Below are 54919 nucleotides of genomic sequence, written 5' to 3' on the forward strand. Positions count from 1 at the left end.
GTGTGTGCAGATCTCTCTCTCCCCTCTTCTGGCACCTGGCTTGCTTTTAACTCCATCTCCACTCTCACTGCAATTACAATCAGCTGTTAGAGACAATCATTGATAGGTGATGATCCTTATCGTTTTCATCTCCCAATCTCGCTCTCCATTCACAAGCCGGCGTTCGACCACGCCCCCACTACCACACCCTGGTTCCTCACACATTCATGAAATGTGTTGATGCAGCGCTCGCTCCGCTGAGGCTGAGCGATGTCCGTGTATTGAACTACCTTGACAATTGGTTGCTTTTAGCACAATCCGAAAGAACAAGCATGCAAGCACAGGGATCTACTGCTTGAACATCTGGAGCATTTGGACCTGAAAATCAATTGGCAAAAGCATGTTGGTGCCTGGTTGCTAAGTTTCCTTCTTTAGCTAACACTCAACTCGGTCACCATGTCGGCACATCTGACCAACGTATGCACAGTTCCAGAGGGTTTTGGGTTTGACAGCCGCTGTGGCTACTGTAACCTCTCTGGGCTTAATGCATATGAGGCCTCACCAATGTTGAGTCAACTCGAGAATCTTATGTCCCTTGTGGCTACATGGTCCCTTACATCTCACAATGATGCACCATCGTTAGCTGCTCTAACTGTTTGGAGAAAGCCCACATTCTGTCAGAAGACATTGTGCTCGACTGAGTTGTCACAATGGATGCATACAACACAGGCCGGCAAGCCCTGTGCGAGGGTCATCCAGTCTTCAGCACCTGGACAGTTGCGCGACTATGTGGCACGTAAATCGTCTAGGACTGCTTGCAGTCATATTGGCTCTGAGAGCTTTTTGGACAGATGTGCAGGTTCATGATCTGATCCGCACAGGCAACACTGCAGTTGTGGCCCTGGAGACCATGCTATGTCACCTCTGGTACTTCATTACTCAGGCTAAGCTGTGCTTGGATGCTCTAGCTCACAAATGGTCAGCAAAACGGAAGTATGCATTTCCTCCCATTCGTTTGCTTCACCAAGTACAAAATTTGGGAAGACAGGGAAACAGATCATTTGGTTGCACTGGTGTGGCCCAAACACCCTTGGTTCCCGGAGCTGGTAGAGCTGTTTAATACCCCTGTGGAGAATTCCACTGAGGAGAGATATGCTCTTGCAAGCATGGCATCCAGCTGTGGAAGCTTTATGTCTGGCCCCTGAACAGGGCTTGTCTGACACCATATTGCAGGAAAGAGCTCCTCAACTCTGTGGCAATATGCCTTGAAGTGGGGAGTTCTCGCTGACCAGTGTTCCTCCCGAGGTGTGGACCTAGTGCATTGCCCTGTGCATACGATACTTCACTTTTTCAAGAGTTTTTGAATTCAAGACGGACTCTGTCTATGCTCAAAGTGTATGCTGCTGCTTTAGCACTGGGCCACGCTCCTTTAAGGTGGTTTGTCCATGGGAAAACACCTATTTGTCGTTAAATTCTTGCAAGGTGCAAGAAGGTGCAAGAAGGTTGAGACACTCTCGCCTCGCTACTTCTCCGGTCTGGGATTTAGTGCTTAAACTGAATGCACTTACGTGTTCCCCGTTTGAGCCACTTGATGCAGTAAGCTTGCGCATTCTCTCTCTGAAGACTGCTGCTATTTGCCTTGGCTTCTGTCAAATGTTTCGGGGATCTTCAGGCAATGTCTATCCATGATTCTTGTTTTGAATTTGAATGCGGCTTGTCAAAAGCCATTCTCAGGCCTAGGGAGGGTTATGTGCCCAAGGATTTGGCCATTCCCTCAGAGCTCAGGGGGTAACCTTATATGCTTTCTTTGAATCGTAAGAGGGTCAGGGATTGCACATGCTGTCATGGTGACAGGGTGCTCTGCATGCACATTGACATTGACATCGACCAGCTCTTTATCTGCTTTAGAGGCCGTTCAGAAGGTTTGGCTGTCTCTAAACAAAGAATTTCTCACTGGTTGGTGACGCCATTGCACTTGCTTATGATTCGCAAGGCATGCAGTGTCCAATAGGTGTTAAAGCTCACTCTATCAGGAGGTTGGTCTCCTCCTGGGCTTGGGGCTTGTCCTTGGAAGGCATTTGTCTGGCTGCAGGCTGGGCTTCCCCTAACACCTATGCCAGGTTTTATTGCTTGGATGTCTCTTCCCTCTCTTCCCAGATCCTTGCTGTGAAGCAGGGTTGATTTCTGTATATTCAATACCTCACTAGCTGGTGTCATTTTATTCTGACTATCGTTCTCTTGACCGTGTCATTCTTTGTCTCTTTCCAGTGTTAAGAGCAATGTTTTAATGCTCTACTACCCTGTTGGCTAGTGGCATTATGTTAATTTGTCGGTTTTTGACCGTTTTGAGCTTTTTCCACACCATGGTGTGGATGGCTATGGTTTTACAGTGCTTCACTACCCGGTATGGCTAGTGTCACTGTTAAATTATCTAACCTTTTACATTGTTGTTGTTGTTGTTGTTTTTAAGGTAGTTACCCTACTCGCTTGTAGGCATTGCTTTGTGCGTGTGAATCAATAGCACTGCACGATGATATAAAATTCTCATAGCGCCAGCTACAGATGCAGTGTCGAAGTGACTGACATAAAAGGGAATGGTATGGAGAGATGCGCTCTCTTCCCTTCAGTCGAAAAATCCTGATGAAATGGCGCTGTGCTTGGGTTTATATGCTCGCAATGGCACGTGCATTGGGGCAAGTGTATCAAGTGGCATCTGCCAATAAACTGGAGTGATTTTTAAGGGCTCCACTCCTGGGATTATTTTCACATAGCATCAGCTACTACCGCAGCATCTCGTTCTTTCCTTTTGGGCAACCAATGTTTCAGTCGTAACCAGACTGTTCTTACCACAAAAAAGGGGGTTATATGGTTACTACAGGTTTACAATAATAAACCGTGGTTAATTTTCATAAGGACACGTTTTTAGGTGGAAACCACAGCTTTACAAACCATACTTGTACCACAAATTAACCATGGTGTTACTATCTTAAAACTGTAGTAGCTGTTTTTTTTTAATTATTATTATTATTATAATAATTGTTTATAAAAAGTATTTTACTTCTACTCTTTTGTTTTGAAATATAGCAGCAAATGACAGCTGAGTGGAAACAATGCCCAAATGAAAGTGCAAATTTACAGAAGATTTGCACAAAAAATTCCCATGCTTTCGTCCAGGTCGAGATCCGTGAGAAGTGGAATGTATGACGTGTGAAGCTGGCACGTTTGTGTCAGTTGCTAATAAAGGTGTAAGTGATTTAGAAGCACACATTAGCTCTACGAAGCATAAAGGGTCAGCAAAAGGTGAAAGTTCATTAGGTAAATTAACTGACTACTTTTTGCAACCAGGTAAAATTGTTATCATATTGCTTCATTTTCCATGGCCATTCAAAATAATAGTAATAGTAAATGAAGGTACACTTATGGCATCAAATGTTTTATTTTAGTACATGGACATTCAAAAGAATGTTGGAAAATTGTATATTATATATATATATATATATATATATATATATATATATATATATATATATATATATATATATATATATATTTATGTTATGTGTCTTTTTCACTGTATTAAAGTTTGCATTCATAGTAACACTGTTTTGAACCCTATTATTCCACCCCACCCCAATCCCAGAAAACCAGAATATGGTCACCCTAGCTACTGTTTAAGAATTTCTTTCCAAACACTGTTATCATTCAATAACATATTTAAACTGTTTTGTTTATTTTAGTTAAATCTTCCAACCCAGTCTCATGAAAATTTTTACATATTTTACGAGTTGGCTATGTTCTATGATTTCGTACAAGTTCGTTTGTATGAATTTGCACGATTTCATCACTTGCAAATGCCCGGATGTCTAATGCGGAAGTAAGCATGAGTTTCGCGCACGAGGTATTAAGGACATGCCAATCAATATAATGCCCTTACCCAAACCCCTTATCTAAACGTAACCGATCAGTAGAGTGTGCAAACATGATAGGAAGCTGTCGTATGTGATAGAAGCTTATTGTCGCGTATTAGATGGAAAAGATGTCCAGTGACGTCACTGGCTGTAGTGAAAGTCATACGAATTCATACGAGTGCAGTCATACGATATCTTACGAATTAGCTAAATTCGTATGAATCCTTACGATTTCGCCATGAGAAGGTGTAGAAATCTTCCAACAATGCAATCCATTAGCACTTTGCTGCTCTCTGGTCCAAAGTTTAACCAGATACCGTAGTCACAACTTTGTGTATCCACTAATTGTTCTCACTGTGCGGCACAAAGAAATTACACAATGCCCATTACACCCTTTGCCTTCTGTCTCCACTGTGTCAGGAAGAGGCCAAATATAAGTGACGAAAGCCAAAAGGTTACAGTCTATAAGTATAAAAACAGAAGAATGCAGAGAGGGAGGATATCCGCAAGGGATAAACCGAAAGAGATAGCTTGAAATAAGCAGGCACTGATAAAAAATACAAAAAACTACAAAGATAAAATAAACTACACTATTTGTCGAAAAGCATGAGAAAATGGCTCCCATCCCATTTTTTCTAGTACTTGTTACATAAGCAGTTTTCTGGTTTTAAAGAACAGAATCAGACGAACAATATCCCTTCTCTTGTTACCTCGTTTTCCCTCACTCGCCACTCACCACCATCACTTCCTCTGACCCATCCTCTGTCATATTCAAGAAAAGGTTTCGGACCCACTTATGTTCCAACTTCACCTCCTCAGAGTTACCACCTTACTCCCCTCCATTGATTCCTCCAGTATGTGTGCAGATACCACCACGTGCAGAATAGAGGACAAGGACCAGGTTTGGGAGGGTTACTTTTTAAATGTATTCCAATGTAGATTGAAGAATACATGCTGTAAAATGTCATTTGTAATGTATTCCGTTAGATTACTCAAGGTCAGTAACGTATTCTAAATACTTTGGATTACTTCTTCAGCACTGGTAGATTTTTTCACTTGTTTTGACTATAAAAATTCTGCCAGTACAGTAAGACAAAATAAACGTTAAAAATGCATTCTCTGAAAAACCTAAATATCTTATGCAGTGTTGTTTCTAAAACAAGATAAATCAAACTGATCTTTTTTTAAGGATTTTTAGATATTTTTACAGGAAAACAATACAAAAAATAATCATCAAGAATACGATTTTTGCCCTAATATCAAAGGTCTTACTAGAAAAAAGAAATTATGATCCAACGTGAATTTTCTTGATAAAAAAATATGATCATGCCTGGTAACATGTGCATGTAAAATGGCTAGAAATAACATTTTATCTTAGCATAAAGTTTACAATTTACACAAGGTTTATTCCTATTTCTTCTGCTCCAAACTTACTTCAAACGTACTTCTCTGTCTGCTCGTATGAATGTAACACATCATATGAAAGTGTTTCACCGCTGTTCAAATGCACTTTGGATCGCATCATTTATATGTATAAATGTTTTCCATCTGAAAGGACTAAATATTAAAGGAAACAAATGACAATAAAATGCAAAGTAATCTCTTCAGTAATCAAAATACTTTTTGAATGTAACTGTATTCTAATTACCAATGATTTAAATTGTAACTGTAGTGGAATACAGTTACTTATATTTTGTATTTTAAATACGTAATCCCATTACATGTATTCCGTTACTCCCCAACCCTGACAAGGACATATCAGCTAGGACATCCGTTACAGAATCAGTACTTCCCCAAGCCATCTTTCTCAACCCATCCTCACCACCTGCGCTATTCTCAATGTCGAGTGGTCAACAATTGTCCATTATTCACAATGAAATCCCTAAAAAAATCAACAATTAAGATCAACCAAATTAAACCAAATTACAGTAAGAAACGCATGTGATCAGATGCGATCTGATGATTCCCGGACAAACATACTGAAGGACCACCTACCCACCTAACACCCCACCAAATAAAAGAAACCATCTGATCAAGAAATGTGGAAAAGCCCATACGTTTACAAGCACTATGAACAGAACATTTTCAGTCTGCCAGACATCAACATGCAGAGGAAGATACATTTGCTAGATAAAATAAATGTAAATGAATAAATGTAGATCAGGTGTAGCATGCACACATATTAATTCATTTAATACTGGTACTTGACCAAAATAAGAGTGAGTATTCCACTCCAAACATCAAAACATATGTAAAAACAAATTGATGGTTCAGTTTCTAGACCACAAACACCTCTCCTTTGTGGATTGCAACAGTCTTGTGTTATGCTCCAAAATATAACAATAATAATAACAATAATAATAATAATAATAATAGGTCTTGCCTTGACTTTGGCCATTTCACAAACTACTGCAAACCTGCCTGTGCCTGCCACATGTGTGCATTCACAGTACAGTCTCTTAATTTGTATTTAACTTTTAGAAAGTTTCCCATGTTGTGCCTATCTATGCTCAGGTCTACACTAGCTACCAATATTTGTTTAGAACTGAATGCAAAACACTTCTTTTGGCCTTTATTGCTGCTAATGCCTGTCCCACCACTGGTCTTGAAGCTTTCATAAATCCATGGATGTCAGCCTGGCTGCTACAGTCAGTCACTTATGGTCATCTAGCTCCCCCATCTGTTCACATGAATGGCTCTATCTTGTTCAGGTCCAGAAATGTCTTATCTTTTCCCCTCACTGAAGAAATACATCGAATTGATGAAAGACTTTGGAAATGCCAAATGTTATCTGTCCCCTTTTAAATTAAATATCTACAGTACAGCGAGTTTGTTTTTCACAACCAGACTCTCCAAAGAATGTGGGGATGCATGAAAACTTCTAACTATAACACACACACACACACACACACACACACACACACACACAGATGTTTACTCTTTTTCTCTTCTTCCCTTGAGATGTTTACCATAAACTTTTGCAATTAAAAAAAGCAACAACAACAAAAAAATATATGTATATATAATTTTTTTAAAATCCCTATATGGTGTATTGTGTGGCCATATTTAAGACATCTAAAGCCATATTAATGGTTAAACTGTGTTATGGAGAAATATTATAGAAAGTATTAGAAGTATTAGAGAAATACAAACCATTTTATTTAGTTAATTTTCTTAGTTTTATTAGGTTCACTTACACTGAACATGGAATACAGTATTTACAATACTGCCTCATTCAGAGATAGGAAAGCCTACATGTTTTCACTTTCTCTTGAGCTGAAGCAGTTGTGGGCATCGCGTTTGTGCTGGTGCCTTTTGCACCACCTCTCGTGACATGTATGGAAAGTGTTTGGCCGGTTGGATTTGCATTGCGGTGGCTGACCTTGGTACCCCCTCAAAAAACAGGTGAATGACGCCCCTGGGTGTGACCACCCTATGCCGTTAAAACCGCACCATTTCTCCTTAAGGTACACTTGTGGGTTTCAAGGTTGTTTCAAGCATCTTGGAAAACTTGCCACAGTTCTTCTGTCTATTCAGGCTGTCTCAACTGCTTCTGTCTCTTCATGTAATCCCAGACTGAGTCAATGATGTTGAGATTCAAACTCTGTAGGGGCCACACCATCTGTTGTAGGACTCCTTGTCCTACTTATAGTCTATTTGATTTGCAAAAGAAATGTTTGGAGATCTAAAATGGCTATTTCCTATTTCCACACTAGGGCAGAAGACCTCAAATAACCATCTTAAGACAGCTGTTTTTTTTTTGTCAATCATCTAATGTGCCTCTAGACTTTTGCTTAGAACAGTATATATATATATATATATATATATATATATATATATATATATATATATATATATATATATATATATACACACTGGCAGCCAAAAGTTTGGAATAATGTACAGATTTTGCTCTTATGGAAAGAAATTGGTATTTTTATTCACCAAAGTGGCATTCAACTGATCACAATGTATAGTCAGGACATTAATAACGTGTACAATGACAAATTCAGAACTACTTCAAAGATTCTCATCAAAAAATCCTCCACATGCAGCAATGACACCTTGTCGGGCACTTCTCACGCACCTTACAGTCTAGCTGATCCCACAAAAGCTCAATGGGGTTAAGATCCATAACACTCTTCCAATTATCTGTTGTCCAATGTCTGTGTTTCTTTGCCCACTCTAACCTTTTCTTTTTGTTTTTCTTTTGGCTTTTTCTTTGCAATTCTTCCCATGAGGCCTGCACCCCTGAATCTTCTCTTTACTGTTGTACATGAAACTGGTGTTGAGCGGGTAGAATTCAATGAAGCTGTCAGCTGAGGACATGTGAGGCGTCTATTTCTCAAACTAGAGACTCTGATGTACTTATCCTCTTGTTTAGTTGTATCTGGGCCTTCCACATCTCTTTCTGTCCTTGTTAGAGCCAGTTGTCTTTTGTCTTTGAAGACTGTAGTGTATGCCTTTGTATGAAATCTTCAGTTTTTTGGCAATTTCAAGCATTGTACATCCTTCATTCCTCAAAACAATGATTGACAAACGAGTTTCTAGAGAAAGCTGTTTCTTTTTTGCCATTTTTGACCTAATATTGACCTTAAGACATGCCAGTTTATTGCATACTGTGGCAACTCAGAATGAAACACAAAGACAATGTTAAGCTTCATTTAACAAACCAAATAGCTTTCAAGTGTGTTTGATATAATGGCAAGTGATTTTCTAGTACCAAATTAGCAATTTAGCATGATTACTCAAGGATAAGGTGTTGGAGTGATGGCTGCTGGAAATGGGGCCTGTCTAGATTTTATTAAAAATTACTTCTTTCAAATAGTGATGGTGCTGTTTTTTTACATCAGTAATGTCCTGACTATATTTGTGATCATTTGAATGCAACTTTGGTGAATTAAACTACCAATTTCCTTCCGAAACAGTAAAATCTTTACATTATTCCAAACATCTTGCCACCAGTGTATATATATTTTAAAGGAGCAATATGTAACATTGACATCAAGCGTTTAAAATGGGTACCTCAGTCCAAATTCAAAATATTGCAGAGAGTTCTCTAACCCGCCCTCTCCTCCCCAGACTCCAAGCTCACTCGGGTTGCCAGGTTGAGGACACGCAACAGGAACGAGCAACCTGACAATGGCAAGCGACGAGCCTTACACTGTAAGTTGATCAGCGAATGTATATGTTTGCAATGTTTTTATTGTTTGCTAATTATAAATCAGCTCATGTGGATTTTTTATAATTCTGTCAATGTCAGCTAGATGTATTGCTGGCTTCCATGGCTGCAGCGTGCTGTGTTTGCTCGCTAACTTGTTTCAAATCTGGCAACCCGGGTTGTTGAAATACTATTGGGAAATGGGCAGTAGGCGGGATCACACAGGTCAAAACACAAACAGAAATTCCGTCCCAGAATGGACATTTCAAAGTGGAATATACTGGCTGTAGTATTGTTTTTGGAGAAGCCAGTATTTCAACTTACCATGTTTCCTAAATCTCTGATAACATATTATGATAATTTTATGCTTTAGTACAGTAAATATATTACTGTAACAAAGGTTCAGGTTTGGCAGGTAAAGTAGGAATTGGGAACTGGTTTCCACAGTTCACGTGAGTCCGTTTTATTCCAAAATGACCAGCAATCGCTCTACAGCTTCACTCAAAACACAAGACGGCTTTTCAGCATCACTCAAATAAACGGTCTGCTTTTCAGCTTCACACAACACAAGGCTCTCTCTCAGGGGTCAGACATGAAGACTCTGGTCTGTCTGTCCCTCGCTCTGTGGACTGGCCATCCTTTTATCTCCCCCGACTCTCACTGTGAACATAGAGATGGTAATTAGTCACAATTCATCTCAGGTGGATGTCCTTACCACTTTCTCTCTCCCCAGATGGGCGCTTGACCATTCCCTCACCTCCACATACCCCCACCACCTGTCTCAGGCCGGAGGAACCTTCTGGAAATAACCACGGCCTCAATGTTATGCTTTTGACCCCGAAATAGAATAGTGATGGTCACTGCAGGATAATCGTAAATATCCCCATGCACACACCCCACCTTCACCCAATTATTTGAATCCAATGCCCCATTTTGAACCAAGCATTGATGAATAGAGGTTTGGTTACAGCCTGAATCCACCAAGGCTTGCTATGTACCCTCCCCCCAATACTCACGGGTATTTGGTACATCCCGGCTCGATCGGGGGCAGCCTGTGGAGTGTCGGGGACCTGGATCACTGTCCCCACCTCCATCACCAGGCACTTTTCGCGGACATGTCCCAGCTCCCCGCGACTCCAACAGACCGGCCCAATCCTCACACCCACACCAGTGGCGGCAGCTTCCCCCACCTGAGAGGAAGAATGGGTAGAGCCAGGGGAGAGAGAGACAGGAGTGTTAGCACACCCCCGAGGCTGGGCACTTGTCTCAGGGGATTGTTCCACCATTTCTGGGGGATTGGGATAGGTCGGAAAGAAAGAGGGGAGGGGGAGAGACAACAGGGAGAGAGAGAGGGGCTCGCCGGCCCCTGGCCCCTGGGTACGCCACTAAATGGTCCACTGCCAACTGCACTGCTTCATCCAGTGACGCCGGTCGGTGGCACTGGACCCACTCCGCAGTTCCTTTCCGTAGTTTGCCGACGAATTGTTCCAGTACCACGAGATTGATGATGCCCCCGACGTCGCTGGGCTCCTCGGCCAGCACCCACCGCCGGCAGGCGTCATGGAGCTGTTGAAAGAAAGCAAATGGGTGGCCAACTTCGCTCAGCGTCAGGGTTCGGAACCGCCAGCGATGCCGCTTGAAAAGCTCCAGAAAGGTCTCTCTGGCTTCATCTTGCACCCTCATCTTCACCAGCATCTCATGGGGGTTCGCTGCTGCTGGGGTTGCGGCATGCACCCCGGGTACCAAGCTCCACAACGCCCATCAGTCCTCCTCTTGGCCTCGAAGCGCTGTTGCTGCTCTGCCTGCAGATCCATGAGGGCCTGGTGTTGCCTTATCCTGGGTTTCTCTCTCTCTCTCTCTCTCTCTCTCTCTCTCTCTCTCTCTCTCTCTCTCTCTCTCTCTCTCTCTCTCTCTCTCTCAGGACAGATATGAAGACTCTGGTCTGTCTGTCCCTCGCTCTGTGGACTGGCCATCCTTTTATCTCCCCCAACTCTCACTGTGAACACTGAGATGGGAATTAGTCACAGTTCATCTCAGGTGGATGTCCTTACCGCTTTCTCTCTCCCCAGATGGCCTCTCGACCACGCCCTCACTTCCACAGTTATATATTGCACCTTTAAGTTCAGGAACATGTTCATTTTAGGAACTTTTATTAACTTTAAAGTTTTAATTAGTAAAAGAATGCGTTTTTTCCCCCAGTTCATTAATTCATTCATTTATTTATATATTTACTTTCTTCTTTCTTCTGTGATTGGTTCACAGAGCATAAACATGAATACTGCAGAGTACTATTAATTTTACTATAAAAATGAACAAAATTAAAAATACACTACACTACAAACACACCTGTTCTTTAAAGAGCTGAAACTTTTATTTTGGTGCAAAGTTGACTTTTATTTTGAAAAACCGTTTCTCGTTTATGCTGTTTCGCTTGCGTCAGGATTCAACCGTAACCGCGCAGGAATTCACAAGAATCGAAACTTATTTTTTATTTAACTACCGGCTTGGTGATCGGTATGATTTGTGAGTCGGCTTTCATTGTCAGGTAACATTTAACATTTATTTTTTTTACTCTCTGTACCTACAACATTGATAGCTAAGCTGCTGGATTGAGGACCAGCTATACATGGTAATTTATGTCTGGCTACAGTGTTTACACACTTCAGTGGGTTGTTTGTCTTTGTAATGCTTACATATAAAATGTCAGCGTGTGAATATGTTTTGCAGTTATAGATCTCAGGAAATATATGTGGTATTATGTTAATTGTTTGGCATTTAAAAGCAACTGATGCTTTTCTGGACAGAAACTTGCTCAGAGAACTGAACCAACAAATGTATGTGTAAATAAAATGTTTGTTTTTTTACAGTTGTAAAGAAAAACTGTGAAAGGGAGCTAATGAGTGGAAGGAGGCGGGGTAAACCCAACCGGGGTGGAGGACGGGTCAATAAGCCCAAAGGAGGAGGAGGAGGAGGAGGAGGAGGTAGGAAAACTGCTGGTGGAGGCTGGGATGATGGAGATGATTTCAGTCTTGATTTTGGACCCAGTCGGCCCTTCAAACCTGCTTCCTCCAGAGGTTCAAGAGGAGGAGGAGATGCCCGTGGGGGCCGTAGAGGTGCTTGCAGAGGAAGAGCTGTGGGACCACCCAGAAAAAATGTGGATGAGGATTGGAAAGAAAGATTCAGACCCGAGCAGGTGCACCTGCCCTTGCAGAAGATACACATGACGTCAGAGAACAGACTACAAGTGAAAGAACTGCTGCGAGAACTTCAGAACCAGGAGTGCAACACGCCCTGTAGGTGAGCTTGAGCTGCTGTCTTTCTACCTACTATTTATTTGTGTCTATAGAGCGAAACAGTGACAGCCCACTTTTTCAGTGGCCCTAGTTCTGGAAGTATTCTTCCCAATTCATTTTTTCTATATCAATTTCAAAAGATACTTTTTTTATTCATAACCTTCAGACTTGAATAGACACTTCTTAGCTTTGAGCAGAACCAATCAGCTCCAAGATTAAACTTTACAAACTTTGATGTGAAGCACAAAATGTATATGAAAATCAGATAAAAAGAGAACAAGATGACTGTGTATTTGGTGTACAAGTGTACAATATAGTTAATATGTTAGAATGTAAAAACATTTGATTGTAGGTTTATTGCAGATAAAAGTTGAAATCACTCTGCCTTTTACAGATGCATATTTCATAGCTCAACAACCTTGGAGATCATTTTGCACTTTATTTGGGTTATTCAATAATGGTTTAATAATGTAATGTTGTCATGTAGTGGCTCTGATTATGAAGGAGGGGAGGAGGAAGAGGAGGAGGATGAGCTGGACCATCGTGAGGAAGGTCAGTTCTGGGTAACTCACGAAGATGGAGTGGAATGTGCCGAAGATGGTGACTGGATAGAGGACGCAGTTGAGGAGAAGCACACAAAGCCAGAGCCGGTGATCTCCCTGTTTGCTCTTGGAACTCTTTGCAGGTATATGTGGTGATTGCTAAAATAAAAATCAGATGTCTAGAGACATGAAGGATACCTCAAATTGTGCGGTTTGTTGAGGGGATGTGTACTATTACTTTTCTAAGCAATCAAACTTAAAGTTTTTGTCTGACGGATGGTAAAACGGGTCAAAAAATCCCAAAGGCCTACGTTGAAGGAGGGATCTGAGCCAAATCTATGGAGCAGAATGTCCAAGAGACTTGGGGTTGGACGCTCTGTTGACTTGGGCCAGTAAACTGCCATCTAGCAGCAACCATGCAGAGTACCGTGGCAACCACATTACAATACACTAAATCCACTGAGTAAACCTTAGCAACCGCATAGCAGGGCTCCAGCAACCAACACCCTAGCATCATGGCGGCAAGTTTTGTATGGGCATGCACCAACCATAAAATTCTAAAAAATATAGTTACAGATTAATAATGTATGCTTTGATATTGCCAGATTACTTGTAGTGATGGTACTATGGCATAACGTTTGCAAGTTGTTGATCTATGGATGATAGGTGAGGTTAGGGATAGAGGTAGACTGATATATCGGTTTTAATAATTGCTTTTTGGAACTATCAGTTATCTGCAAAAATAATCTATGCCGATAGCTGTAGATCGTTTTTATTTTAATAATATATTTTTTTATTTAGCATTGTAACACAGCCAAGTCTCCATTATTTTAAAATAAGCGTCCATGATGTATTTCATGCTTGTTTATAGTTCATACCTGCCAACACTCCCGATTTTACTGGGTTTCTCCCGTTTTTCCACCCCTCCCGCTGTACTCCCGATTTACAATTTCGCCAGATAAACTCACAATTTTTTGCATCCACACTTTGCTTATGAAAATGTATTAGACCTCCAGGTAGCATTGCCACCTGTCCCGTAAATTATGGGATCGTCCCATTTTTAAATATAAAATGATGCTTCCCGAATCAAATCAATAGCCTACGGGACGCGATTTGTCCCGTAAGCTGGTTAGATGGCGTCACGGCGAAGTGGTTCCAGATTGTTAATGTAACATTGATACAAGTTGGACATTTTTAATGCGCTGAGTAAGGGGTTGTCTGAAAAGTCCACACATTGTGTTGAAATGTGCTAATAGTGTGGAGGATGTGGTAAGGGACCGTCTGAAAAGTCCACACATTGTGCTAAAACTGTGGATTTTCTTTTTATTGAAGAAAAGAAGGTTCGGTATAAATGTTCAATAAGATGTATGAAATTACACAGATGCAACAATGTATGAATACAACTTTATTTAAAATAAAATTTAAAAAAAAGTTTTACCAAAATACCCCCCAAAAACAATACCGTACATAAGTTTTTTTAATCATTATATAAATAGATTTTTAAAAACTATTGACCGATTAATCGTTTATTTGCCTTTTCTATTGCCTTAGTTATCAGTATCTGCAAAATCCACTATCGGTCGACCTCTAGTTAGGGACCTTTTTAGCTTTCTTTTAATATTAATTTCATATTTACTTTTATCAAGTATTTCATTTTTAATGAAGTCTGTTGATTTTACGTGTTAATTCAGTGCAATAAATTATATGTAATATAATGTGTTAAAAAAAATAAGCGCAATTATTCATGCCGCACGTGGATTTTGTCAGCGGTGGGCAGTTAGCGTAGCCCCAGCTGTACAGGTAACACACTTACTGAGAGCAGGCAGTACAAAATGAGGAAGGAGCCTCACATACCAGGATGCATTCTTATGTTTATAGACAGCTGGTTGGATTACAACTCTGGATGCATGGGTCTTGAGAGTTTTTAATGTTTTACTTGACACAGCGCCCTAAAAACGCAGCGTTTATGTGCTGAAAACCAGTGAAATGCAACACAACCACAGTGAGATGCTCCAAAAGCATTTGTCTGACACATGTGAACATAGACCAGCAAAAATAGTGCAGACAGATGCAAGAAGGTGTCCTGTGAGAACAACCCAGTCTACCTCAAACAAATTGCTGAACTCAATTGCTAAATGGATCTCTGCTGTAGGCCAGTGATAGGCTTATGTTCAATGAAATGTAAATAAAACAAATCACTTGTCTGCCACAATAATATAATTTCTTTAAATTATCTATATAGCTAATCAAAATATTTTCTCCCAATTAATTGCAATTAATTTAATAAATTGGCATATCATGTAATTAATTTGATTAATATTTTTAATCAATTAACCGCACTATTTTTCATTTTTGCAGGTATGGGTTTGACCGTGAGCGAAGCAGACAAGCTTTAGAGGCGGGAACTGAAGGACAAAGTGGGCGTGGTGAGGTTGGAGCAACATTAGAGCTCCTCCTCTCCCAGATGTTCACAGAACGTTTTGGCTCCAGCGCTCTCAGCCCTCAGACATCTGACCTCCCTTCACAAGAGGAGTGTGTAGCTTTGCGACAGGAAGAGGCCTTCGCTTTGACTGCAATCTATGGGGAACGCTTCTGTGAGCGCATCAGTGATCGCGTTTGGACTATTAATCTTGATTTGCTCTGGCTGGATGAAGGGCGTTGCAAGATTTCAGACTTGGCAAATCACAAACAATCAGGATCGAATCAGATTTGCAAGTTTTACCTAAAGGGGGCAGGTTGTAAGTTTGGTAAACGGTGCAAATTCAAGCACCAAACGCCAAAGTCAACTGAATCCAGCGCCTCCAGAGAATCCTGTTGGCCTAGTCAACCAGGGTTTAGCAGCATTGAACCTCCTATTTACCAGCTGGAGATCCGCTTCCAGCCGGACAATTTATATCCTTTTCAACCTCCACTTGTGGCATTCAGTACCACTGATGAATCGCTTCCAGGGGCGGGTCGCCTCAGTGTGACAGAGTACCTCTTTGGTCAGTCGCTCAGTGCTGCACAGGAAGGTGAGCCAGTGGTCTACATGCTTATTTCCTGTCTGGAGGAGGATGGACCTGTCAGAGAGCTGCTGTCAACTACTCGTCACAAGTACAGTGCTCCGCCCCCTGTGCTGGCTCTACCCACTGTCATTCCGGCAAGGAACCGCAGCACTAAGAACAGCATAGACAACAAGATTGATAGAGATCGATCAAACAACACCACAGAGACCACAAACCACAGAGTGAGACAAAAGGAAGGTGAGGGATTGGACAAAAGATAAATAATGTTTGTCTTTGTACAGCACATACAGGGTCGCAAATCTGGTGCGTTTAATAAAACCATACTTAAAGGGAAAGTTCTACTAAAAATAACTACTCTAGGACCATTTTCGCACCATCATGTCATTCCAAAATGTATGACTTTCTTCCGTGCAGCAATGGACTGGCCATCTGGAGCACTGGGACTTTTCCCGGTGGGCCAGTCGAGTAGTGGGCCTGTTGGTTGAGTGGGCTGATATGACTAAATTGTTGCATTTTGCAACAGTTTTTTCCCAGCCCTGCAACTACAAAAGCACCCCACTATTATTTATTAAGCGCTGCCATTTACTGCTGCACATAGCAAACACCAAATACTCCAAAATTGTGACAGAACAGTGCTACCTGATTAAACTGCGCAGTGCATCGCTGGCCACAGCACAAGAGCAGAGCGGGACTGGCCAACCCGTGCTGCGCTGACGAACCTGCAGCAGTCCAGTGATAAACTGTGTGAGATATGGAAACATTGTGTAATTCACAACTGTAATTACAGGCTATCACCATTCTTATTACATTGCAGTTAGTAAAACCAACTGCAGAAACTATGGTGTTTTGGCAGAACTATTGTATTTATAATAAATGTTACTATTATTATAATTATATTAAATAATTTACATTGGGGGCCTGGGTAGCTCAGCAAGTATTGACGCTGACTACCTCCCCTGGAGTCATGAGTTCCAATCCAAGGTGTGCTGAGTGACTCCAGCCAGGTCTTCTAAGCTACCAAATTGACCCGGTTGCTAGGGAGGGTAGAGCCACATGGGGTAACCTCTTCGTGGTTGCTATAATGTGGTTCTCGCTCTCAGTGGGGTGCATGGTGATTTGAGCATGGATGCCGCGGAGAATAGCGTGAAGCCTCCACACACTATGTCTCCGTGGTAACGCGCTCAACAAGCCACATGATAAGATGCGCGGATTGATGGTCTCAGACGCGGAGGCAATTGAGATTCGTCCTCTGCCACCCGGATTGAGGCAAGTCACTACGCCACCACGAGGACTTAGAGAGCATTGGGAACTGGGCATTCCAAATTGGGGAGAAAATAAAAAAATAATATATATTAGGGTAATTAAAGTCACTTTTATGGCAGTTTTTTTTATAGTGTCTACATGGATATTGTTTTTCATTTCAAATTTCATTCATAGTTTTTTAGAAACAATAATTACATCTGGTATGAGAACTATGGTTTCACCAGAAGCCCTACTGTTAGAATGTTTGACCATGTTTGAATGTTTGAAGTCCAGCATACAGTAAATTAGGTGATAATTAACTTATTGATGTTAATAGTGTTAGATGCATTTGCAATTCAATAATAATATCGACCGCTGACGAAACTGAAACTAATCACTGACAATAAGCGCAGATGTTTAGACGCATCTTGCCAACCACAAGCCCCGATGGGAAAAATACACAGTGTGCACACACACAAATGTCAGCGCATGGTACAGAGTCACTTGCAATCAAATAATAAAACACATCTTTTAAATTCACTGCTCGGCATTAGCATAATCACGGAAGTGAAGTTTGCGTATAGTGCAGGAACTGAAGATTGGATTGATATCTGTTTGGCAGAGACACATTCGGATGATCGAATTTTTATCTGTTTTGAAGAAATAATGGTGTGTGTGTGTGTGTGTGTGTGTGTGCGCGCGCGCGCGCGCGCATTAAATTAGATGCACCGCTCTTAAGAGAGGATATCAATGATGAGCAAGAAGAGGGTGATGATGAAGAGGATGAGGAATGTATCCCGGTGGAAAACGAGAGCTATGTTAACTTACGAAAGAGGATGGTGAAGAAGCTGGAGCTCAAAACTGAGCAAATACAACAAGAGAACAAGAAACTCTGCAGGGAGTTCAAGAAGAAACAGGTAACACACCTTTTACCAGACCTACCCTGTCCACTTGGATGTGTGTGATTGTTTGAGATGAGTTGAGTTGAGTTGAGTTCATCTGTCATCATTCACTCACACTCCGAATTGTTGTTTCAAACTTGTATGGCTTTCTGTAGAACACAAAAGGTGAATTTTTGAAGAATATCCTGGCTGCTCTTTTTCTATATAACAAAAGTAAATGGGAACTGGTGATGCAAAGCCCCAAAATTACAAAAATGTAAAGCTGAGTATTGATACAGATTTCCTGATTCGATACGATGCCGATTCACAAGCTTTTGATTCGATATCGATACAAACGGGTATATTTCAGTTATAAAGTCCATTTTACTTATATATGAAAGAAATTCTCTCCAAGCTAAGTCTGTTAATTATACAGGGGACCTTCTAACTATTTAAATTGATTTGTTGAACATGTGCTAAAAACCGGTACTGTCTCTTTAATAAAACTGGCTGCTCTGTAAAGAGCATCTGTAAATGAGCGCATGTTAACGAGAGAGACTCGAATGGCTTGATCTCATCCGTACTACACATAATTAGAATTAAATGTTTAATTTTTGTTGTTTTTGATCAACAACTGTCTGTAGAGATCAGAAAAGGTATTAAAAGAGACCTTAGTCCATGACAAATTACACAGAATGAGTCAAACCACACTTTTACTCTCAACACGGTGCTTGAACTTCTCCACGAAACTACACTATCGCTAGTGAGTGAAATCTGAACATTTACCAGTCGGTAATAATAATAATTATTATTATTTTATTTATACAGCAATTTTCAGCAAATCAAGCACAAAGTGCTTCACAAAACATAAAATCAAAAATGAACACAGTGAAACACAACATATTCACATCACATAGTAATAAAAGCAACACACACAGTTAAAACAGCACATTCATATAGTAATAAAAGCAAGTTTATTCAAATGAGTTTTTAAATGAGATTTAAAAACAGACACCGATTCAGCAGATCTAATATCCCAGGGCAGGCTGTTCCATAATCATGGGGCCTTCCCTACAAATGCTCTCACCTTTTGTTTTGCATCTGGATCTTGGAACAGCCAACAGTTCATGACAAGAAGATCTAAGAGGTCTAACTGTTTCATAAGGTCATAAAAGTTCTGCTAAATATACAGGCACCAAGCCATGTAATGCCTTAAATGTAATTAATAAAATCTTAAAATCAACCCTAAAATGTATTGGTAGCCAATGCAAAGAAGCTAAAACTTTTATGATTAGAAGACCTAGTTCGTGTCAAAAGTCTATCTGCAGCTAACAGTGCATTATAATAATCAAGGCGTGATGAAATAAAAGCATGTATAAGCTTCTCTGTATCCTTGAAACTCAAGACATGTCTAACCTTTGAAAAGTTTCTTGTAAAAACAAGACTGAGCTAACTTTCGGACATGATATTCAAATTTTAAATTAGTATCAAAGTAGACTCCCAAATTTTTCACCACCTGCTGATTATTTAGGACCACCTGACTCAATTTGAGACACGATCATATTTTTTATCAAGAAAATTCAGTAAGACCTTTGATATTAGGGCAAAAATCATATTCTTGATAATAATTTTTGTATTGTTTTCCTGTAAAAATATCTACAAATCCTTAAAACAAGATCAGTTAAATTTATCTTGTTTGAGAAACAACACTGCATAAGATATTTAGGTTTTTCAGAGAATGTATTTTTAACGTGTATTTTGTCTTACTGTACTGGCAGAGTTTTTATAGTCAAAACAAGTGAAAAAATCTACCAGTGCTGAAGAAGTAATCCAAAGTATTTAGAATACGTTACTGACCTTGAGTAATCTAACGGAATACGTTACAAATGACATTTTACAGCATGTATTCTGTAATCTGTAGTGGAATACATTTCAAAAGTAACCCTCACAACCCTGTTTATAAGAGACATTTTAGCAGTGACCGCTGGCAAAGAATAATTAAAAGAATTATTAACCACTATACAATTATTAAAATTGGCTCACCTTTTTTTATTAAATACTGGCTTAGCATAAGTAAAAACACAAGAAATGGCATGATCTATAGATGAACAGTTTTCTGAGGTTGAGAAACATTCTTCTATGTTTTTTTGGCCACTATAGAGCATACATGTAGACACCATACTAAGTCATTGACTCTTTATTTTCATCCTGATGTTATCAGATAAAACACAAGCACCATTTCTGTATAGATGGAGACCATTTCACAATAAAACCGTGGTCTCTCCCAAAATAAGTCCCAGTTTGACACAAAATCAATTTTACAAGCCGTGCACCACCCGGATAACCAGTCATTGAATGCTAACAGTGGCTAATCAAGGACATTTTATTTGTATAGCATGAAATTTGATTGCAAATGCGAGTGATTTCCTCTCATTGTAATAGAGGGTTGCGCATAGAGCAAAAGATCAATCTTGGGATATAAGAATCATCAAACAAAAAACTCATCGTCATTCAAATGAAGATTGCAGTACATCGGTAAACCAATATTTTTCCCCACTCCTACAAAAAAACATTACAAAAGTATCATAAAAGTAATCCTTATGACTTCTGCACTACAATACATTGTAAGTCTTCTGAAGCCATACGATAGCTTTGTGTACCCTCCAATGTAGCTCTCAAATTAAATTGTCATGTCAGGTTTGATGTCGATAACATACATTTTTATTGCTCTTGTAACCAAATGTCATTATGAACCACTTTTATGATAGATCTGTGGTGTTTTTTTTATTTTATTTTTTTTGTCATTTTTGAGCTTGACGGTACCTGTCTCCTTTTATTTTCACTATTTTGAAAAGAGCATCCAGGACATTCTTTAAAGTTTCACCTTTTGTGTTCCAGGGAACAAAGAAAGTCATATTGGTTTGAGACAACACGAGATGGAGGATACATTATTTTTCATTTTATATTTTTTTTATTTTTTGGTGAACTACTCTTGTAATTGTGTTCTGTCTCTCAGTCTTCTAGGCGGTATACATCTATGCAGGAGCAGAGGCAGAAGCTGCCTGCGTGGCTGAAGAGAGAGGCCATATTGGAGTGTTTGGATAAGAACCAGGTTCTCGTCATCAGTGGAATGACGGGGTAAGACTGTGGAGCTATCATATTTATTTTCAAGCACATTTTTACAGTGGAATGACTTACCTGACATCTCTCCATGTTGGCATAATGTAACCACAGGTGCGGGAAAACCACTCAGGTTCCTCAGTTTATCCTTGATAATTTTCTCCTGACTGGGCGGACGGACAGAGTGGCCAACATTATTTGCACTCAGCCACGGCGAATCTCTGCCATCGCTGTGGCGACCCGAGTGGCTCAGGAACGAGCAGAGGCCCTGGGTCACTCAACAGGCTACCAGATCCGCCTGGAGACTGTCAGGGTAACACACTCTGGCCACTACTTAGGGCTATGTATTGGATACTTAGCATATATTTGCAGTTATTTTTAGACAATATAAGTAAGTAACATTGTATCATGGTGCTCTTTTTGAACATTTTATTTGGCCAGTTAAATTTTCTAAAGACTATGAAAGATATGTAACGATTCAGCTATTTTTTTTGTGTCATCACTAAGGTTGCCGATAACATGTTGATCCAGTGCAATTAATTAAATAAAAAATATTGCGTTAAAATTAATTGCGCCAACATCATAAGGTATTGCTCTACCAACGGACAGTGAGACACACCAAAAGCTTGAATGCAGACCAGTGGATATGAACACAACAAACAATATACTGATTTCTAAAGACACTTATATTGTCTAATCAATGCTTTACTCATCTGCCACAATAATGTATGTCTTTGAATAATTTGAATTGTTATAAATACAAGTATTTGAAGATATGATTCTTTGACCTACAGTATATTACCTATTGGTCATATAGTATCTACCTATATTATTAGTTCAAACAATCCAGTTATCAGATAGCACCTAATGTTTTTGTGTACGTTTTCAGTCATCCAGCACCAGGCTGCTGTTCTGCACCACTGGTGTGCTGTTGCGGAGGTTAGAAGGTGATGCTGAGCTCGGTGGAATCACACATGTGATTGTGGATGAGGTTCATGAACGAACAGAAGAGAGGTCCGTAAAATGTACACACGCATACAACACCATCACATACAACATGACTCTTCAGTAACACAATCTGTCTCGTAGTGACTTCCTGTTGCTGGTTCTGAAGGATCTGATTGTGAAAAGATCAGATCTGAAAATAATTATGATGAGTGCGACCCTGAATGCAGAGCTCTTCTCTCAATACTTCAGCAACTGCCCCACTATCCATATACCAGGTGGACACCACACCATACCAGACACACAATAGATCCAGTGCCTCTCTTATTAATAGTTTAAAGGTGCACTAGGTAATTTTATTGTTTATGATCCTATCTAAAGGTCATACGTTCCCAGTGGAGCAGTTTTTCCTTGAGGACGCCATTGCTAAGACCAGGTAATGTAAGCATTGATGTGAATACTGGTCATCATACGACCGTTTCTAAATGCATTGTTTCTCACAATTGAAATCTACAACATGTTTTGTTTATATGTTGTAAAGGTATGTGCTTGAAGATGGAAGTTTGTACCGGCGTTCCACAAAGCAGAGCGGTCCAGCCAATCAGAGTGGCAGGTCTGGGAGGGGACGAGCTCCTGTCGAAGTCTATGATGATGATGTTGTTGATAGTTGGTCATTCAGCTCCTTAATGAAAAAGGATTCGGTGAAAGACTCTGTGCCAGACCAGCAGCTCAGTCTTCAAGAGCTCACAGTCAGATATTCCAGTAAGATCACTGACATCTCTAATTCTTTAGTTTGATTATGTTTTGTTCTATTATTACTTAGTTTTTTTGTATTTTGTCTTTAGAAATAGTGCCAAACTATGCTCATTTCCACCTGGAGTGACACTCGTAAAAAGAGCCATTGTCAAAACAGCTTATTAAATTAATTATTTTTATCCTATATCTGTGAAATTGAGTGGTCGCACTACATTGTGAATATAGTTGCACCCATCCTTAGCTGTGACTATACTCGCAAAATAAATTAGAGGAATATTCCGGGTTCAATACAAGTTAAGCTCAATCGACAGCATTTGTAGCATTATGTTGATTACCACAAAAATTTATTTAGACTCGTTCCTCCTTTAAAAAAAAAAGAGCTAAAATCTGGGTTACAATGAGGCACTTACAATGGAAGTGAATGGGGCCAATCTGTAAATGTTAAAATATTAACTTTTTCATAAGTATAGTCACAAGACATAAAGGATATGCGTGTAAACATGATTTTAGTGTGATAAAATCACTTAATAACATTTTCTGTGTAAAGTTATAGCCAATTTTACAACGTTGTTGCCATGATGATGTGATGACAAAACCTAAAACTCTAAAATGACTGTAAAAATTTGGATTTAAATCTTTAATGATTTAAAGAATTAATGTAAGTGCTTAAATAAAATAAGCTTCACATTTCTGCTTTTAAACCCTCCAACAATTGGCCCCATTCACTTCCATTGTCCCCATTCACTTCCATTGTAAGTGCCTCACTGTCGCTTCAATTTTTACTTATTTTAAAGAAGACAGACGAGTTGAAATACATTTTTGTGGTTATTCAACATTATGCCACAAATGTTGTCGATTGAGCTTAACTTGTATTGAACCCGAAACATTCCTTTAACATCGAGTGCCTTATTACTTTTATGAGAATGTTACTACATAAATGAACATTTTCATTAAATGTAATTTTAGCAATCAAATTCATCATTGCGCTTGAAGATATAAGTACTTGGTGTAAACAATAACAGAATGTTATTCTATGGGTGCTGCACAGTGATTTACCGGTACACAGTAGCTCTTATGGACCCTTTTCACACATCCGGGTTTGCAGAGTGGAAGTAGACGCATAGCAGGGTAAACATGAATGGTGGTGAATTGGAGACCACAGCAAATTACATTTTTGCTTACCCATTTGCTCCAACAGCAAAGGAAAAAAATCAATGATTGCGCTTTCACAGCTTTGAAAAAAGAGATAAAAATAGAGCGTGCAGGATAACTGCAGTAAGAAGAGAGAAATAGGCAAAATTTTGTATCACTCCCTCAGCAGTTGTGTTAGACGCCTCATCGCAGCTGTGTTAACTCGATTTTTAAAACGTATTCCAGGGTAATATAATACAATGTTATAAATTTACACTAAGTATTTTTAAAATTGTTAAATAAGCTATTAAATAAGGTGGAAACGTGTCATAACAGGTCTGTGAAAAGGGTCTATAGCTGTAACATGTAGTTTAGCAAGGCTGGAACTGTACTGACCAATCAGTCAAAACTATCAGTTTTATAATTTGACATAGTAATTATGACATTTTGACAGAGTGAAATATGTCTTTTTACTTCCCTTCTTATAAGATTGCTCAAAGTCTGTGGTGAAAACATTGGCTACATTGGACCTTGACAAAATCAACATGGATCTGATCGAGAGTCTGCTTGAATGGATTGTAGATGGAGACCACAGCTACCCACCAGGTAAATAACACCATAAGTTCATTTAAAATGATTTTTAAAACAACATGAAATAAAACAAATACACCATTTAAAATTTAAAGTCACCGTGATGAACTGTTTTGTGTTTTTGCAAAGGTGCTATTTTGGTCTTCCTGCCAGGTCTAGCTGAAATAAAGCTATTATATGACCAGCTGCAGTCTAACAGGATGTTCAACAACAGAAGAGCTGACAGGTACAGTGTGTGTGTGTGTGTGTGTGTGTGTGAAGGTGTATCCTGCACCGCTACTGTTCTGTTGATGAATCTGTGGCACCACGGCAAAAAAAATAAACGCAGAGCTGGGACGAGAGAGACTGTTCAGCGTAAAATAATATATTGACAATAAATAGTCACATAAAAATATTCCATTGTCCCACTTACTGACCTGCAAAAATGAAAATACAGCACAACGTGCAGTCCTATTTGCAATTGTTTTGCTCGATTAATGTGGTTCTTTCTAATGAATCAGTCATACTGATTGGTGAATCAATGTGATTCGTTACTTTGTGATGAGTATTATAAAAAATAACATTTTCTAAGGTTGGTGAAACTTAAATCAGTCTAATTTCTGACTGGAAGTTTAACATGTGCTTAAAGATGCATATCTTCAACAGAGTTTCATAGTTTTGTTGTAATCATTTGTATTCTAATAATTAAAAATAGATATTACAATAGAATTGGTTATTGTTAATCAAAAGCATAATCCTGTAGAAAATAATGGTGATGCGCATTTAAACATGACCTCAAAACTGAATCCTAAGTGGGCCAGTAGTTCTCAAAATCATCTGTACAATAACCTACAGTCTGTAAACATATCCCAATCCTTGATATGATATAGATATAGATATGATATTTTAGATCTGTTTTTAATCATTTCAGGTGTGTAGTGTATCCACTCCACTCGTCTCTGTCAAATGAGGAACAGCAGGCAGTCTTTACCCGCCCACCTGAGGGTGTGACCAAAATCATCATCTCCACCAACATTGCTGAGACTTCAGTCACCATTGATGATGTGGTTTATGTCATAGACTCAGGCAGGATGAAGGAGAAGAGGTTTGAGATGCTTTATATTGTTGTTGATATATATTGTTTTGCTAAAAAAATGAAAATTCTCTCATCATTTACTGACCCTCATGCCATCCCAGAAGCGTGACTTTCTCTGTTCTGCAGAACACAAAGATTTTTAGAAGAATATCTCAGCTCTGTAGTTCCATACAATGAAAGTGAATGGTGACCAGAAATTTGAAGCTCAAAAAAGCACATAAAGGCAGAACAAAATGTAACTGCTTTATCATGATCTTGACGTCAGCAGTCTCCTTGGCAATCATGATGTCAAGCTGGATTACACGTCCTATTCTGCCATCTTGCGTTCTGCGCACGAGTCAAGCACTAGGAAATGTAATCAAGCTTGAAATCATGATCGTGCCTAGAGACCGCAATGACAAGATATATAGTGAAAAAGGAGTTCTATTTTGGTCTGTTCTCACCCAAAACCTATCAAATCGCTTCAGAAGACATGGATTAAACTACCTGGAGTTATATGGATTACTTTTATGCTGCTTTTATGTGCTTTCTGGAGCTTCAGAGTCCTGGCCACCATTCACTTGCATTGTGAGGACCTACAGAGCTGAGATAGTCTTCCAAAAATCTTCGGTTGTGTTCTGCAGAATAAAGTAAGTCATACACATCTGGGTAAATGATGAGAGAAGTTTCATTTTTGGCTGAACTATCCCTTTGAATCTAGATGTGATTTTATTTTTTTTATTTATTTTTTTCCTGGATAACGATGAACTCTCTTTGTATAAAGAAATCATTTTTTGTATAAATAGTTTGGTAGGAGGCAGATAGATAATAGGTCACAAAGTTATGTATGCGTGTGTCAGGTACGATGCCAGTCGCAGTATGGAGAGTCTAGAGGACGTGTGGGTGTCTCGTGCAAACGCTCTTCAGAGGAAAGGTCGTGCTGGTCGTGTTGCATCAGGCATCTGCTTCCATCTGTTCACGAGCCACCGCTTCACATACCACCTGAGCGATCAGCAGCTTCCTGAGATCCAGAGAGTTCCTCTAGAGCAGCTCTGTCTGAGGTATCCAGCAAATATTTGGCTATTTATACGATTGTGTGGTTGTTTAACCCCAAATTAAATTTCTGTCATTATTTACTCACACTCATGTTGTTCCAAAACCATCTGCTGTGCAACACAAAAGGTGAAATTTTTATGAACCTTTCCACAGCTTTTTTCCATACAACAACATATTCCGAGTCTTCTGAAGCCATACAATAGCTTTGTGTGAGGAACAGACTAAAATTCCTGCATTTATAATTCCTCTCTTCGTAGAAGCTCTAAAATCTAATTTGTGATTGTGTTTGGATTCAAAAATTACATGTCATGCCAGGTTTTATGTCATTGATGTCAAGTATGCAGAATGGATAACGAGATTTGTTGGCTGCAGAGGAGTGGAAGATTTTCTGTGAACAATGACTTAAATTTCAATCTGATCTTCACACAAAGCTATTGTTTAGTTTCAGAACACGTGAAATATAGCACAGAAGTCATATGGTCTACATTTTGATACAAGAATTATGCTTTTTAGGCCTTTTTGAAGCTTGATCGCTATGAACTGCTGTTGTCTGGAAAAGACGAGGAGATAGAAATTGTCCTTTGGTGTTCTACGGAAGAAAAAAAAAACAACAAACGTGTTTGGGCCAACTTGAGGATGAACATTTGATTACAGAATTCTTGGGTAACTGTTCCTGAATGAGCTTGACCTCATTTCTGCTTCTCTCTCTTTCAGGGTTAAAGTGTTGGAGGTGTTTGCAGAGCGTCCTCTGGACTCCGTTTTCTCTCAGCTGATTGAGCCGCCCACAGAGGGCAGTCTGGAGGCAGCTAAACAGCGCCTGTGTGCCCTAGGCGCTCTGACGGATGTCGAGTCTCTGACTCCACTGGGCTGGCATCTGGCCTGTCTGCCCGTAGACGTCCGCATTGGTAAACTCATGCTGCTGGGAGCCATCTTCCGGTGCCTGGACCCTGCCCTCACCATCGCTGCCAGCCTGGCCTTCAAGAGCCCATTTGTAAGTCACGAGACACAAGTAATATACAAGAACTCAAGAAGACAATATTTTGGTCTAGTACAGTGGTTTAAAAAAAAAAAAAAAAAAAAAGACAGTGGGATTCTCCTCTGATAAATGTAAAATACGTGTTTTTATTATAGGCAACATGAATAAGTAAATATTAATTGAGATAAAGTGAATGTCAAAAAAATAAACAAAAATATTCTTATTAGTAGAAGACTGCACTCCAACTGTTTCTAGTTATCAGGCGTCATGTATTGTGATATTTTATTTTTTGTAGTTCATCATTTTTTTAGATGTAAGAACAATTTGCTGCGTCCTAATAAGTTGGGTAATACTTACAAGCACAACTGTATTTTTTATAGCATTTCAGTTAAAATATTGGTTATTATCAGTTCTCTTTCAAAACAACTTTAAACCTTTTCACCTGAATTTATCATCATTCTCCGCATCTCCCTATATACTCCAGAGGTGCACCTCACACTTTAAAAACTGCTGTAGCAAGTACTCTGAGATCAATGTTCTCTTGATGATCACCCTCACAGGTGTCTCCCTGGGATAAAAGAGAGGAAGCTAATGAGAAGAAGTTAAGTTTTTCTCTGGCTAACAGTGACCATCTGGCCTTGCTGCAGGCATACAAGGTCAGTACAAGTTTTGAAATGTGCTGTTCAATACAGTCATAAGACTTGTGGTGCTATTACCTCTGCTATGGTGATGTGTGTTTTTTCAGGGTTGGTGTAACGCAACACAGAATGGCTCTAAGTCTGGTTATCAGTATTGCAGAGAGAACTTCCTTTCAATCCGGGGCTTACAGGTAAGACTGGTCTCTATTTTGCTCGATGTAAACTTCCATTATTTCAGCATACTTGAATAACTTCTCTGTTTTGTATGCTTTCTCAGGAAATAGCATGTCTTAAAAGGCAGTTTGCAGAGCTCCTGTCTGATATTGGCTTTGTGAAGGATGGACTGAAAGCAAGAGTCATTGAAAAAATGAGCTCAAAAGGAAGTGATGGGGTACTGGAGGCCACAGGCTATGAGGTAACAGTGCTTGCTTACTGGATAATGTCAGCATCAAAGCTTTCAGAACAACAGCAGCTCAAAAAACAAAACCCTCTCATTATAACTAAGCTATTTACACTGTAAAACACCAGATGCCGTGATGAGATGCGCGTTCAGTTGATGGGCATCCTGTATCGTGCAGTGGCTCCAACCACTTTATTTTCCCCATTTAATAAAATATTTGTAACAAATTTCATGTATGTGAATTCATTGCTATGAATTGTATTAATTAGGCAATAGGTTTTAAATAACTTCTAACCTGTTCATTAAAACCAGATCGAGTTGACATGAGATGCTGAATTAAATAACTTTGGATGTTCAGATGCTTTCAAAACTCCTAAAACTCCTAAACTTCATCCACTATATTTTTTAAGCTAAAATTAATTAATGGTACAAATATCATTTGTATTAATTATGAATTTTATTAGTTTCATTTTATCTGTTTAATCAAAATAAGCTACTCTGAAATAAATGATTTTGATTTAACTCATAAGACTTTTAAGACCTCATTTTCCCCATACGACAAAAATAATATTGTGCTAATTTCAAATATCATATAAGTATAGCGGAGACATAGTGACCGTATACATTTCCATCAATTTAATCCGTCATTTTCATCCTTCCAAAGACATGCTAGCAAATTGTGATAGGGAAAAAATTACCAAAATTGGTAATTTAATAATGGTAAATTAATAATGGTAAATTAAAAACAATTTCTAGGGTAAATAGCCTGAATCACCATATAATAATAAATGTCTGTTCTCAGCCACAAGGCCTCCTAACATTCCATATGTTACGTATGTAATATAAAAAATTCTTAGTGTACTCAAACGTGAATATTGCTGATAGATCTTTTAATATTCTTAAAGTAGACAATCTTTAGTAACTAAATGCCCTAAAAACATCTCTGGGAACAATTAGGAAATCTGTACTTTTGTACAAGGAGTTCAATTGCATGTTACAAATTTGCTTTATAATAAGTGGCCTAGAAATAGTGCAGAATCTTTAATACTTTTTTAAAAATTAATTTTTCATTATAATTTTCTTTTAGATTATTCAAAATATTAAAACTTGTTTTATTTCCATCAGAAGCTTAACCAGAAATTTTTGGGAGGGAGGGCCAAGAGAAATTATCGATAGCATCAGATAATAAAATAAACTTTTAATGTATTTTTTATAATTTTTTTACAAGTTTCTTTTATTATCTGATGCTATCGATCATTTCTCTTGGCCCTCCCTCCCAAAAGTTTCCGGCTAAGCTTCTGATGGAAATAAAACAAGTTTTAATATTTTGAATAATCTAAATAAAGAAAATTATATTGAAAAATTGATTTTTATAATTAAGTATATAAAAAAGTATTAAAGATTCTGCACTATTTCTAGGCCACTTGTTATAAAGCAAATTTGTGACATGCAATTGAACTCCTTGTACAAAAGTACAGTGCTTCCATTAAAGGGATAGTTTACCCAAAAATTTTAATCCTCTTATCATTTACTCCCCCTCATACCATCCCAGATGTGTATGACTTTCTTTCTTCAGAAGAACACAAATGAAGATTTTTAGAAGAATATCTCAGCTCTATAGATACATACAATGCAAGTGGATGGTGATCAGAACTTTGTTGCTCAAAATCACATAAAGGAAATGTAAAAGTAATCCATAAGACTCCAGTGATTTAATCCATATCTTCAGAAGCAATACAATAGGTGTGAGTGAGAAACAGATTAAAAAATATATATATATTTTTTTTATTCTAAATCTCCACTTTCACTTCTACATCTGAAAGTTACATGTGGTACCTGTTTAGTTTCAATTTCACATCTGAAAGTGAAAGTAGAAATTTGGGGTAAAAAAAAGGACTTAAATATTGTTCTTTTTCTCACCTACACTTATTATGTCGCTTCTGAATATATGGACTTAAACACTGGAGTCGTTTGGATTACATTTATGATGACATTATGTGATTTTTAGAGCTATAAAGTTCTGATCACCATTCACTTGCATTGTATGGACCCACACAGCTGAGATGTTTTTCTAAAATTCTTTGTTAGTGTTCTGCTGAAGAAAGAAAATCATACACATCTGGAATGGCATGAGGATGAGTAAATTATGAGAGAGTTTTCATTTTTGGGTGAACTATCCCTTTAAAGCAGACAAAATGATCAGTGGAACATGATCATCAGGTTTTGCACACAACTGAGAGGTGCATCCCAGCTTGAGTATATGCTGTCATTAAAGCTAAAGGGGGACATCCCAAATACTAAGAAATGTGGAAATTCATGTTGGTTTTCGCTGAGAATGTAATTTATGATTTAAGAAATGTATTAAATTAGAAAAATGCTACATAAAATTTTTTTCACTAGTTGTCTTGAACTTTTGGAACATCACTGTATGTTTTGTTATTATTATTTTGAATAGAAACAAGTTGAATAACTATGTCATGTAGAAAGGGTCTATACAAAATATATATTCATTTTAAGTAAAAACAATGACAGAAATATTTATGAACTCAGTATCTTGTGTATCATTATCTTATCCACAGTATCGACATGTATGTGACCTGTCCCTTTAACAAATTGATTTTCTCTCCCTCAAAGGCAAACCTGAACTCTGATAACACAAAACTGATGTCAGCCATGTTGTGTGCTGCTCTCTACCCTAATGTAGTGCAGGTCAGTACCTCAAATCCCTCTGGGACATAAGTCGTGAAACGTGAAAGTGCGAGCGTGTGTAAAATGTGTGTTGTGTGTTTAGGTGAGATCCCCTCAGGGTAAATATAAGCTCACTAGTAAGGGTGCTACGAAGATGCAACCTAAAGCCGAGGAACTGCGTTTCATGACCAAGAGTGATGGAGCCGTCCACATACACCCCTCATCCGTGAACTTCTCTGTAACTATCTCTCTCACGTACTATTTATGAACATATGCACCTTTAATGTGTACGTTCATAAGAAACATACCCAAATTATTCATATATCAGTGTTTGAATTAAATATGAAACATTTGAAATGTTTTGAGTGTAAATTCTGAGGTTTCACTCTGTGTAGGTGCGCCACTATGACAGCCCGTACCTGGTGTACCATGAGAAAGTGAAGACCAGTCGAGTGTTTATCCGTGACTGCAGCATGGTGTGCGTGTATCCCATGGTGCTGTTTGGTGGAGGGCAAGTCAGCGTGGAGCTGCAGCGTGGAGAGTTCATTATCTCTCTGGATGATGGCTGGATCAAATTTGCCGCCGCCTCTCACGAGGTAAAACAGCTGCTAAATTCAGAATAGCATACAACCGTAATCACTCATACTATTTATTTGCAGTATATAGATATGGCATAAATAATAAGCAGCACTGGAACAGAGTCCACGGAGTGAATTGCGACAGGGAACAGTGTTCCTGTACAAACCGGATATATTTGTTAGGGGAATGAAGAGGATTTTTATCTTTTCTTCACTAAATAGCTTACAAAAGCTATGCGGGTTCAGCACATAAATGAAGCGAGATCTTCTGTCTGTGTTTGTGCAAAGTTGACTTTCGTGAATGGCCAGAATACATGCGTCTCTGTCAGTGCGCTGTTGTCCCACCACCTCAGACCAAGACGCTTCAGGCAAGTTAACTGATTGATGCACCAAAATTTCGGGCGAAAATATGAACAGAAACCATTACTTTAACAGATCCGATAACAAACTTTGATATGGGGTGCGTTCCATTCCAAAGCGATCATCCCTATATCCTATTCCCTTTGAAGACTTTGCCCTCCACTCTGAGAGCTTTGAAAGGCTAAAAGGTGTGGGGCTCAAATAAGGTTCATTCGTAACTCACATTTTAAGTGATTTTTATTGGAAATTCAGTTTGAAGCGATCTTACAGGATGACTATCGTGATTGTTCTCCCTTTCTAAGTGTCCTTTGGAGGGTGATTTGTGCCGTTTGGAACGCAGTCATGGATAAAGCTGCGTGTACGTACGTTAAATGATCCGGGCTTAATCGGATTTAATGGAAACGCTGTTTGATAATGATGACTAGCCAGGAAAAAGCTCGTGGTTACATTTGATGAGACACGTAGGCACATTGAGTGAAAAAAGCCTCCCACACATGTAAACAACAGATTGAAAAATGCACATGGGAATCCAGAAATATGCACAATTATACAGTTTTCTTTGCTCAAAATACCATCCACAAATACACAAAAGTCATGCAGTATGTGTAATTTAATCCACAAATAATTGCTGAGCCGTTTGTATTCTATTCTGTATTTTATGTATTGGTATTATAGAATATCTGTTCTGCAGTCTTGACATACACAAACATGTGCTGGGGGGCGTGGTTTAGCGTTGCTGACAGCAAATGCTGGGAACCGTAGTTACCCAGTACCCATTCCTTAAAACAATTGAGGGAAATATGCAGTAGATTTGGCTCTTCTTTTTAAGAAAACAGAAAATGTGTTCAGTTTTCATTTCTCAAGAGTAATGTTGTAATAGTATATATATGTACAATCTATAATACCTTTCTATATTATACCTCTATTATACCCCCCACCCCAACTATAGTACCCCCAGTGAATCTCGGCCATTTCCACCAGTTAATATGTTAAGTATGTTAGTATGCTATTCGAGCCAGACTCTGTTTTGAATAGCATACTAACATACCACTCTTGCTTTTTTCTGCAGTATATACTGTACATACAGCATAACTAATAAGAATAGTATGGTAGTACTATTGTATGGTAGAGCCAGACTCTATGTTGGCATACTAACACCAATGTTATGCATTATACAGAATGCACAGTATACTGAGCACAAGGGATTTTTCAATTCTATTTCCAGAGTTATACACGTTACAAGCATAAAGATAAACAAACTTTTGTATGTGTGGAAATTGCATACTATCATACTGCTCGTACAATTCTTGCAGTATTTATACTGTGCACAAACAGTAGAAATGTACTGTATGCATGGAGAACCTGGACTAAATATGCCAAACTGTCCAGTATATTTCCAGTGTGACAAAGGAACCAGAAGCATTATCACAAAATGTATTTATAAGTTAATAACTTGACACCAATTGCTGAATTAAACATGCAATGTAGTAAGGTCATATGACAGTAGGTAAATAGCATGTTTCAAACAGAACTAAGTAGTAGCTAGTATATTCAATTGAAGTAAATTTAATATAGAGTATACTATATTACAGTTTGTAGTACGCTAGTATTCCATTTTGAACATAGCCTGTTTTAACTGTGTAGGTGGCTGATCTGGTGAAGGAGCTGCGGTGGGAATTGGATCAGCTCTTAGAGGAGAAGATCAAAAATCCCAGCATTGACCTAATCAGCTGTCCACGAGGATCACGCATTATACACACTATAGTATCACTCATCTCAACACAGTAACACACACACACACACTCATCCAATAAACAGAATGTTCTTTTCACAACAATCAAATACACATCCACTCACGTGTACACTATTAACAGTGAAATAAGTGTGGGATGTTCACCTGAAAATGGCCTTATAGCATGGCAGCGGAGATGAGTCAAGATTTGTTGAACTGTGGAGTCTCTTGAATCAGTTTCATTTTCTTCTTTTAACAGAGGAAACACACAGGAAATGTACTTTGAGCTTGTGTGATTTCACACAAACAACCTTTAAAAAGGCAAGTCCATATTGGACTGCTTTTTAGTGCAATATTACAGTTATCAGCACTGAAAGCAAGCGTGTGCGCCTGAGTTGTGAATTTGCGTATGTGAATTTTGTGTCAAATATAAAGAACATTATTACAGTGTTTTGCATCATGAATGTGTATTTAGTTTGCCAAAAGACTTTCATGTCCTTTCCATCTTCAAATGTATTTAAGAAAAAAATTCATGTTAGGCCTGTGTGTTTACTTAAAAACAAATAAACACAAATCTTTGACCATTTCAAAATGGGCACCTGGATGTAATTTGCTTTGGTGATGCTTGAGCATCAGTGTCAAGATGTTGTAGCAAGATGTCTCAGAACATGATTACTAATACATTATTGTATATGTTTTTGAGTTATACTTTAAGACCACACAATACAGAACTCAAACAGACACCTCAAAACACTATAAAGTATTTTATAATCAAATGATAGTCTGTGTTCCGTCATTAACATTTTTAATTAACATTTAAAATTCAATCTAAAAATGTCATGTATTTCACTATTTTTTTTTTTTACTTAAACCTACTTTTGCATAAACTAATGACTATTTGTGATAAAAATGTCTTTGCTGAATTGAATCAGTATTCAGTACTAATCACTGAAGATAACAGGAGGATTTTGTGAGATGAATTAATACACAACATTAGTAGACTAGTAATCATGCTAATGTCTAAGTTTGTTATTGTGCTGATTTACAAAATCAAAACATACAGAAATGTCATTAACTTTACTCTCTTACATTTTGCCAGCTCAAAAGTGCAGACATAATACATAAAGCCTTCAAACATGTTGGAAGTACAATACACATGTTCATGTAATTTCAGACCACAGAGAATGTGTAGCGTGTGATGTGTGTGTACTCCTTTCCTGGCCTCAGCAAAGCATCAGGAAAATGAGCCTGAGGAAAGACACAGGACAGTTATCTCATAAATGTATGAGTCATTATGAATTTTCTATGATGCCTTGATCCCACCATGGAATAAATTTAGTCATTATCAAAGACATTAACAAATCACTATTCACTAAGTTTAGCATTTTTTTGGATTGAGGTGTTTTGAAGTGCCAGTTTTTGCAATGATGTCACATTATGATTACAGTGTTACAAAGAGAAGCTTAGAGTAAGATTTTTTTTATCTATCATTTATTTCAAACACCCCAATTCAATAACTCATAGTTAATTAAAATGTCAATAAAACCAACAGCAATAAACAGCAACAGGAATGAACAGTGATCATTCACTTTTTGTACAAATATAAAAATTTTGCAATGGCAAACGGCTCTCATCCCTAAGCATAAACTCTCTCACAGTGGAAAAGGTCAACTGTCTCAAACTCAGCCTTTGATGTGTGTGTGTGTGTGTGCATGAGAATGCTTGGTGTGTGCTAAGTATTATTGTCTTAACTTTTCATTCGTGTGTGTGTGTGTGTGTGTGTGAGCATGTGTGTTCCGCACTGTGGATGTGTTATAGTATCAGCCCTTTATTTCTGTGTGTGTGTGTGTGTGTGTGTGTGTTCTGCATTGTGGCTGATTTATTGATTTTATTTGACAAATAATAAAAAATAAAGTCCTCAGTTTTATCTTCTCATCCATTGTGGGGTCAAATTTGACCCCGAACACAAAGATTGTGAGTTTTTTTGTAACACCGCCAGAATCCTGTGTATAGATAGCAAATGTAGGAAAAGTCACCAAACCTAATGCCACTGAGATGAAGGAAACCATGTTTTAAAAAAAAGCAAAGTTCCAACGGGGTCATTTTTGACCCAAACACTATATGAGGGTTAATTGCAAGTTCAGCCTATATCTCGTAATTGCAACATTATTTCTTGTAATTGTGAGTTTAGATTATATCTCACAATTGCAGGCTTACGCTACATCTCGCAATTGCAACTTTATTTCTCATAATTGCAAGTTTTTGGCTACATCTTCATTCCCGACTTTATTTCTCATAATTGCGAGTTTAGCCTATATCTTGCATTTGCACCTTTATTTCTTATTATTGTAAATGTAGCCTCTATTTTGTAATTGCGAGTTTAGACTATATCTCGTGATTGCAAGAAATAAAGTAACAATTGTGAGACAAAGTCTGAACCTTACCTCTAACCTTTTTTTCTTCTGTGTTGGAATCAAGGCACCATACTTTTCGCATGCATAATGGGATATGTAAATATATATTCCAATTTCTCTAATGGCTCAATTTAATATGATATATAATGAACTACATGCAACATTGTAAGTAGTAAATTGTTCCTTATGATCACAGTTACTGCGTATAACACAGAGATGCCACCCAATTACTTTGAAATGCTGTCTGCTCTACAAGGCTTGTTTGAAAATGTTGACAATTTTAGTTGAATCAAAGAACCAGTTCACACCTGGTATTAAGATGCACTTCGGGTAAAGCATGGTCAGGCGAAACACATCACTGTTTACACCTGGTCGCTTAAATGCATCTCCTGTGACCACTTGTGTTCAGATTTCATGGGGTATAGATGATATACATCAATCACTCTGTCAGTGTGTTACTGCATGACATTAAAGCGCAACAAAAAATGGAGCGCTGTTTCTCCCAGACACGTGAAATTTAATCTAAGCACAAATGCAACATTTCAAGCAGAATTATCTGTAATTTTAGTGGATTACCTGTATTAACCAGAGCTGCAGATGTGTGTGCTTCTCATCTGTGTTGATATCAAACACACTAAATTGTATAAATCAATACACACTGATTGACAGGTGAGGGGTAGCTCTGCACTGCTGTCTGGGACGCATATGGGACGGATTAATGTTTACACATCAAATGTGATGTGGTCACATGCATTTTGACCACATTTGTATGTGGTTTTTGTGATCCGATCACAAAATGTTTTAGACCCTGTTTAGACCTGTATTTAGCGCTGACCACATGTGATCCGATCAGCAGTAATGCATGTATATAAATATATTTGTGATTACATTACCTGGTTGACAGCATCTGGCCAGTTTTGGGTCTCTAAACAGAAGGCACTGTGTTTGGAGTAAGAAGCTCCACCTTTCCCTTTCAGTGTCCCATTCAGAAAGTTTGCGGTGTAGAACTGAACCCCAGGTTGGGTAGTGCTCACCTCCAGAACACGGCCAGTCCCTGGATGCACCACACTACAGAGACCAAGATTGTAATAGGATGGGACGTTAAAGTTAAATGTGCTACAGCGGAATTGCAATTTGTTTGTTTGAGCAGGCTAGACATATAACAACATTGGCTTAACCAATAATGCGAGTTTAGGCCAGGACTACTTGTTAATCTGAGGAATGGAAGACAACTTGAAGACACAAGTAGACCCAGCAGAACACCATGCAGAACCACACATAGGCTCTAAGCTGTAAATAACAAAACATACATCTTACCTTGCACATTTCTTCTCCAGCTGTGGTTCACCTGGTGTGCAAAGACAGAAGTTGTGGTCAAAGCCTGGCCCAGGGAGCTCATTAAGTCTAGAGCCAAGGAGGACAGGCTTTCTCAGGTCAAACAGTGTGTTCTCCACAGCTTTTATTTCCCCTATGAATAGTGAAGGAAGACATTAAATGCCATGTTTGACAGCTTCTGTACTAGAGAGCTGTAAGATCAGCATTACGTAAACTGAACATGCAGTTTTACAAATTTGCCAAGTAAAGACATGTTTTTTGTTTTCTTTTTTTGCTTTGCTCTGTTTGTGATCTTATGAAGCTCTTAAGTATCTTTCAGATAAAATTAACTTTTACTGTTCCAACTTGTCCCTGAGGTTTACATATTTGTAGGGTAATTTTGACCACAAATACCAGTGGGGATCATTGTGTCATCCACAGGCAGGTAAGAATCTGCTGAGATGGTCACCTCATGGTCGTAAATGTCTGGTTTCCCCTGCGGAAAGCAGGAAATACTATTTACTGATAGTAAGACCACACCTTTAGTGTCCACAAATATTATCTATTATGTATAAAATCTTATTACATTTACATTTATGCATTTGGCAGACGCTTTTATCCAAAGCGAATTACAGTGCACTTATTACAGGGACAATCCCCCTGGAGCAACCTGGAGTTAAGTGCCTTGCTCAAGGACACAATGGTTATGGCTGTGGGGATTGAACCAGCAACCTTCTGATTTTTCACATTCTGAGTTATGTGCTTTAGCCCAGTCTTGATTTATTTGTGTACTGTTTCTTCCATGCATTTTAAGACTTTGTGTTCATGTAGCACTACCTGTCCAGCCAGGTTGAAGTATGAATGGTTGGTAAGGTTGATTGGTGTAGTTTGGTCAGTCTGTGCATGGTACAGCACACTCAATGTGTTCTTCTCCAGTCTATAGGTGACAGAAGTGCTCAGGTTCCCAGGGTATCCCTCATCACCATCTGGGCTACTGTGGCTCAGTTTCAATCCATTATCCACAACCTCTGTTTTCCACACTGCCTATAACATACACAAACGTCCTAAATTAAATGGATAAAAGACATATGAAAAACTGAAGCATGTTTTAGAGAACAAGGGTTTCCATTTCAAATTCATACATGTGTTGTTCTTTTTTTACCTTGTTAAAGCCTTTCAGTCCGCCATGCAGAGCATTGGGTCCATTGTTTATAGCCAGTTTATATTCCTTCTCATTGATCACAAACCGGCCCTTGGCAATACGGTTGGCAACACGGCCCACTACAGCTCCAAAGTGGCATGGGTTTGAGAGATAACCTGGAGTGACATTAAAGGACATCATTATTATTCTAATACTCCATCTCTGTAGTTAAGTCTAGTGACAGAAAGGCCAGCGTGCTCTCTATATATCTGCATCGACCACCACGATCATACACCGATCAGCCACAACATTAAAACCACCTGCCTAATATTGTGTAGGTCCCCTTCATGCTGCCAAAACAGCAGCAACTCGCATCTCAAAAGAACATTCTGAGATGATATTCTTCTCACCACAATTGTACAGAGCAGTTATCTGAGTTACTGTAGACTTTGTCAGTTCAAACCAGTCTGGCCATTCTCTGTTGACCTCTCTCAACAACAAGGCATTTCCGTTCACAAAACTGCTGCTCACTGGATGTTTTTTGTTTTTGGCACCATTTTGAGTAAAATACTGTTGTATGTGAAAATCCCAGGAGATCAGCAGTTACAGAAATACTCAAACCAGCCCATCTGGCACCAACAATCATCCATGCGATTATATAATCAGCCAATTGTGTGGCAGCAGTACAGTGCATAAAATCATTCAGATATGGGTCAGGAGCTTCAGTTAATGTTCATATCAACCATCAGAATGGGGAAAAAATTTGATCTCAGTGATTTGGACCGTAGCATGATTGTTGGTGCCAGATGGGCTGGTTTGAGTATTTCTGTAACTGCTGATCTTCTGGGATTTTCACACACAACAGTCTCTAGAATTTACTCCGAATGGTGCGAAAAACAAAAAACATCCAGCAAGTGGCAGTTCTGTGGACAGAAACACCTTGTTGATGAGAGAGGTCAACAGAGAATGGCCAGACTGGTTCAAACTGACAAAGTCTACGGTAACTCAGATAACCGCTCTGTACAATTGTGGTGAGAAGAATGCAGGTTGCCGCTGTTTTGGCGGCACGAGGGGGACCTACACAATATTAGGCAGGTGGTTTTAATGTTGTGGCTGATCGGTGTATATACACATTATATACATTACATGCACATATGTACAATTGTTTTGCAGCAGCTTTTTACAGTGTGCTTTTGCATAGTTTTACATGAATGATTCAGTGATGTTTAATATGTGGACATTTGATCTAACTTTCTTTATTCTGATTATGTTATGCTAGGTTACACCTTGCTGAGTGACTTTAACATTCTTATAAGACATTTGAGAAGTTTTAGTTTTTCTATAAATTAGATGTTTTAATCAGTTGGGGAAAGTATTTTAATATGCCAGGTTGCTCTTTCATAGCTTAGGATATTTAATGTCGTTCCAGATGTTATGTTTCACTTCAAAAATTCTTGGCCGAAACAGAAAATTCTGGACACACCGAAAATTATTCTTTATTATAATAATAAATAATTATTATTAAAAGGAGGAACACGTCAGAATATTTTTTGTGGTAAACAACATTACTACCACACTATTAACTAAACTTCCTGAGGAGAAATAAAAATAGACTATTGCTGACATATAGTAAGACTATAGCTGTAAAATTAATGTGCATATCATAACTCAGATAGCCTAACTTGGTCTTTTGAGAATAGAATATTTTGGGAAGAACGTATGATGTGCTATTGTTGAGATCTCTTCTGAAACTCAAGAGTGAGATTACTGGGGTTTTGTCTCAGGAGACAAACACATGTATAAGCAGGGGACTTTTCTATATTTGCTCTCCATTTAATCCCATCGCTATCTACACAATAAACTAGGTCGTATTAGTGATTCTTGTGTACTGAGACGCCACATTTGGCAGGCATCTGCAGAGAAAGTGTTAGGACTTCATTTCAACTGGTTCTAATCAACACATCTGTAAGGAAACCTCGGATAACAGTCACAAAAACAAGACTTCCGTTAAAAATGACAATTAAAAACTTAATTAAGAACTTGCCTTCTAAATCATCGTATCCTAACACTATATCTGCACTTTGACCGCTCCGATCCGCTGTTTTGATGGACTTTATAACACAGCCGAGAGAAATGATCTCCACACTGACACTGTCGGACCGCAGGATCCATTTCTCCACTGGACCCTGATCCGGTGCAGTACCGAACAACTCTTTACACACTTCTGTCATTCTCACACTCAGTCAAGCCGCTTTAGATATGATGCGCTGGATTTTGCAACACAGCAGTGCAAATAACCACACTTGAGTCAATAAACAACAGTAGCAGGACGCCCATTGTACAAAGGGGCCTCAAGTTGTTCCTGGGAGGCAGCAGATGCCCTAACCCCGCCCCCAAACGAATTCTAACCAAATGGAGCCTATAAGGCTGAGTACCCTCCCAGGAACAAACTGAGGCACTATTCGCCCACCACTTCTATCATATTTTGAGCAGGTAAATTGAGCTTGTTGATGATTTACTGCCATCGTCTGGATTGGTGCCGTTACACTATTGGTGCATGTGTTAATGTTTGGCCATGGTTATCTGATATTTATATTTTGTTATATTTTAAAGCAAAGTTACTTCCACCTTAATTACTTAGGTTTCAGAAGGGTCTAATGCTGAGAAATCTACTTGTACAAACTAGTACAAAATGCACTGTTACTCAAAGCAAAGCAACGCAACCTGAACCAATACGTTTGCGACACTTAAGTGCATTTGGACATCCATTATCTGGAATTCAGATTAAGAATATTTAGCTAATAATCAACAACTTTAATTAAATCTGTACCATTGTGGCATACATTTCTTTTAAGAAATCTTAAACAATATAGTCTATTAAAAATAATTAATTACATTTTGTAATATAAACATATGTTAATTTCTTTCTCTAATTTTTGTAACATCATAACCTGGAGAGTTGTAAAAATAGGAAACGTGTACAGATGGGTTTTAAATGTGTCAGGCTAAGAATATAACAGTCCTAGATATGCTGTGCCTCTGTCAGACTACTTTTGTTGCCTAAAATGTAGCTTCTCAGAAACAATTTTCCTTAATTTTTAAGATTTTTCATGAAACAGTCCCCCCACATAGGACAGGTCTTTACGTGCACTGTGCAAAGTTTAAGGGAATATGGTTAAATTGACTGTATCTAGCACAGTTGGTAAAAATGGATAAGGATAGTCAACAGTTAACAGTTTTAAATGTGTCAAGCTAAGAATATAACAGTCCTAGATATGCTGTGCCCAGGGTTGGGAGGGTTACTTTTGAAATGTATCCCACTGCAGATTACAGAATACATGCTGTAAAATGTCATTTGTAACGTATTTCGTTAGATTACTCAAGGTCAGTAAAGTATTCTAAATACTTTAGATTACTTCTTCAGCACTGATAGATTTTTTCACTTGTTATGACTATAAAAACTCTGCCAGTACAGTAAGACAAAATACACATGTTAAAAATACATTCTCTGAAAAACCTAAATATCTTATGCAGTGTTGTTTCTAAAACAAGATCAATCAAATTGATCTTGTTTTATGGATTTTTAGATATTTTAAAATTATTATCAAGAATACGATTTTTGCCCTAATATCAAAGGTCTTACTAGAAAAAAAGAAATTATGATCTAAAGTGAATTTTCTTGATAAAAAAAATATCATCGTGTCTGGTAACGTGTGCATGTAAAATGGCTAGAAATAGCATTTTAGCTTAGCGTAAAGCTGACAATTTACACAAAGTTTATTCCTATTTCTTCTGCTCCAAACTTACTTCAAACATACTTCTCTGTCTGCTCGTATGAATGTAACACATCATAAGAAAGTGTTTCACCGCTGTTCAAATGCACTTTGGATCGCATCATTTATATGTATAAATGTTTTCCATCTGAAAGGACTAAATATTAAATGAAACAAATGACAATAAAATGCAAAGTAATCTCTTCAGTAATCAAAATACTTTTTGAATGTAACTGTATTCTAATTACCAATGATTTAAATTGTAACTGTAGTGGAATACAGTTACTTATATTTTGTATTTTAAATACATAATCCAGTTACATGTATTCCGTTACTCCCCAACCCTGTCTGTGCCTCTGTCAGACATCTTTTGTTGCCTAAAATGTAGCTTCTCAGAAACAATTTTTCAGATTTTTCACGAAACAGTCCCCCCACATAGGACAGGTCTTTAAGTTTAAGATAATAGGATTAAATCGACTGTATATAGCACAGTTGGTAAAAATGTTTATCACAGTAAATTTTTGGAATTACACCAATTGGTGTTGCCCGATAAAAGATGTGCTTTGATCCTGAAGGAAACAGCTGCATAACACATTTCTTTACCTAATTGACTGTTGTGGATGTTGCATTCTGTGAATGAAGATTATCTGTAATTACAATTACACGTGAATTAACTGTATGCTTGTTATGATTTCTATGCTGCTAAATTCACCATACCGAAAAAAAATGTAATGGCTTATTTTATCTGGAAATACTGCAACTGGTATTTCACCCACCCCTTAGCGCAGAGTACTGCCATTTTAAAAAGAACGTTATTAACCGTTCTTTTATTTTGTTCTAACCGGTTACCATTTGGAAGGGAGGCTGTGGAAATTCTGAACCAGAACAAAAAAATACTGTTTTTGCTCAGCACGAACCAAAATAAAAAAACATTTCATTTTTAGTCCCTGGTTATAAATTGCCTACACTAACAAAATATTCTTAGGCATGTACCATGTTATTCTATGAAGTTTGGCTCACTGAATTGATGTTCCTTGTGATTTTAAAAACTAGTGCTTAAAATCTCTCTCTTTTTTTTTTTTTTTTTTTTTTTTTTTTTTTTTTACAAAATCAAAATTCTTTAAAGGTGCACTTTAGCAATTTATTTAATTTGTAATCTTGGACTTACACTGACGCAATAGTTTCCAGATACTGATCATGCCATTGTAGAATTTCACTAGTATCATGATTAATTTATTCCAAGAGTGAAAGTATCCAATAACAGTGTGGTTACAGAGATTAATGGTGCATTAAGTCATGTCTAAATGATTGTATTTACAAGTTGACTTTTTTGTATTTAAAAAGTCATTATTATGAGTGGGGAAACTCTGGATTTTCTTTGAGCCCCAACTTTCCAAGTTTGGGCATGTTGATTTAAGAATCATGGCAGAGGCAAATTGTTATTTGTAATAATTTAGTTTTACTTTTCACTGTGTAGTTTAGTTTGTATGCAGTTTTTGAACTTTTAATGAAGAATAACAATAAAACTTGAATACAACAATGAAAGTAAGACTTATTTAGCTGGTTTATGCAGCAACAAGCGTTTGCAACAAAACTACAGTACCCATCATTATATTTGGCTGCACTTTAAGAAAAATAGCTAAAATATTAATTACACACCTAATGCATGGCTTTGCTCTTCATTTTGTTTGCATTGGTGCTAAAAAAGGGTTCCTGCCTTCACTAGTAATGAAAAAGAAAGAAAGAAATATGAAATTTCAAAATGGGTCCGTACTTTCTGATTTAAATAACTTGAACACACATCACATCGTATTTACGATTTACAATCTCAGAAGTACGAACTTCTCAGGAGGACTTGAACGCAATTGTAACAGTTAAAGGACGGGCAAGGAGGAGGCAGGAACCGGCTGAATAGTCAACATTTAATGGTAAAACTCAACTTACAACAACATAAAACAAACATGGACACACACACATGCAGCACGGTCTTTCTCTCTCTCGAACTGGCGTCTCCGGCCCCCCTTTATCTCGCTCTCTCGCTGATCATCTGATTGAGCACCGGCCTTTGTACCCTCACAGCCCGGCCATGCCCTCTTCCTCTTCACACTCCTCCCCCACTTGATTCAGGCCAGGGTGCCACTGGACTGACCTAACCCCCCCCCCAATTTCTGGAGGGGAGACGCTGCCCTTCCGGCCGGTAGTTCACCCCGCCTCCTGGGAACCTGGGGGAGAGACGAGGGGAGGCGTGGGGAGAGGGAAAGGATGAGCGGGAGACACAGAGAGGGAGAGAGAGACAGGAGAGAGAGAGAAAAACTTGCTCGCCGGTTCCCGGACACGCTGTCACCCGGTCTTCAACCGCTCCTCCGCCCTCTGGTGGATGACAGTTCGCTCCTCCCCTGGCGGACAGCAACGAGCCCTCCGACCCCTGGCAGATGGAACTGCTCCTCCCCTTCTTGGTGGACAGCAGCGGTTACTCCGGCTCTCGGCGGCCGGCAGTGACCCCTCCATCCCCAGGCAGATGGCCACGGCTGCTTCTTTGGCGGACAGCAGCAGCAAGGGCTCCGCGACAAGCTACTTTGAAACAGCTAAAATATAAGTTATAAGTAAAAATATAAATGTATTATTATGAGTTTTGATCTTTTTTACTCTTTTTATCACAATAATTCCCCTGCTTCCATTTGTTATTTCATAGTTTTGAGGATTTTCCTATTATTAAAAAATGTGTAAATAGTAATAGTAAACAAATTAATTGGTGTCCAAACTTTTCACAGGTAGCGTACCTTGGAGTAGGCTACCATGTAAATATCACAATTGAATATATTTTGTTCTCTTTCTAACATTAATTTGGTATCTCACTATGGGAATTCAACTAGTTTTTTCAGGTAGAGTTAAAAACAACTATAGCTTCTACCCTCTCCTGCACGTCATGGTGGTGTGGCAGATCGGCTGGTCTTATCATATTAAGGAGAGATCCGGGGATTAACACAGAATCGAGTGGCACATTGTGGTGAACTGGCTCTGTGTTCTTGAGTTCAGGTTTCTGTAATGGTGACTGCAAGTTCACTGAGCGGCGGAGCGAAGTGGAAGAATCCACGTGCATGTGTGGATCTATGATCTCGCCCAAGGATTCCCACCTGTTCTGTATCACCTGTCTCGGGGCCAGACATGCGCAAGCTGCACTCGCTAATCCTGAGTGTTGCCCGCACTGTTCCCGGTTCATACGGCAAATTTTGGTATGGGGAGGTATGGGGATCCCTGTTTTTCTCTGCTGCCAGCGGAGAAAGACCCCCCTGCCCCAGCCGCAGGAACAGCGCAGCTGGGGTGATTTAATGGACAAAGTTTCCACCAATCTCCCTCCCCTCTTTGAATCTGCCCCTTTGGCTGGGGACAGGGAAGCAGAGCAAGAGGATTACGATGATGATCGCCTTTTGGAGAACGGTGGCAAGGAGGATGAGAATGATGCTATTCTCCCTGCTTATTCTCGGCCGGGCAGCGCAGTGAACTTTCTGGAGTTACTGACATTGTTTCTAGCATTGAAGCACTTTGCACTGTTCCTTCAAAGCCACCATGTCCTAGTTAGATTGGACAACAGTGGCATACATAAACAGACAAGGGGGCATGCGTTCACAGCAACTTCACAGCCTGGCACAAAAGCTTATTGTGGTGGTGCGCACTTTCTCTCATTGTGGTCAATGCACATTCTGGGAGTGATGAATACGGGGGCGGATCTCCTGTCCAGGAGAATCCTCTGTGCGGACAGCGGAAGCGTCACTCTCAGGTGTCAGGAGTCAGCAGTGGGAGAGATACGGGTGAGCTGCCGTAGAGCTCTTCGCATTGCACGAAAATGCTCATTGCCCTCTGTTCTTCTCTCTGGCGAGAGACGGTGCTCCTATGGGTGTGGATGCTCAAGCGAATCAATGGCCATATGCGCTACTTTACGCATTTCCTCCACTGAGTCTGATCATTCCAACTCTAAAAAGAGTAAGAGATTACGGTCACTCAGTCATACCGACCATCCCGTATTGGCCGGGGAAACTGTGGCTGGCAGAAATAATACAACTCTTGTACGGCCAGCCTTGGTCCCTCCCACTGCAAATATTTCACCCTGGACCAAGTAGCTCTTTGGGCTTGGCCCATGAGAGGCTAAATTTGAGTGTCACAGGGTTTACCCCCGAGGATGACTGAAATGATTCAGAACACAAGGGCTGCCTCAACATGCTCCGTGTACGATCGGAAATGGAGTGTGTTTGAGCAGCTGTGTGCACACAGACACACTGTTCCATTTTTATATTTGGTGGCAGATGTTTTGTGTTTTCTTCAAGAACTTTTGGATAAAGGCAGGGTCTTTTCTACTGTCAAGGTTTATCTCGCTACCATATCGGCCTGTCATGTGGGAATTGACTCGAGTATAATAGGTCAACACCCGCTTGTTTGCAGGTTTATGAGGGGAACTCAGCATTTGAACAGGGTGTCAAAACCGCTAGTTCCGTCATGGGATCTGTCTGTGGTTCTGAAGCCTCCCTTTGAGCCAGTTGAAAGTATGGAATTGAAACTCCTTTGGCTAAAGGCAACTTTGTTACTGCTCTGATGACCGCGAAGTGAGTTAGTGAACTCCATGCTTTGTCGGTACATCACTCTTGCATGCGCTTTGTGGTGGATTTGTCGAGAGTGTCTCTTAAAACAAATCCAGCCTTTGTGCCTAAGGTGAGCGACTCCACGCTCAGCTGTAAGCTGGTGGACTTGCTGGCTTTTCACCCACCGCCATTTTTCCAATGTGTAAAAAAATATATAAATACAACATTTACACACACAAATCACCAATAACACAGTGAAGCACAAGTGTGTTATATTGTTCCATTCTTTGCAAATTGATTAGGTGGATGTACATTAGACACTACAAGTCGGTTGATGGTCTGCTTCAGACAGCGTATCTGCAATACGGGAGTTGGCTATATCCCATAGTGAGATACCGAACAAATGTTAGAAAGAGAACTTTAGGTTACTCACGTAACCCCGGTTCTCTAACAGGAGTGAAGTATCTCACCACACTTCCCTCCTTGCAGTTGCACGGACAAGAGATATGCGGAGAATGAAGAAGCGACCTGTGGCAGTGTCTTATATAGGGAGGTGGGGCTCCCTTACTGCTGCTGACAGAGGTGGTGTCATTGCTTCCAGTGTCAGATGTGCCTGAATCCCCGTACACATATGCAGCGACTTCCAGAGACAAAGCGACCTCATCTCATTCATTGTCAATGAGAGCTGGTGACTTCCAGCGACACGAGCGACAGCGACCTCTGGCAACTAGATGTGGGCGTGGCGAGTGACATGACAAAGTTGAGAAAAGTTTAACTTGATGCAAATGATGAGCAACTTTCGAGAGTGACAACCAATAGGAGTGAAGACGGTGTTCACTGGAGCTCACGTCACCCGTCTCCTTTGTGGTAATGGAGTCGAGTGCAGACAAGACAGAGGAGAAGTTATAGTTTCTGTGAGCGATTTCACTGTTCTATATGATTCGTCTGTAACCACATACATGGATATAATAAAAAAGATGCTTGGAAAAGAAATGGTCTGCAGAGTGAGTTTGATTTGTACATTGATAGTTCGTTTGTCTTATTAATGTCATGATGCATTAAGCACTGCTGCAGTTCATATAAAAACACTCTCCCCTGTGGAATGTTCATTTTTTAGGGTAAAAAAATGGATTCCTTGTCAAATTAGAATGAAATCGTAGTTTTACTAGCAAAATGCCTAATCTGTGCAGTGCTGCCAACTTTTTTAAGACAATAACACCAAGAATACATCCAATAATTGAATAATTTTGATTGCAACTGTATGTACATTAATTGGCAGAAAGAGCTATGGCAATGGTGTAGAACATCTCGGTTACGTACATTACCTTGGTTCCCTGAGACAAAGGGAACGAGACATTGCGTAGCTACGCATATAGGGAGTGCCTTCTTACACGACCTAGTTGAAACCTCTCTACAATAACACCAGTATTCTAATATTGGCTATGGTGTTTGAGCCCCACCTGTTTTGGCGCGAAACTGTCCGTTATAAAAACAGGTGAAATTTAAGATAGGCCAGAGCCAGCAGTAGTGCTGTTTTAAGGACTAAAGTTAAGTTCCAAGTCGGGACTGTAGCCGGCCGAGGTGGGTTTAGTCGTCTTGCTCCTTTAAGGAACTTAATGATTAAATCATGCTCGCCTATAGAGGCACTGCCTTCATGTGCGTGATACACAGATATAGTTGCCACATACACTTGGAGCGTTGATGGGGTGAGTCCTGTGTCTAATCGCTCTTTAAATTATTTTAGAATTTCATGCATGGAGCAGTTTACTGGGTCCTTGCCATGTAAGAGACACCAATCAGTGAACACCTTCCATTTTAGTGCGTAGAGGCATCTCGTGGACAGTGCTCTGGCCAGTAAAATGGTGTTCATGACTGAACGCGTCAGTTCTGGCACATGTAGTGTGCCCCGCTCGGGGACCACACATGCAGGTTCCACAGCAGGGGCTGGGGATGCCAGATTGTGCCTTGCGCCTGAGTGAGGAGATCCCTCCTCAGTGGTATTTCCCATGGTGAGCTGTACAGCATCTCTGGAAATCATGGCTGGTTGGGCCATTTTGGTGCAACTAATAGAACCGTTGCCTTGTCCTCTCGGAATTTGCATATGACAGAGTGAATCAGGCATATTTGCATTTCGCTGGCCATTTATGTGCCATTGCGTCCTTTCCCAGTGGGGCTTAGGACTTTGAATACCAGAGGAAACAGTGGGCATTCTCCACTGAGGCAAATAGATCGATTTCTGCTTTGCCGAATATTTCCCAAATCATCAAAACAGTTTGAGGATGAAATCTCCATTTGCCCTATATCACTCCTTGACATGACAGTAGGTCCGCGCTGTAATTCAGGTGGCCTGGGACATATGTCACTCTCAGGGAGAGGAGATGATGCTCGCCCCAAAGGAGGAGGTGACGCGTCAGTATCAACAGTGGTGGTGAATGAATTCTGCCTTGGCGGTTTATATATGCCACAACTGTCATGTTGTCTGATCGAACCAGGACGTGACAGCTTGCTATTTCTGACTGAAAAGCCCTTAAGGCTAGAATTACAGCCAATAGCTCTTGGTGGTTGAAGTGTCACGCCCTCCTCGCACCTGTCCAGGTGCCGAAAGTCAGGAGTCCATCGCACACCGCTCCCCAACCTGTATTGGAAGCATCCATAGTCACCACTTTCTGCCTGACAACTTGCCCCAGCACGACACCTCGCTGGTAAAACGCAGGAGCTGTCCATGGTGCTAAAGCAGCTATACAGCGGCAGGATAAAGTGATGCACATGCACCCTTGGCGCCAAGCATGTTGTGGCATGCGGCGCTTCAGCCAGCGCTGAATAGGTCTCATGTGTAAGAAACCTAATGGGATAATGGTGGATGCCGCCACCATAAATCCCAATGCTTTCTGAAACAGCTTCAGAGGAAGTGTTCTCCCCAGTTTGAACTGAGGCAGACACTGTAGAATGGCCTGAACGCACATGCTCCTGAGGTGCATGCGCCCGCTCGTGGAGTCGAGGTGGACTCCCAGAAAGGAGATTTATTGGCTGGGGGAGAGCTTACTCTTCACCCAGTTTACATTGAGGCCCAAGCTTAGATTTAGTTTTAGATGCTGAAGCAGTAAGTCTCTGTGCTGGCATAACAGTAACAGCCAATCGTTGAGGTAGTTCAAGATGCATACGTCGCTCAGTCTCAGAGGGGCGAGAACTGCATCGATGCACTTCGTGAATGTGCGAGGAGCCAGAGGTAGTCCGAAGGGCAGGACTTTGAATTGATTCACTGTTCCCTCGAACGTGAATCTCAAAAACATCCTGTGATTTCATACAATTGGATATGAAAGTATGCATCCTTCAGATCTATCAACGCAAACAAATCGTGTGGGCGTACATGCGATAAGATCCATTTCTGAGTAATCATTTTGAATGGGCGCTTTATAAGTCCGTGATTTAAATGTCTCAGATCCAGGATTGGCCGAAGTCCGCTGTCTTTCTTTGGAACAAGAAAATAACGGCTGTGAAACCCTTTTTGTGCTTGACAATTAATCTCTATGCCGTTTTTCACGATGAGATTGTGTATTTCGGCTCGTAACACTGGCGTGTCCTCAGGTGAAACCGTGGAAGACAGAAAACCGTTGATACGGGGTGGCCGGTGTGCAAATTGGATCACATAACCATGTTTGATTTTTTGCACCCATTCTGAAATACCCGTTAGGGCTCGCCACGCGTCTGCGTAATGGGACAGAGGGCAATTTGGTTTGCTCACTGTATGATATGATGCGACGCTCACTATAGGGAAGCGGTTGCGCATAATGCGTGTGCTTTGAAGAGGAAAAGGGCTCTTTTTTGAGAATGTGTGAGCATCTGGTGCATTTGCAACGAGTGCTGTATTCTTTATTGCACTTATTGCATTTTTTATTTCATTTTTTGAGTGCAAGACACAGAAACAACATTTTGAACAATACTGTAAACAACAATATTCCTTTCCCAACAACCAGTAGTGGGGAGATGGGGAACAGTGTTTTGTTTCTCCAATCGAGCCTTTTTTTGGAACAGACCCTGAGGGAACCGCGGGCTCTGCTTTCCGCTTCAAAGGGTTGTGCCCATTAGGTGTGCTTTTGCTGCACGTCCTGATACGCAGGTGATGGTGAGGCAGCAGGTATGGGGCTTTTAGTCAGGCGCTGGCTCAAAACAGAGTGAGGGCGAACCGGCTGTGATATACTCCGTTTGGGCATAAAGTGTCTCATAGCCTGTGACTGCTGCTGAGTCGTGACGTAATGCTCACCAAATTTATTCACAGAGCCACCAAAGAGGCTGGCTGGAGACACTGGAACATTCAAAAGAGTGGCTCTTTCCTAATCACTAATTTCTGTGAGGGTCAGCCATATATGTCGATCCAGAACTGCCAGGTTGCCCATGGACTTGCCGATGGCCTGTGCAGTGACTTTCGTGATATGCAGCGCTAAGTCTGTAGCAGTGTGGAGCTCTTTGAATGTCTCTGGATCGAAGCCGTGCTCGTCCATTTGCCTGAGGAGCTTGGCTTGAAATACCTGGAGCACCGCCATTGCGTGGAGTGCTGATCCAGCTTGTCCTGCCGCTGAGTAAGCTTTTCCCACCAGTGCGGACGTTTGTCGACACGGTTTGGAAGGATGTATGGGTGTGATTTCCACGCTCTGTTACACGCTGGGCAGAGGTGTGCCGCTACCGCCTTCTCCATAGGGGGTAATTGGGCATAACCGTTTTCTTCCCAGTCATCCACATTAAAGAGGATGGCGTCACTGCGCGAGCGCGCCAAGAAGGACGCGTGCCAGGACTTAGATAGTTCGTTATGAATTTCAGGGAAGAATGGAGCAGATTTGCGGGACGCTGCTGTTTGATGCCGTCTGGACTGAAGGAACCATTCATCGAGGTGAGACTGTTCAGGTTCCTCTGGGGGAGACCACTCAAGGTGAAGCTCTTCGACTGCCCTTGTAAGAACGCGGAGCATCTCCCTGTCAGTGGCGAGTGCACGTTCCTCGCCTTTGCTTGGGGGAGGGGCGGCAGCATCATCCACTGACCACTTGCCTGATGCTGCGGGGAATCAGGATGCTGAGGCCCGTTCACCAGCGAAGCGTCAGTCGGTGAGGTGGTGTGATGTTCGCCGGAGCACTGCAGTGGAGTGGAAAGTCTTCCTGTGAAGATTCCGCCTGCTGACTCGTGCATATCGACGGCAAAGGTAGAGGGCTTCTAGACAAGAGATGATCACTGTCTTGAAGGAAGAAATTCTGAGGAAATGTGTCTGTGCACCTGTTTTTATAGCGGACAGTTTTGCGCCAGAACAGGCAGGGCTCAAACACCATAGCCATTATTAGAATATTGGCCTTATTGTAGAGAGGTTTCAACTAGGTTGTGTAAGAAGGCAATCTCCATATACGTAGCTACGCAATGTCAAGTGTACTGAGTTGTAAGGGAACCATGTTTTTATTTATTTATTTATTCATTGAACTAATGATTTAACAATTAATTTTTTACTACTAATCATTTAGCTATCACTAATTGAACTTGTCATACATTCAGACAGTGTGGGATTTCTATTTATTTGTTTTGTTTTGAAATTAAACTGCATTATTGAACAATGTCAAAGTCCAAAATTATCCTAGCAATAGCAACCACGGGTAGGCAGCAGTGTAGAGTTGGGAATGTTTTTTATTATTATTATTATTTAAATATTTTTAAACATGGATCTATATGCCTTATAATGCCTCACGTGGAGCTGTTTTGAAGATAATATGTAATATATCTTTCTTTTCTTTTCTTTTTTTACATAGCCTATCTGTTGTGTGATACTGAACCATCAGTGTGTATTACTTGTGCCAGTGTTACTGTGTCACAATGACTTTTTGACTGTCACCTCATCTGTTCATATCACTTATCTCTATACTTTATTATAGATCAGGGGTTCGTATCCATTCTCTCTCTCGCCCCGCTAGATAATTTCTCAATGCTCTTCTATCGCTGTAGGCCGACTTTTCTTTTCTAAACGGAGAGTATGCATGTGAATTGAGGTTGAGACTGTCGTAACAAATACCAACAACACGTCAGCTCATCAGTCATTCGATTTATAGACTATCCGTATGCACATAAATCCATCACCTGATGGCATGTAGGTCAGTCACTTGAAACACAGGGGGGCACTAGAACACAGGAAGAGACGTCATTCACGATAGAGCTGATGTTTTTTATGACGCCAGATGTGGAAGAATGTCGCTAAAGCAGACTAAAAAAGTTGGTAAAATTGTCGCTAGATGGCTCTTTTACTCGCTAAGGGGGTCAAAAAGTCGCTAAATCAAGTACTAAATCTGTGATCATATTTTCAAAAGACATGGCCAGACTGCAGTCCACCAATAATGTTAGACCGACAGCAGTAGAAACGCCCACTGGCGACTTCACAGTACAGAGACTAGCGACATCAAGCGATAAAGTCGCTGCATGTGTGTACGGGGCTTCACCGGGGTTACGCGTGTAACCTAAAGATTATTCAGTATAGTATATCAAGGACCATTGTAACATCTGATGCATCAGTACATGGTACCATAAGGGCCGTATTTCTTTATAAACTTGTAATTTTTCTTCTGTTATCCATACTGAGAAACACCATCCTTGTGTGCTTTCTAAACATATGAAGTTGTACATGTGTCTGATGTACAGGACACACGTACAAGACTGGGGCTATGTGACGTCACGCAGCAGGAGAGTTTGAACTGAGTCAAGATGGCGGAAGACGGCGGACCGAGGAGTCGGCATTTCTCCGCGATTAACCATAAATGCCACAACTTTGACAAAGGTGACAACTAAATTTCCTATTGTGTATCATCAGAAAGTTGTTCTTAACGAAGTCACTTTGTCTCGTCGGTGTTTCATTACTCGTGTTAGTCTGTGTTTTATTGACCTGATAAAAGTTAAAACAGTGACTTGAACTTGTGCTATTTTTGTTCACGGACAAATTTGATCTGGTGTGAATCAGTTCGCGTCAGAAAACGGGTCGCCTCGTGCAGTGAGAACAGAAACGGAGTTTGATAAACATTCAGCGCGTGTTGACTTGCGTTACTGGAGCACAAACCCTCGTGAGACGCGATTTAGAGAGTTGAGAGACCTGTCATTCACACCATAACGGGGTTGTGCGTTATACACACACACACACTCTGGACGCATGTTTACCGGTGAAACGACAGTCTTCTCGGTGAGTTCTTAGTTAATTGTATGTGTGCTATTATTAGATGGCTAATTTGCAGCCTTTGTCGTTTTTGTCAAGCTCGTGCAGCGCGCTTCTAAAATACTGTCACGGTTTGAGTGGAAACACTTCGACAGAAGTCGCAATTATGTTCATATTTCACTGAATTTAGCTACTTTGTAAGCAAGCTCGTGCATGCGTGTCTCGCGAGCCACTTGTGAACACTCAAGTATAATGATTTCGTTCAGTTGTTGTATTCGATTTATTTGACCATGTTCAGTAACGTCTGTTTGTTTTAATATGTGCTGTGCTGCTTGTTTATTCCTTAAGGTGTTTGTCCTGTATTGATGTGCTTTGCCTCTTTGAATTTCTACCTAGGATAATTTGCCATTTAAATTGACTTTGAATCAGGGCTAGGTTGTTGTGTCCTGTAATTCATCCCTGTGCTGATGGTGAAGAGCCATGGATATAAACCTATCAG

At 39.8% G+C, this 54919-nt stretch overlaps 3 protein-coding genes across 5 annotated transcripts in view; 2 read left to right on the plus strand and 1 right to left on the minus strand.

Annotated features, from left to right (window-relative positions):
- The first annotated feature begins 11456 nt into the window (after positions 1-11456).
- LOC127413645 (putative ATP-dependent RNA helicase DHX57) lies at positions 11457-34812 on the plus strand. The gene is made up of 23 exons (XM_051650933.1): positions 11457-11593; positions 11916-12345; positions 12829-13026; positions 15242-16125; positions 17854-18047; positions 21028-21149; positions 21246-21444; positions 22021-22145; positions 22221-22354; positions 22458-22512; positions 22618-22838; positions 24453-24569; positions 24684-24780; positions 25465-25638; positions 26469-26669; positions 27379-27655; positions 28201-28296; positions 28386-28469; positions 28556-28693; positions 31313-31387; positions 31470-31604; positions 31762-31962; positions 33949-34812. The coding sequence occupies exons 2-23, from the start codon at positions 11945-11947 to the stop codon at positions 34090-34092; spliced, it is 4272 nt and encodes a 1423-aa protein (XP_051506893.1). The 5' UTR covers positions 11457-11593; positions 11916-11944; the 3' UTR covers positions 34093-34812.
- On the minus strand, positions 34786-41266 carry galm (galactose mutarotase). The gene is made up of 7 exons (XM_051650944.1): positions 40950-41266; positions 38927-39081; positions 38602-38808; positions 38179-38260; positions 37768-37918; positions 37344-37518; positions 34786-35284 (listed from the first exon to the last, which is right to left on the minus strand). The coding sequence occupies exons 1-7, from the start codon at positions 41134-41136 to the stop codon at positions 35207-35209; spliced, it is 1035 nt and encodes a 344-aa protein (XP_051506904.1). The 5' UTR covers positions 41137-41266; the 3' UTR covers positions 34786-35206.
- Positions 41267-53437: 12171 nt separating this feature from the next.
- LOC127413649 (atlastin-2-like) overlaps positions 53438-54919 on the plus strand; it is a 23409-nt gene continuing 21927 nt past the window's right edge. The window contains exons 1-2 of one of the 3 annotated variants that reach the window (XM_051650940.1): positions 53438-53492; positions 53916-54051. In XM_051650940.1, coding sequence (XP_051506900.1) covers positions 53979-54051 — 73 coding nt within the window. In that variant the 5' untranslated portion in view covers positions 53438-53492; positions 53916-53978. Of the gene's footprint in view, positions 53493-53780; positions 53796-53915; positions 54052-54330; positions 54448-54919 lie in introns of those variants that run through there. The other 2 variants (XM_051650939.1, XM_051650941.1) reach the window with 2 other exon arrangements.

This window comes from Myxocyprinus asiaticus, chromosome 23 (assembly GCF_019703515.2).
Source record: "Myxocyprinus asiaticus isolate MX2 ecotype Aquarium Trade chromosome 23, UBuf_Myxa_2, whole genome shotgun sequence".
Taxonomy (NCBI): domain Eukaryota; kingdom Metazoa; phylum Chordata; class Actinopteri; order Cypriniformes; family Catostomidae; genus Myxocyprinus; species Myxocyprinus asiaticus.

Coding starts and splice junctions, on each gene's coding strand:
- LOC127413645 (XM_051650933.1), top strand. CDS start 11,945: ATGAGTGGAAGGAGGCGGGGTAAACCCAACCGGGGTGGAGGACGGGTC. Junction 22,839..24,452: donor GCTCACAGTCAGATATTCCA/GTAAGATCACTG, acceptor CCTTCTTATAAG/ATTGCTCAAAGTCTGTGGTG. Junction 31,963..33,948: donor TTGCCGCCGCCTCTCACGAG/GTAAAACAGCTG, acceptor TTAACTGTGTAG/GTGGCTGATCTGGTGAAGGA.
- galm (XM_051650944.1), bottom strand. CDS start 41,136: ATGACAGAAGTGTGTAAAGAGTTGTTCGGTACTGCACCGGATCAGGGT. Junction 39,082..40,949: donor AGGATACGATGATTTAGAAG/GCAAGTTCTTAA, acceptor ATGTCACTCCAG/GTTATCTCTCAAACCCATGC. Junction 35,285..37,343: donor GGCCAGATGCTGTCAACCAG/GTAATGTAATCA, acceptor GTCTTTCCTCAG/GCTCATTTTCCTGATGCTTT.